The 72,089-nt window shown below is 39.4% G+C and overlaps 1 long non-coding RNA gene and 1 pseudogene across 1 annotated transcript; both read right to left on the reverse strand.

Annotated features, from left to right (window-relative positions):
* Positions 1 to 34,211: 34,211 nt before the first annotated feature.
* Positions 34,212 to 37,476, reverse strand: LOC132803458 (receptor-like protein kinase FERONIA; annotated as a pseudogene).
* A 1,183-nt stretch (positions 37,477 to 38,659) lies between these two features.
* On the reverse strand, positions 38,660 to 39,646 carry LOC132803460 (uncharacterized). Its single transcript, XR_009638726.1, has 2 exons — positions 39,466 to 39,646; positions 38,660 to 39,309 (listed from the first exon to the last, which is right to left on the reverse strand). It is a non-coding gene; the product is annotated as an uncharacterized LOC132803460 (long non-coding RNA).
* Positions 39,647 to 72,089: the final 32,443 nt, after the last annotated feature.

Consider the following 72,089-nt stretch of genomic DNA (forward strand, 5'->3'; position numbering starts at 1 on the left):
CATATACCAGTGATGCCCTCCGATACCCATTGTCCCGAGCACCGACTGGCGGGGAGGTTAAAGAGAGAAACTTGCATACGGCGCTTCGGCATCCCAACAGCGCAGCTGCTGAAACCGTCATCCCGACCACGGAGGGGGGCGGCTGATGCGCAATATATAAGACTTGCCTGCCCTCGGTCCAATGGCAACTCACGGGAGACATAATAACTTGTGTGCTAATCCACATATACAGCCAGAACACCAATACTATATGAGTGCATCTAAAACCAATTATTAAATTTTTTATTACCGTACCGATTTTCCAAAAATCACCGTGGGAATTATACCAGTTTTCAAATTCACCATCCCACATTTTCCTTTAACATTTCTGGTACGAAACCATCGATAACAATATACAAATAATTTTTCTCGTAGTACAAAGTCCATCAATTAATATTCCACGGGCATAATTATAAAATTTGAAACCACCAATTTAAACCAATATTTTCCTTGAAATATTTAAACCAATCATGCCCAAAAATAATATTAAAATCCAGACATAATTAATTAATGAAAATACCTTGCTCATGTGTAATAAATACAATTAGATCACAATAATGATAAAAAATCCATTAATAAACCAAATTTTCATTTAACAGCAATAAACATATATGTACTTATAAAATAATATTTTTCCAAAATTATAATTAAATTTCCACCACATGAGCATAATTCTAAATACCAAATTAACACCAAATAAACATAATTGAACACCCTAAAAAAATTTTAAAGGTGGGTCACTCACCTTAAGCATGTATATCAATCAAGATCCTCCGCAGGATCAACTCCACTACCCACACGTGCACCTAAAACATCCACAATACACCAAACCAAATATATTAATATTTTAATCGGATAACACCTAAATGGGTACCCGGGGAGCGAACACAAACGATAACCAAAATTGACCAGTAATATATCAAAAGCTTGAGTGACGAGGATTACAAATCCGGTCTCACTTCCCGGAGATCAGACCCGAGGTGGCCGGATCTCACCGGAAAGCTTTTGGGGTTCAACTCTTTGATTCTCTTAAACCATCACGAATTGGAGGAAAAGGACACCGGATTTGGATTCAGGGGGTCGGAATCAGTGGAGAGGGACCGGAGACGGGACTGGGTACTTGCCGGAATAGGGATTTCTCCGGCGAGCCGTCGCAGTCACCGGCAACTGTCATCGCCAGCGGCGCGTGCGATGGCTGGTGGCTGAGATTTTTGGGAGTTTTGTAGATTGAAGGGAGAGGGTCTCAACGATACCGGCGGTGACAAGAATGGAGGCCGGAATGTGGAGATCTCGGCGGTTGAAAGAATGGCGCCGCGGCCAGAAAGAGCCCTGATCCGGGCACGTCGCCGGTCAGTTGGCCGTGAAAATTGGAGTTTGGCCGGGAATCGAGAGGCGCTCCTGTCTGGCCGGCGCGTGTGGCAAGAATCGGTCGGAAAATTTCACAACTCCGGTGGCCGGCAATTTTCTCTCCCTATCTCTCTCCTTTCTCTCTTTGTCTCTCCTCCGGCGTCGTTTTGCCAAATAAAAGCCACCGTGGGTGACACTGTTCACCCACGTAGACCACTCAGATGTCAACACGTGGCGTCACTGTGCACTTAAGCCAGATATAATAAAATATTACGATATTCGGAAAACTTCACATGTCCATAACATTTTAACCAGGTGTCCAATTTAAGCATGCCGCTAGTTCATGAACTCGTATCGACGAGTACTTTACAAGCATATGAAAGTCAAAACAAAATTATACAATGATAAAAAGTCAAGTCCCGGCACCTTTTGGATAGTTTGCACCTCGACTTGTTTTGCCCGTAACTTTCAAACCGTAGCTCCGTTTTCGACATGCTACTAGTCTATGAACTCAAGGCATCATGTACTTTGCCACAGTACCATGGTCAACTAGAAATTTCAACTGGAAGAAAAAGTCAACTTTTGACTCACTCGGTCAACGGTCAACCTTCAGTCAACGTGCAAGAATTCCGACGTGGTTTGGGACGGGGTGTTACAAATATACCATTTTTCTTGTCTTTTTATTTCTTTCACGATCTTTATTCAACGGGTTGGCAAAGTCTTTCCCTTAATTTCTCATTCAATGTTTTCCCAATTTAGAAAATTTTACTTGTTTCTTGTTTTCTTGGGTTTTACCAACTTATGATTTCTTTGGCATACAAATACGTCTAATATGCATGTTGAGGAATATTCTATCTTTTCTGTGTGTACTTGACTACTTGGAATTGTGTGTTTGTAAAATTTGGCAAGTTTTGTTTTTGGGTTTGAAAAATTAGGGGTGGCAATTCATGTTATTGTGTTGTGTTTGTGTCATCCTTTTTATTAATCATGTCGAAATTGTTCAATCTGAACCTAACCCATTTATTAATCGTGTCAGATATCTTCAACCCGAATATGACCCGTTTAACAATCAAATAACTTGACACAACCTATGTAACCCGTTTATTAAATGGGTCAATTTGGGTCAACACGATCGTTTACACAAAATTGACCTGTTTATATGAAATTGATCCAGTTGTATGAAATTAACCCCTTTACACGAAATTTATCTAATTTATAAATTACCTTATGTAAATTAATTATTTCATATAAAAATAATTTAGTTATTATTTAATTCAAAATTAAAATTTATATGCAAAAACATATAATTATAGTTACAAATTTACAATAATATATATATATATATATATGATAATATAACAATCTCATATATACATAATAAACCTAATACTACTTCTATAAAAATAATATAAAAACTTTATCAATAATTATGTTTTTTAATTTTCTATGTCTCCAAAACTCTTAGGCATATTAATTTTTATTTCTTCGATGTCCATAATTCCATACATGTATTAAACATGTTATATTTAAGTAAATAAATATTATTTCAATAATTTATATTTTTTTAATTAATAAAAAATAATATTATAACCTTAAATAAGTTTGATATTTCCTAATAAAAAAGTATTAGTTAAAGTTTTATTAACAGTAAATTTAATATATTAAAGTTATGATTTAAACAGGGTTATAATCATGTCGAATTCGGATTAAATGGGTTAAATTGAAATTGACACGTTGAATTAAACAGATTAATTTGAATCAATTTCAGATTAAGAAGGTCAACTCAAAATTAACACTTTTATTAATCGTGTTAAATGAGTTGATCCGAATTTGACCCAATCTCATTTATAATAAATCCAAACTCGTTAGCTTTGTATCATTCGAGTCGTGTTACCGTGTCATGACCGAAATCGCCATCCCAGAAAAATGAGAGAAATGGTTTTTATCATCTTTTGGTCTCATTTTGTGTTGATTATATTTGGGTTTTGTCAAGAAAATGAGCCTTTATTTTAGAATATGCCCAAAAATAGCATGTCATTCTAGGATACGCCATTAGCTGGCCTTAATGCTACAATAAATTTAATTAATATATGATATAGAGTCTATTCTTTTTATAAATGTTTATTATGATATAGAGTCGATTCTTTTTACAAATGTTTATAAAGAGAGTATTTTTAGTTTATGTAGAATATTAATTTTAATCCACACGAAAAATTTTAGGACACGGCATGCGGATTTCAATCAACAAAGCTAAGAAGCGTGTATATGTCAATCAAATGAGCTGTTCTGTTTGTCTAGTACATGAGTCCTATTTATTTACTTAGAACCACTAATATTCGAAAGTGTAAATTATAAACTAGCTTTTCTTTCAAAATACCTAAGACAAGCCCCCATGAAATGAAGATCATAGTTTTGTTTTTGATCCTTGTCATACAACTTTTACCTTTTGATGTTTTCTCAATGAGCATGCAAACTAGCTCTGGAAAGGCTCTTGCTGGTTTAGAGGGAACGGGCAAGGGCCAGACAGCCCAAGGCCTCCATAAGGTCAAGCAATATCTATATGGGTATGGATACCTGAACGACAAGGATTTTACAAGTTCAAACGAAAGCAACAATAAGGATTACCACAAAATTCAAGATCCCTCACCGGAATCCTAGATAAATCCTGATCTCAGGGAAACACCACCGAATCCTTCAAAGGAAAATTTGACAGTATCTCTCCTAAGGGTTGGACTTACCATAAAATTCCATGCACAGAAAAAACACTTCTAACAATATCCCCTTATTCCTCCCATCTTACTACAATTTATTTCTACAAATTCACAGCACTTCAAAATAAACAGGGAACAGGTGCAATATTATATAAATAAATATCCAATATAGTATACATAGCATCATAGGGTTACAAATGAGTACGGAATTTAATACAACAAAAGATAAAATAAAATACCATAAGATAGGAAGGAAAAGGAAGAAAGAACTCCTCAAAAGATGGCAACGAGTCAAACATGTCAAACTCACCCTAGACGATTAATGTCGACCAACTCTAAGCCTAGGTGAATGGATCTAAATACGTGAGATGCTAATTGTAACACCCCGTCTCGAACCATGTTGGAATTTTATTTATTTTTTTTTTCACGTTGACCGAGGTTGACCATTGACCTTTGACTTTGACCGTTGACTAAGGGGTCAAAAGTTGACCTTTTGACCCGATTGGACTTCTAGGTTGACTGAGATACCATTACGAAGTACACATTGGCACGAGTTCGTAGACTAGTAGCACATTGAAAACGGAGTTACGGTTTGAAAGTTATGAGCAAAACAAGTTGAGGTCCAAACTGTCCAAGGGGTGCCGGAGTTGACTTTTTATTCATGCAAAGTTGAGCTTTGACTCATGCATGGTTGTTAAGTGCTCGTCGATACGAGTCCGTAGACTAGCGGCACGTCCGATTTGGACATGTGGTTTGGAAGTTATAGACCTGTAGAGTTTTTCAAACACCGTATTATTTTAATATTATTTTTTAAACGCGTAACGATGTGCCACGTGTGACTAAATAAGTGTGACCATGTGTCACCATAGTGGGGTGCCACATGTCAACCATGTATAATATCATATGATTTTATTATTATTTTGTGTAATAATATTATTTAATTATTTTTTCTTTTCTTTTCTTTTCTTTTTCTTTTTCTTTTTCTTTTCTTTTCCCCACGTGGGAAAACACCTTCTCTTTTCCTTTCCTTTTCTTCCCTTCTTCTTCCCCGAGCCTGAGACACAAAAATACTCAGAAATTTTTCTCTCTCTCTCTCCTTTGACTCTCTCCCTCTCTCTCTTTGACCGGCCGTTTGGCCGGATTTCAGTTGTCGGAAAGCCACACGCGCCGGCCACCGGTGTAGCCCATCTCCTCGCAACCTCAGCCTCCAAATTTCCCGGCCAGTTGCTGTCGGACGCGCCCAGATCGGGCCGGTGAAGTCGGCGGCGGCCGGTTATGTTTTTCCTGCGATTCTCACCGTTTCCGGCCAACCCAGCCCGACCCATACCTCTATTCCATCATTTTAGACCCCTCTGAGTCAATTTCTGGGGTTAGATTGCCCAAAATCCCCACCGTTTGAGAGATCCCTCAAGTTTAAATCCGGCCGAAGCTTTCCGACCAAATTCCGGCCACCTCCGGCGGAATTGGGGTCGATGGAGACCGGATTTGTAATCCTCGTCGCTCAAGCTTCGATTTGGTATATTATTCGACTATTTTGGATAACGTTTGTATTTGACCCCCCGGGTACCGGGTATTCTACCTGATTAAAATATTAATTTATTTGACTGTGTGTGAATTGTGTTCTAGGAGCACCGGTGAGTCGTGGAATTGATCCCATGGTGGATCATGGTTTAATTGCGTGCTCCAGGTGAGTGACCCACATTTAAAAATATTTTGGGCAATTTATTATATTTATTTGGTGTTTATTTGATATTTGTAATTTGTGCTCATGTGGCGTATTTTAAATATAATCGGGAAAAATATTATTTTATATATATTTACCCATTGGTGCTAAACGGAAATTTGGGGGTCATTAAGAAATTTCCGATTATTATTTTATTGTGATTAAATGGTATTTATTACACATGAGCAAGTATTTTCAGTAATTGATTGTGCCTGGATTTTATATCGTTTTTGGGCAATTAATTATGTTTAATTGGTATTTAAATTATGCTCATGTGGTACAATTTAATTATGGTTTTATTGTGATTTAATTTATCTATTATGCATGAGTAAAGTATATTTCGGTAATAGTCGTACGTGGTTTTAAGTATTATTTTGGGCATAATTGGTTTAAATATTTTATGAAAATATTTGTTAAATTGGTGGTTTAATTTTATAATTATGCCCACGGTATTTTATCTGTTGAATCTCGTATTACGAGAAAATTATGGTTTATTGTTATCGATGTTTTCGTACCGGTTTATTAAATAAAAATATGTGGGATGGTAAGTGTGAAATTTTGATATATTTCCCACGACAATTCTGGAAAACGATACGGTTGGTTAATAATAATTATTTTAGACGCACTCATACAGTATTGGTGTTCTGGTGTATGGACACGTGGTAGCGCGCAAGTATTATGTGGTTTAGCGCGCAAGTATTATGTCTCCCGTGGTTGCCATTGGACTGGGCAGGCAAGTTTGATATTGGCCACAGCCGCCCCTCCCTTGGCCGGGATGATGGTTTCAGTAGTGGTACTGTCGGGACGCCGAAGTGCCGTTTGCAAATTTCTCTCTTTAACCTCCCCACCAATCGGTGCTCGGGACGCTGGGTATCGGAGGGCATCCCTGGTATATGGTGTGATGCGTCAAGTACAAATTTTTCGGATAGAAATTTCAAACCCCAAAGAGTACAAAATTATTGATTATAATTTATTGCAGTTTATTTATATTTGGGGTATTTATTTATTTATTTGTTGCTTATTAAATTATTTGGTCCCTTGGTTTTCGGGAAGTACGAATATCAGGTTTTGTGAAAATGTTTTAAAAGGGGAACATTTCCAACGGAGTGAATAGTGAGGGTTTTGAGAGAAATTGTTACCTCAATTGTTTATTTATTTAATTGTTCGGAATGGATTAATTAAATTCCTTTATTTTTTTATATTATTAATATTAAAGTTGTTCGGTAGTTAGGGTCACTCACTGAGATGATTAGCATCTCACACTCTTAAATTCCGTTCCCCTAGGTCCAGGTTGGAGACGTTGATTGTTCGGGGCGAGCCCAACGTCTCAGTTCGTTGCCGAAGGTTCAAGAAGTATTTATTCCCTTTTTCCTCTTCAGCTTGTATTGTTTCCGTATCTGTCATTGTGTAAATTCCACATTTATTTGTATAATGCTCTGTATACTGTATTGGACATGTAGTTGTTCGTTATGCACTGATTTACTGTTTTTGAAGTGCTGTAAATTTGTGGAAACAAATTGTAGTAACGTGGGAGGAATAAGGGGATGATTTTAGAAGTGTGTTTTCAGTGCAGGTAATTTTTGGTTAGTCCTACCCTTAGGGGAGGTGCTGCCGGATTTTCCGTTGGAAGGTTCGGTGGTATTTCCTTGGGATCAGGGCTTGTCTAGGGTTCCATGGAGGAATTCTGGACGGGTCCTGACACTAATAATCTCTATAAGTGATCCAATCTATTATACAATAATAGTAATAATAATCATAACAATATAATATACTTGATTAATTAATAATAAATAAATAAATAAATAATTAGTTGAAAATAAAATTTTTCCTCAAAACCCTTACAATTCACTCGGTGGGAAATGTTCCTCTTTTTAAAATATTTTTACAAAACCCATCATTTATACCCCAAAATGAATGAAGTAATTAATAATTAAAATACAAATAATTTGAACATTACAATATATAATCTTGTGAATAATTTAATAACAAATAACTGAATTTATAATAAAATATCATAAGATAAAATAAAATCATAAATAAACTTGTACTAGAGAAATTTAGCATAAAACAAAATTAAACTCAATATATAATTTATAAAATTTATTTAAATAAAACAATTAAACAATAAGAGCACAATTAACTCCAATATACAATTTATAAAATTTATTAATCAAATAAATGAAATGATCAAAGAAATATTTTAATTAAATTAGAACCTCAATTTGAAATTGATAATGAAATACAATAAAATTCAAGTTAATATCTCAAATTGAAATAAATAATAAAAACATGATAAAATGCATTTAAACAATCAATCTAAAATAAGTAGAATGAACCAATTAATTAATAAAAGAAATATTGAACTCAATTTAAAATGTCCACTTGAAATAAATGGTAAAAATATAATAAAATCCATTTTAAATCATCAAATCCATTTAAATAATAAAATCATGGTATAATGTATTTTAAAACATTAATCGAAATAAATGATAAAAATATAATTAAATACGTTTTAATTTTAAATACTCTTTTAAAAACATTATTATTTTGGAAATTGTATCGAGTAAAACACTTGATGCGCCAAACTGTATACCAGTGATGCCTGATGGTACCCAGCATCCTAAGCACCACATGAGGGGGAGGTTAAACGGACAAACCAACATACGGTCGCTTAGCATCCCACAGCGTCGCTGCTATCAATCATTCTGGCCATGGAAGGGGGTGACTGATGCTCACTCTGCATTAAATCCTGCTAGCCCTCGGATCCAATGGCATCCACAGGATATCTCTATAAACCTGTATGCTAATCATATCCATACATACAGTACAGAATATCAGTACTATATGGGCATCTAAAAATTAATAAAATTATATTTGTTTTCAAGTACTGAAATCTCATCATTACCATTGGATTAAGTACTTCTTTTCAAATCCATATAATCCACATTACTTTAAACCATCATGGTAAATCCATCATGTTAAAATCCATTCTCATAATCTCATTGATGCAAATATACCAAAGTTCCAGTGGCATAAAATCAATCCATAATATTTAAATGCATAAATATATTTTTGAAACATAATAATTTAAAACAATATTTTTCTCAAATCCTTCAAAATCAATTTAAATCAAAGATATCCTTAAAACCACGCATAGTCAAATTCCACAATTCATCGATGCATAATAATTTAAAATAAATAATTTCTTTCAAATCCATAAAATCAATTCGTACCAAAAATAATAATAATAATATTAAAACCACATAAAATTCATATATTCTTAAAATCATGTAAACACATTTATTATGTATCATAAATTCAACACTAAACTTAACAATAATTAATACGAATTTAAAACCATAATCCCTTTAAATTCCCAAATATATTTTTGGCAACAACACATATATTAAAAATTATCATAATTGGGCATTAAATCTCCAATACGTAAAACATATTTTTCCAAATACTTAATTAACACAAAATATACATAATTTAATCCCCAAAATAATTTTAAAGGTGCATCACTCACCTCGAGCACGCGTATCAATCAAGCCCTCAATGGGATCAGTCCCACAACTCACATGTACTCCTAAAATATCAACAATACACAAGATAAAATAAATTAATATTTTATTCGGGTATTTTACACATGGGTGCCTGGGTGAGCTAACACAATAGATATCCAAAATTCACAAGTAATATACCAAAACGAAGCTTATGAAGCGAGGATCAAAATTGAGTCTTACCTCCCGAAGATCGGACCTATGGTGGTTGGAATCTCGTCGGAAATCTCTTAGACTTAATGTTCTCTAATCTCATAAACCGTCACGAATTGAAAGAAATCGACTTCGAGTTTGGATTCCAAGAAGTCAAATTAGTGGGACAGAGTAGGTGCGATCACGGGAAACTCACCAAAATGAGATTTCATGGCGAGCTACCGTGCCCACTGGAGAAACTTAAATATTTATTCATTTATTTATTATTAATTAATCAAGTGTATTATATTATTATTATTATTATTGCTATTATTATATAGTAGATTGGGTCACTCACTTAGATGATAAGCATATCACGTTTTTAAATCCGTTCCCCTAGGCTCAAAATTGGTCGACGTTGACCGTCTGGGGCGAGCTTGACATGTTTGATTCATTACCATCTTTCGAGGAGTTCTTTCTTCCTTTTCCTTCCTATCTTGTAGCATTTCTTTTTATCTTTTGTTGTATTAAATTGCATACTCATTTGTAATCCTATGATATTCTGTATACCATGTTGGATATTTATTTATATAATATTGCACTAGTTCCCTATTTATTTTGAAGTGCTGTGAATTTGTAGAAAATTATAATAAGATGGGAGGAATAAGGGGATATTGTTAGAAATGTATTTTCTGTATAGGAAATTTTGTGGTAAGTCCAATCCTTAGGGGAAATACTGTCAAATTTTTCTTTGGAGAGTTTAATGGTGTTTCTATGGAATCAGGGCTTATTTAGGATTCTGATAAAAGATCTTGGATGGGTTCTGACATGTAATATCAATAAAATTTAAAATACAAAGGCATCATAGTCTTTTTTTAAAAAAATCTCACTCTATTTTATCTCGAATTAACAGCCATCCTAGTCAAGGAAAAGGTTGGATTTTAGAATTTTACAAATCTTTTTGAATTTGTTCCCACCATGGTTGGTAGAATATTCCATAAATGACAAAATCGTTATAAATTTACTCCTCACAGGGATGGTAGATTTTTAATTTTGTCTTTACTTATGGTATAAAAAAAAAATTAATAAGTTTTTAAGAAATTGAAAGAATATCATGTTCAAATATCTATGATGGAAGATCCTTTCGAGGGATAAAATCCAACATCCTTGGTTAATTAACTGTTTTAGAAATCCAATAATAATATCTGTGAACAATTACAAATCAAATTGCATATATGCATGGAGGCTTTCCAAAATTGTCACTTACAGTAGATAGATAGATTCAAAATGAATAAAGGCTGATAAGCTTTCCATATCCATACATTAAAAATTATTATATATGAACAGTTTTTCCAAACTGATTATTCCGTGAAAATTTGAAAACATATATGATTAGTGTGTGTGAAGTAGTAGACTAGAAAAGCAATGGCGACAAGTTTGTTCTATGTTTTGATTTGTCTCCTTGTCCTTGTAGTAACAAAATTGCCTTTTGAAGTTGAAACAAGACGTCTAGCACACCCCAAGACTCAATACTCCAATTTCCTTACCGATCTTGAAGGTCTGAGCAAGGGCCAGATAGCCAAAGGGATCCCCGAGCTGAGACACTACCTCAAGAGATATGGATACTTGAACAACGAATACAGTCGGGATGATAACAACGAAGAATTATATGACGAGGTTTTGGAGTCTGCAGTAAAACTTTATCAGACATTTTTCAAATTGAATGTTACTGGGAAGCTGGATTCAGAGACCATTAAAGTAATGTCAAAGCCAAGGTGTGGAGTAGCTGATAATCCTGTTCAAGTACTGTCGAAGAGGAAGCTGAAGGAGGAGGCCGTGGATGGCACACAACAACACAACTTCATCAATATAGTTGAGGACTACGCATTTTTTGAGGGAAAACCAAAGTGGCCATATACTCTAATCAGATACAGAGTCGACTCTGGCATTCAATATCCAGAAGGTATAAATGAAACGCAGTTCAAAACTGCTTTAGAAATAACAGGAATAGTATATACAGAAAATTGCGTTTTGCAAATTGAGGAAGCTTTAGAGGGTCATCCACCTGACGTCAGGACGGGTTTCTATAGAGGTGATCACGGTGATGGTAATCCGTTCGCCGCTTCAACTTTAGGCCATGCTTTTTCGCCAACTGATGGAAGGATGCATTTTAATGCCGACCAAGATTTTAGCATCAACGATCCAATCGGCCCAAATCAATATGACCTCGTGTGGACAGTTATGCATGAATTTGGACATGTTCTTGGACTTGCCCATACTCAAGTCGGAAATGCTATCATGTATCCAACGGCTGATCCTGGGGTCATGAAAAGGTATTTGAGCGAAGATGATATTCAAGGTATAACTACTTTATATCCTTGGCCGCCTTTTTAAACTTTTAAAACAAGTAAAGTAAACAACACAGGCTTTCTATTGGCAATGCATTATTATAATTATTGTTATTATCTTTTTAATTACTTGCTAACAATAGCAATGCCATGTACTTGTAATATATATTTGTAGCTAATTACTAGACTATTAATATTCTCTTATTGTGGTTATTAAGTGTAATGTTTGTTTGGGCAATGATTCTGCCAATAGTAATAATAATAATAATAATAATAATAATAATAATAATAATAATAATAATAATAATAATAATAATATTTAAAGTTGTGCTTGATATCCTTTTATTTTGCAGCACTTTTGTTAGATATTTCGTCTTCTTTTTTTTCTTTTTTTTTTATAATAAAAAAAGTAAGATATTTGGTTAAAGAATCAAAAAGCTTTTAAAAGTTAAAACAAGAAAACTTTAAACATGAAGCACATTTTGTTTCAGATGATTGTTATATGGCTACATATGCCAACGGAAACTCTGCTATTCAACCTTGATATATAGGCTTAGAAAAAGGTTACAATTAAAAGATTATAAGATTATATCACTACAATAATTTAGATTTTGTCATTTAAGGTATGTATTTGTGAGAAAAAAATTGTCTTTGTTGCTAAACTATGTGGCCAATAAGACAACTTTATCAATTAAAACCATGAAATTTGTTACTATTATTTTGTGACGAAGCTAGAGTGACAGGCTAATTAAGTTATAAAATCTTTCTAGTGACAAAATCTTTTCAAATGTTTGTAGCTAGTTTATCACTATAGCAGCATCGCTAAAAGTATTCATTACAAATTTTTTGGTTTTAGGTGACAAAGTTGTTTTATCGGCCCTAATCTTAGTGACAAAACTCATTTTTTTGTTCAAATAAATACTCTTAGTGTTGAAATTTATATACGTAGCTAAGAATTTGTCACTATTGTTTAAATTCCTTGCGGCCAGACTTGGTACATTTTTAAAATTAGGTAGTCCTTAAGCTATACAAAATAATTTGTGGTTTTCCTATTGTATATGTACATAATAAGATGCAAATTGAAGCGAGGCCGTAGGTTAATTCTTTGGTTAGACTAAGATCCAATTACATTAATGTACAACAAATCAAAAATAGAGTGTTCAATGAGTCGAAATTAACCTTTAAAAAAAAAAAAAAAAAGAGTCGAAATTAAAGTATTCCTGGACTTAGGGCAGTGGTAAACGGATAAACAATGGAATGCTCTTTCTCTTGGCTGGTGGATAATGATTTTAGCTAACAGTGAAAAATTGGGAGGTAGTTTTGTGAACAAGGTATTGATGATTCGATTGAGAGTTGTTCTATGAGGGATTTAGGATCTATTGGTCTTAAATTCACATGGAACAGTTGTAGGATGGTAAAAATTTGATTAATGAGAGACTTGATAAGCCTATGAGAATGTAGATTGGAGGGAACTCTTTTTTGAAGATGTGGTTAAGAACCTTCATAAAGCAGAATCCGATCATCATCCTATTCTTATCAATTTGAAAAAGCATCAAGTTATTCATGATGAGAAGAATCTAAAACTTTTCAAATTCGAAAATAAGTGGTTTCAACCCATGTCAGTTTGATCAATTTATTAAAGATGAATGGAATGCTAGTAATTATGATTTCCCGAGAGAAAGTTCTAGCCCTGTTGAGAAGCTTAAAATATGGAATAGAGAGGTCTTTGGTAATATTTTTCTAAAGAAGAAAAACAATTATTACAAAGTTAAACGGGATTCAGAAGAAGTTATATGTAAAGTATAATCCTTTTCTTATGGCTCTTGAAAAAAAGTTGATAAGAGACTTCAATAAAATTCTTAAACGTAAGAAATTCTTCGGTTTCAAAAATCTAAGTGTATGTTTTTTGGGGTCAAAATCTAACTGTAATTAGCTGCAAGAGGATGGGATAGAATTAACACTAGCTTTGTACATCTTTCTACTGTTGATAAGAGACTTCAATAAAATTCTTAAACGTAAGAAATTCTTCGGTTTCAAAAATCTAAGTGTATTTTTTTTGGGGTCAAAATCTAACTGTAATTAGCTGCAAGAGGATGGGATAGAATTAACACTAGCTTTGTACATCTTTCTACTGTTGTTAAATGGAGGAGGGATAAAGTTAGTATGCCTTGAAATGAGGATCGGCAGTGGATTGAAAACAGTGTTCAAAAAGTTTGGTTGTATCCTATTTTGAAAAGATATATTATGTTGAAGATGTGGAGCAATGGAATGATGTTGTTCAAAATTTGTTTCCCGTTTTGTTTGAGTAGGATAGAGGCAGATTTGCCAGACCTGTTACTGATGCTTATACTAAAGAAGTTAAGTTTGTTTAGCATTGGCCCTTGGAAAGCCCCTGGACCTGATGGTTTTCCTATGGGTTTCTATAAAAAATTATGGAGTTTACTGGGTTATAAAATTTGTGTGAGGTGGTGAAGTTGATTTTTCTACTGGAAAATCCTCGAAGGTTTGAACTCTTCCCTAATTGTTGTTATTCCGAAGGTGGATAAGCCTCGTAGTATGATAATTTTAGACCTATTAATCTTTGCAACACCCTTTACTAAGTTGTTAGCAAAGTGATTGTCAAAAAACAGAGGGCTAAAATGGAGAAAGTGATAAGTCCAAATCAAGTGAGTTTTATTCCACGGAGACAAATCCTAAACAATATTGTGGCCGTGGTTAAAAGTGTTCTTCGCCTTTTTTCATAACTGTAAGAGTGAGAAAGATCTTATTATATGGAAAATTGATGTTGAAAAATCTTATTATAGAATCAATTGAATTTCTTGAGGAAGGCGTTGGAGAAGGGTTGGTATTCTGAATAAGTGAAAGAATCTTATTTGTCAGTGTATTAATGTTGAAAGTGTGAGATTTTTGTGGAACGGGGAGTTGTATAGAACATTTATTCCTGAACGTGAGATAAGGCAATCTGGTAGCGAGAGATTTGTTGTGCCGAGAAAATGAAAGAAAGAGCAAGAACTTGCTAAAAGCAAAGAAGACCAATTTTTATAAACTGTCAGAATTGCTGAGCAACCTTTCAACAAGCTGTTCATACAAAGACTAAAAATCACGCACCAACCAAAGTTTGTTAAATCAACTTATAACAAACAGACTAAGATATAACTAATTCTGAGCTGACTTGGACTGATGAGCTGGCAAACCTTCTTAACATAAGCTGGAGATTACACAAGCAGCTGGGCAAGGCAAAACTGACTTTGCCTAACAGGTAGGAAGAAGTAATCGATAAATATTTGCTCACATGATCTCAATCTAATTATAATTAGGGAACAAAACCAAAATGATGATGGACATTCAGATGACCATTCTAAAAGCTTCTACTTAGTCCGTTAATGACAAATCTTTCTGAATTTAGTCCTCACCAGGGTTGCTAAGATTTTTAATTGTTTTTACTTTTCGTATAAACCAAAAAGTGCATGATATATATTTGAGGAATTGAAAAGATCGTTCAATTCATACGTCCACCCTTAATTAACCATTTTTAGAAATCTAATAATAACATATGTGTACAAGTGCAAATCAAATTCCATATATGCATGGAGGCATTCCAAAATTGTTTGTTACAGTAAATAGGAATATTCAAAATGGATAAGTGCTATAAGATTACCATATCCATACATATAATATATATATATATATATGGAAATTTTATGGTGAGAACGGTCCGCATTAGGACCGCAGTATTAGTGACTGTTTTTCATAGTATTAACGACGGTTCTTTAGAAAATCATCACCAATACTATGAAAAACCGTACCAATACTGTGGTCTGCATGAGGACCGTCCGCACCATAGACGGACTATATATATATATTCCCAACTTGAAGACACTTATGATTAGTGTGTGAACTAGTAGACTAGAAAAGGCGATGGCCACAAGTTTGCTCTATGTTTTTGTTTGTCTCCTTGTCCTTGTAGTAACATAATTGTCTTTTGAAGTTGAATCTAGACGTCCACCCCAGGCCTCAGTGAGGACTACGAATTTTTTTCTGGAAAACCAAAGTGGCCATATAATCTAATTAGATACAGAGTCGACTCTGGCATTCAATATCCAGAAGCTATAAATGAAGAGCAGTTCAAATCTGCTTTAGAAATATCAGGAATAGTATATACAGAAAATTGAGTTTTGACAAGTGAGGAGGCTTTAGTGGATCATCCACCTGACGTCAGGACGGGGTTCTATATGTTAAAAAGTAAATAATAAATAATTTGTAATTTTGTATCAAAGTCGGCAGCATGAGGAAAAGTTTGATTTGGATACTTCATGGTTAAGAGAGTAGAAAAGTGACATGCGTCTTGCATTTAATGTAAGGAAATCAAATTGTTTACCAAAACCATAGTAAGTTGCCACACACAAGCTAGCTTTAAATATATTGAGTAGTCAGTTAATAGGTTGACATGTGTACTCAAATGAGCTGTACTTTTACATGTATTGAAAAGAAAACAGCGAAGCATATGGCGGTTGTTTACCTTAAACCTCCTCTTTTAAGCTTATATATAGGCTTTGTACCAACTTATTTTGAATTAATGAAAAAGAGCAATAATTACATATATTCCTTCTTTATTTTTTTAGCTCTTCTCTTCCTTCAAATTAGAATTAGCCTCGGCCACTCTCCTTTCTTTTACCTCTTCTATTTTATCCAAGTCTCCCATTTTTCACATATTATCCAACACTATAGAGGTGATCACGGTGATGGTTATCCGTTGCTTCAATTTTAGATCATGCTTTTTCACCAACTGATGGAAGGATGCATTTTTAATGCCGCCCAAATTTGGAGCATCAACGATTCAATCGGCCAAAATCAATATGACCTCGTGTGAACAGTTATTCATGAATTAGGACATGTTCTTGGACTTGACCATAGTCAAGACGTAAATGCTATCATGTATTTAACAGCTGATCCTGGGGTCATGAGTAGGTATTTGAATGAAGATGACATTCTAGCTATAACTAATTTATATCCTTGGCGGCCTTTTTAAACTTTTAAAACAAGTAGACAATGCAGGTTTTCTATTCGCACGTATTATATCATTATTATTAGTATTATTTTCATTTTTAATTACTTGACGACCTGGGATTATTACCAAGTGGTCATCAGTTACCAACCAGACCGTCCCATGTAATGCTTTTTCGGGCAATGATCCTTCCAATAATACTATGTAATGTTGTGCTTAATATGCTTTTATTTTGTAGCACTTTTAAAATCTTTTGAAAGTTGAACAAGAACATTTTAAACAATTAAATTGCTTTAGGAAAGGCCCAACCAAAATGATGATGGATTCAGATGATTGTTCTTTTCAAATGCTTTTTTTATTTTTATTTTTTTTAAATAAATTAGGGAGAGAGATTTTAGCTTCACATTGAACTCAAGATATGGTTACCAGAGTGATTATCGTTATATGGGCTATGCCAACGGAACCTCTGCCATTCAACCTTGATATAAGAAATGTTACAATTAATTCAAGGATTATAAGATTATACAGTCCATAAATTGTCTTCGAGTTCAGGCCTTATCAAACTTGGTAGATTTTTAAAATTAATTAGTCGTTAGGCTATAATATATGGTTTTATTATTTTATATGCCCGTAATAGGGGTGAAAATTGAAGCAAGGCAGAAGTTTAATTCTTTTCTGTTAGACTAAGATCCATTTACATTAATATGTACAACAAATGGTTCAATGAGTTGAGATTAAAGTATCCGTAAGCTTAGTTCAGCGATAAAGGGATAAACTATGGAAGACCGTTTTCCTTGCACAAATAAACACAAATGAACTATCTCAAATTAATCACAGACGACACAAATTATTATTATTATTATTATTATTATTATTAATACTTGAAAACGACTGATACTAAAATCGGTAGTGAGAGATTTGTTGTGCCTAGAAAATGAAAAAAAGAAAAAGAAAATGCGAGACAAGCAAAGAAAATTTAGAGAGAAAACAAATTAAAGCTTCTAAGAAATTCTGTTGGACTAGTTTTTCATAAAGTTTCAGAATTACAGAGCAAGCTTTCAACAAGCTTTTAATACAAAGAAGATTATGCTCTAACCAAAGTTTGTTAAACGAACTTATGACAAACAAACTGAGAATTAACTAATTCTTAGCTGTCTTTAACTGATGAGCCGGCACACCTTTACATAAGCTGGAGAATACATAGGCTGCTGAGCTGGAAGAACTTAATTTTCTTCAAACTAAACTTGCTTTGCCTAACAGGTAGGAAGAATTAATTGATAAACATTTGCAGATATTATCACAATCTAGCCAATTAGGGAACAAAACCAAAATAATGATGGATTCAGATGATCATTCTTAATTATCAAAAGCTTCTATTATCCACCATTCAACTTGGATATATACAGTCCATAAATGACAATTAAATCTTTCTGAATTTAGTCCTCACCAGTGTCAGTAGATTTTTAATTTGTTTTTACTTAACCATGATATATTTTTTTTTTATGGATTGAAAGATCTTTCAATTCATACAGTACGAGGGATAATATCCAGTATTCCACCGTGAATGAACCGTTTTTAGAAATCTAATAATAACATATTTGTACAATTACAAATCAAATTCCATATATGCATGGTGGCTTTCCAAAATTGTCATTTACAATAGATACATAGATTAAGAATGAATAAATGCTGATAAGATTGCCATATCCATTCAATTAAAAAAAATTATACGTAGATATTTCCAACTTATTCCATGCAAACACATATGATTAGTTTGCGTAGTAGACTTGAAAAGGCAATGGCCACAAGTTTGTTCTATGTTTTGGTTTGTCTCCTTGTCCTTATAGTAACACAATTGCCTTTCGAAGTTGAATCAAGACGTCTAGTGCACCCCAAGCCTCACTACTCCAATTTCCTTGTCAATCTTGATGGTGTAAGCATGGGCCAGACAGCGAAAGGAATCCCTGAGCTCAGACGCTACCTCAAGAGATTTGGATACCTAAACAAGGAATACAGTCCGGATGATAACAACCAAGAATTATATGATGAGGTTTTGGAGTCTGCAGTAAAACTCTATCAGACATTTTTCAAATTGAATGTTACTGGCAAGCTTGATTCTGAGACCATTGAAGTAATGGCAAAGGTAAGGTGTGGAGTACCAGATAATCCTGTCCAAGTACTTTCCAAGAAGAAGCAGGAGGCCATCCATGGCAAACAAAAACACAAGTACTTGATCAACATAGGTGCTGACTACGCATTTTTTCTGGGAAGTCCAAAATGGGGATATTTTGAGCTTACTTACAGAATCGAATCTAGTGCGGAACCAGTAGGCGGTTTCACGGTAGAAGAGTTCGAAGTTGCTCTAGGACGAGCAGCAATAGAATGGTCGGACAATTCCATGTTCACAATTGAAGAGGCTGCAGGTGGCGTTGAACCTTCCATAAGGACAGGGTTCCATAGAGGTGATCATGGTGATGGTTTTGTGTTCACAAATCCAACTTTAGCTCATGCTTTTGCGCCAAGTGATGGAAGGATGCATTTTAATGCCGACAAGCATTGGAGCATCAACGACACACTCACCAGAGATCAATTTGACATAGTGTGGACAGCTATTCATGAATTAGGACATGTCCTTGGACTTGATCATAGTGTAGACCCAAATGCTGTCATGTTTCCAACCGTAGATCCTGGAACGACTAAAAGGAATTTGGGAGGCGATGATATTCAAGGTATAACCACTTTATATCCTTGGCCTTAAACTTTTGAGACAAGTAAACTAAACAAACCTAGTCTTTTCGATTCCAATGTATTGCTAATTACTAGATTAATATTCTGTTATTGCAACTATGATGTGCAACGTTTCTTTGGGTTTTGGGCAATGATCCATCCAATAGTAATAATAATAATAATAATAATAATAATAAAGTTGTGTTTGACATCTAGTGTTTTTATTTAGTACCGCTTTTATATACTATGCAGCACTTTTGTTAGATATTATTTCAAAAAAAAGCAATTAATTGCATGTTTGGTGCTGCTTTTTGAGCTAAAATAAGTATTATCAAGAGAGAAAAAAAAACATTTGGTTGAGTGTTTGGTGAAGAATAACAAAAAGTGCTTTTTTGCATAACAAAGCAAAAAAAAAAAAAAATTAAGCATCTTTAGGTTCTTCTAAGAAAAGTATCAAAGTCGGTGCTTCTCCAAATAAGTTTTGTAAAATGAAAAGATATAAGCACTCAATGTATTAATTGAAATATAAAAATACCAAAAATAAATTTAAAAGTACTTTCCATTGTAAACTTATTTTATAAAGTACCTAGAGTGCATGTCAACTCAAGTTGTTAGCATTAGTTTGTTCAAGTCAGTGTAAAGAGCTAATTGAAGCTTGTATTAATAGTGCTCATATTAGCTTTTTCTTTACAAGCTATTACATTTTTCCAAGAATTACAACTCTTAAATGAGTATTTTTCTCTGTAGGGTTATTGAATTTTCTCACAATTTCTATTTACTTTCTTGCTCAAATTCAAGCTTCTAAAGCTTTCAGACTTAATAGCAAAAATAGGGATTTCAATAGGTTTTTAGAGCTTGAGTCAAATTTCAGCTAAAAGGTAAATTGGTCATTAACAATAAAAAATGAGAGTAACAAAACAGAAAGAAAAGGAGATTGCTCTTGATTGCCGTAGCCATATTTTTTTTTTTTTTTTCATTTTCCACCCCTGTTATGACTTGAACTTAGCATGTCCATATGGCCACCATATCCCACCATTCCAGCTTTCTTCAAGTCCTTGTAAATCCTATCAAACTCATCCTTGGACAGCCAATTACAAGTCCTCAAGGATAAGGACAAGGATAAGAACAAAACTCAAGGTGAACACGCTGTGAACAGCAAAGCAATGAGGTTTGGTAGGGATGGCTTTACGAGAACGACGAGTTTCGAGCTTGATGATGGAATTGGAGCAGATTTCTTGAGATGTAGTGCTTTTTCTTAAGAGCCTTCGATGAAACCTTCACCTCTAATGCAGTGATTGCTAGGATATTTGCCATTGGCGCTGGCAGTTTTGTCATCGGCGGACTTATGGTTTGGTGGAAACCAATTCGATGTTGGATTTCTTATTGGTTGCATCTTCTTCGTCTTCATCTTCAATCCTAGAAATTGACTGAAAATGAGGGAAGATGGAAGATAAATGTGATAGGAACTGAGACATATGAAAGAGAAAGAGAGAGAGAGATTGAATGTGGAAGAGCCACTGTTGTTTATTCCATTTAAAAGTAAAAATAGACGCTGTCGTTTCTTCCATTTAATAGAGGGCACGTGAAAATAATAATTTGTAATTCAGTGAGCATGTAAGACAAAAATTTAAGGAATGCCACACATGTGAAATGTAATAAGCTTGCTTTTGTCATACCAGGCTATGGTAAAAATCATCATTTTATCTTTATGCTCATTCTAGAATAGTCCTTCGTATTTATAAATACCCATGCAATGGGTGCTGCCGTAAGTGCAATTGGAGAAACAAAACCCCCTCATTTAATATCCGTTCCCTTTATTGTAGCTATTCCAACTCAACCTCTTGCAACTTAATCTACTCTCAATTTTTTAAAATATTAATCAGCACCCAACAGAGCATATATCACATGAGTTTTACCTGCTCTCCTAGTTAACGGTCCATTAGTTTAAATAGTAAATTGGACCAATTTGCATAAAATTTGAAATATGAAAATTAATTCGTATAATTTTAAAGTACAAATTGTACAATTTTAAAAATTCAGGATATTAATGTATAATTAACTCTAACTCTAAAATTAAGAATTAGATGATAAATATTTAAAAATATGATTCAAAATCTAACTAAGAAATGAACCGAAATGATGATGAATTTAGATGATCGTTCTTATCAAAAGCTTTTACGATCCACTATTCAACCTTAGATACATAATATATATATATATAGTCCGTAATAAATGACAAATCTGTCTGAATTTAGTCCTCACCAGGATTGCTGGATTTTTAATTTGTTTTTACTTTCGGTATAGATCAGAAAGAGCATAACAGATTTTTAAGGAGTTGAAAGACCTTTCATTTCATACGATACAAGGGATAATATCTAGTATTCCTCTGTTAATTATACGATACAAGGGATAATATCTAGTATTCCTCTGTTAATTAACCTGTTTTAGAAACCTACTAATTATATATGTGAACAATTAAAAATCAAATTTCAAATGATCATTTCTTATCAGAAGCGTCTACCATCCACTATTCAACGTTAGGTATATACTTCAAGAGGATTATTACGATTAAAGGAAAAATGGTGGATTTTAGAATTTAATTTATATATTGTCCATAAATGACAAATCTTTCTGAATTTTGTGCTCACCATGGTTGGTAGATTTTTAATTTGCTTTTACTTTTGGTATAAACCAACAAGAGCTTAGATGGCAATGCTTTTCATGAGGAATTTATTTAGGATAAGTTTAAAATAGATAGGTTTTATTACAATAGGTAGCAAAAGTGAAATTAGAATATTATAAAGGTTTTATATAGAATATTATTTAAGTAGAAAAAATAAATTTTGCGGTTTGTTACAATGATCACAGCTTTGTATTCTAAATTTTAATTAGAAAAATTTTATTTTATTGTTTTTTATATTTAAATCTTTAAAATGAATAATTTAATAATAATTATTAAAATATTATCTGATATATAAATTTCACTGATAATTATTGATAAATAGCAATTCTTTAATAGAAATATAATGTTAAATAGAACTGCTCTTTAATAATATAATGGATTATCATTAATTAAAGGATTCACTTTTTCATATTAATATCTAGTTTTAAAAATAAATACAATAATTGATATTATCATCCATAATTTGTTGATTCTACTCGTATATCATTTACTATTTTAGGAGGCTATGTAATCCACTACATAACGGATGGCACTTTCCTAAATATATAAAAACAAAAATTAGCAATACTTCGAGATATTTATTATTGAGAACAAGTGTAAAATATTAAATATCTTAAAATATAAAATATTGTTTAATTAGACTTCTAATCATACAATGGACTATATATATTAATAAATCGATAGAGATTAGGAAATTGGGGTTGGTGCCCAAGTTTCACCGCCTTGCTATATGTTACTTTTATTCCTTATTCTTTACTAATCATCCTCTAGGCAAAATATTTCTGGTTTTTCAAATAGTTTTGTATCTCATGTGATACAACTTCTACCTTTTGCAGTTTTACTCAATATGAGTTCGAACGCGCAATCTTTCGAAGAGGTTCTGACTAGTTTGGAGGGAATGAGCAAGGGCCAAACAGCCCAAGGCCTCCATGAGGTCAGACAGTATTTGTATAGGTTTGGATACCTAAACGAAAAGGATATTACAAGTCTAAACGACAGCAACAAGGATTATTTTGATGATGTTTTGGAGTCTGCACTCAAACGTTACCAAAAATATTTCGAACTGAATATCTCTGGGAATCTGGATTCTGCTACCATCAAATTAATGGCGAAACCTCGATGTGGAGTTCCTGATGTTATGAAGTCGGATGCTGGAAAATGTTACCTCAGTGGAAAGTTTGTTAATTAGTTTACCAAAGCCATGTTTGTTTATTTGTTTGTATACTTTTTCTTTTTTTTTTTTTTTCTTTTTTTTTTTTTCCTTTGAGAGAATAAGAATGTTTGTTTATCGTTTTTTAATATTAAACGACATAAATAAATTTATGAATTTTATTTTTTAAATGTTAGAAACGTATATGTGGCTTAATTATTAGCACTTTTTGTAACACCCCGTCCCGAATCGCACCGGAATCCGTGCACGTTGACCGAGGTTGACCGTTGACCGTTGACCGAAGGGGGTCAAAAGTTGACTTTTTGACTCGGTGAGAATTTTGAGTTGACTAGGGTACCATGGCGAAGTGCACGATGCCACGAGTTCGTAGACTGGTAGCACGTCGAAAACGGAGCTACGGTTTGAAAGTTATGGGTAAAACAAGTTGAAGTGTAAACTGTCTAAAAGGTGCCGGGAGTTGACTTTTTCTTGTGATGTAATTGTGAGTTGACTCTTGTATGGTTGTAAAGTACTCATCGATACGAGTTCATAGACTAGCGGCACGCTTAAATCGGACATGTGGTTAAAAAGTTATGGACGTTTGAAGTTTACCGGATACCGTATTATTTTAATGTTTTTGGGTCGTGAACAGTGAAATGCCACGTGTCAGCTTCTGAGTGGTCCACGTGGCATGAACAGTGTCATGCAGGGTTTTAATTTTGAAAAACTCTCGGGGAAGAGAGAGAAAGAGAGAGAAGAGAGAGAAAGAGAGAGAGGAGAGAGAAAGAGAGAGAGAGGACCCGCCGGCCGCCGGTCATTTTCATGTTTTTCCGGCCTAGTTACTGTACACGCGCCGGCCAGCCAGATTGCCCACCTCATTTCCGGCAAAACCTCCAAATTTCACGGCGAACGGCCGCCGGACGCGCCCGGATCGGACGTCCGAAGTTTGGCGGCGATTTTTCCCCTCCACCGCCGACCACCGCGAATCGGCACTGTTCCGGCCATTTTCCGGCCACACGCGCCTGACAGCCTTGATCCTCTCCTCAAGTCCGGCCTACCCACCAAAAATCACGGCCATCGGACCACCGACGCGCCGGGATCGGAGCGTTTTCCGGCGAGGGGTCGAAAATCTTCAAATGGTGATTTCTCCGCCGTCCGACCTCCGTTTTGCTCACCGTCGGTCCCGTTGGATTGCTCTCCTCACGATCTACAAATCTGCAAAATTTCACAATAAACGGCCACCGCCGAAAAATACTGTTCCGGCGACGGTTGCCGGTGACGTGGCGGCCCGCCGGAAAGTACTGTTCCGGCGAGTACCCCGAAAATTCCGGCCAGCTCCAGTCCGCAGTGTTCGACCTCCTGAACCCAAATCCGACTTCCGTTTCCACCAATTCGCGACGGTTTGGGAGAATTGCGGAGCCGAAACCCGAAAAGCTTCCCGATAAAATTCCGACCTCGTCGGGTACGATCATCGGAAATTAAGACCGGATCTGTGATTAGCATAACTCGAGCTTCGATTCGGTATATAATTCGTAAATTTTAGTTATCGTTTGTATTTTGACCCTCCGGGTACCGGGTATTATTTACCCGAATAAAATATTAATTTATTTGACTGTCTGTGAATTTTGTTCTAGGAGCACCGGTGAGTCGTAGAATTGATCCCGTAGTGGATCATGGGTTAATTGCGTGCTCCAGGTGAGTGACCCACCTTCAAATTAATTTTGAGGAATTTAATTGATGAATATATTATGTGTGAATTAAATATTTGGAATTTAATTTCTATGTGCCAAATATTTATTGGATTTATTGTAGAATTATTTATGAATTTATTGGATTTAAGAAAATGCGAATTCTACAAATTTATGCCGTGTGGAATTATTTTATGATTTTGAGGATTTTGAAATTGGTGTGGTTTTAATGGTAAATTGGGCACGATTCGATTTTCAAATATTCCAAGGAAAATATTTGGTTATGTTGGTGATTTCAATTTTTATGAAATATGCCCATAAAATATTATGGGATTTGATTATGATATTTCGAGAAATTATTTATGCTTGGAAAAAATGTGGATATTTGAATTGATGGATTTGGGAGTTGGTGGATTTGAAAATCATGGGATTTATGGTATTAATTATAAGGAAATTGTGGAGAATTTCCCGGTTCAAGCGGATGGATTATGCCCGCTATGCTTATGAAAAATGTGAAATTTGTTTTATGATTTAAATTTATGGATTTTATAATTTTTAGATGCACCGTGCACGTACTGGTGTTCTGATTATGTGATATGGTATATGTGATATGGTTAGTGTGCACACGGTTGTGATTAGCGCGCAGGTGGGTGTGAGTAGCGCGCGGTTGATATTATGAGGGTGTCCTGTGGATGCCATCGGAGAGGGCGGCCACCCCCCTTTGGCCGGGACACCAGGTTAGCAGCGGCGCTGTGGGACGCCACGCGACCGTATGCCGGTTTCTTTCTATAACCTCCTGTCTGGCGGTACCTTGGGACGCTGGGTACTGTTGGCGCCACTGGTATATAGTAGGTGCATCAAATGATTTTCAGAACTGTGTTTTAAAAATAAAATGTTTGGAAACTGAATTGGAATTAAAAATATAATTGTTACCGCTTCTGGTATTTAATTGATGTCTTGGTTTTCGGGGAATATGGATAAAGGGTTTTGTGAAATTGTTTTAAAAGGGGAACCTTTCCAACGGAGAGAAATGTAAGGGTTTTGAGAGAAAATATTATTTCCAAATAATTATTATTTATACTTATTACTGTGATATTATATGGTATAGTAGTAGGGTCGCTCACTGAGATGATTAGCATCTCACACTCTTAAATTCCGTTCCTCTAGGTACCAGGTTGTCGGTGTTCACTCGGAGCGGACTTGATCTTCCTTGCTGTTTTAGTTCGGCAGTACCCTGTTATTCTTTTATTGCAGTTGTAATATTTCTTTCACTCTTGTTGTATTTATTTTGCACTGGATTACTGTATTTATTTTTTTAAGTGCTGCAATTTGTGGAATCGATTTGTAGTACTGTGGGAGGAATAAGGGGATAATTTTAGAAGTGTGTTTTCAGTGCAGGGAATTTTGTGGTAAGTAAATCCCTTAGGGGAGGCTCTGCCGGATTTTCCGTTGGAAGGTTCGGTAGGGTTTCCCTGGGATCAGGGCTGTCTAGGGTTCCGGGGAAGGAATTCTGGACGGGTCCTGACAGTTGGTATCAGAGCTCTAGGTTCTAGTATTCCTAAGGGACTGTGCATTGTTGTGCATCCTATCCGTGTCTAATCTCTCGTTTTACCCGTGTGATAGCGTTCTTTCTGTTTGTCTCGAAGTAAATTCGTTGCCCGAGTTTGAATAACTCTAATCTTCGAGGGTGTCAATTAGGATCATCTAGCCTAACGGGAAATTCCTATGGCCTAGTTGATGGTCGAGGATGCCTTTTCTTTTTGAAGGTCAAGCTTATCATCGTGAATGGTATCCGTTTCGTTCATGGAGAAGAATGATGATTGCCTAAGGATGTGTGTTGATCGATTTCAAGGCGTCAAGATATTTTCCCGATCGATTATCAAAATTTAAATGCTTTTCAAAGTGGTATTTGAAATTAAAGGTGTTTTATTCAAGTATTTTTGGTTTGTGTTCATACATGTATTTTTATGTATGTTGTTTGATATTATACTGCACCATATGGAGGCGGCGAACCAATGTGGTCCATGTAGAGCTAGCCCCATGATCATGTTGCCTACGAGCCCGGGGAATTGGACGGCCAATATAGGCAACCACCCTGGTTTGTATTGGTAGCAGAGTGTCGGCGACAGTTGGAATCGTGGATTACGTAACATGTAGAAGGTGTCGTACGTACCTCCATTACAAGCGTGCATATTTTATTTTATGCTATGGATTTTAAGATATGAATTTCAATGTGGAGTTTTAACAATTGCCTATGCAAGTTAGGTATATTTGAAAAATATATTTTATTATTTGTTTTATGTTATGGTTTTTCCAAAAGCGACTTAAGGTTAAGTATCGCCAATTAAGAATCCAAAGCAGGGTATCGTTGAGTTCAAAAAGGAGATCCTAAAGGAAGCACGTGATTCAATGTATGCGATACACCCCAAGGGTACCAAGACGTATGGAATGCTCACTGGATGACATGGTGGTTTGGCACGATAAAGGAAGTTGCAAGATCCGAATAAAGGTACTTAGGTCATCGATAAGTAAAAGTAGGGAGATCTAAATATGGATTTCGTGCTTAAACTATCATTCACAAAGAGAAGGTACGACAGCGTTTAGAGAATCAAGCAAGATCCGGATAGCGACTAAAGTTCTACTTGGTGGTTGATGAGGTTAATGAGATGAGGATGATTCCTTAGGCATGGTTGGATGTTTAAGCATGGTTATTTTTCATTCTAGAAGCTAAGATCTTGATATCTTATTTCCTTGGAGATTTAAGGTTCGTATTGATGGTGCTTCATCGATTCAAGGTGGTTGATATTGTTGGTGATAATTTGCAATGATAAGGAGTATGATTTTTGGGACGGAGTTAGAATTTAAGAAGTGTGGAATACTTTTATGGGTTAAGGATCTAGTGATTTGTTCATAGTATTGGTGGTGATGCTAGAATTAAGATTTAAATTTCTTATTGCTTAAGGTGTGGATTCATGGAATTTATTTGAAATGGGGGAAACTTAGGGTTTTCAAGAATGGTATTTGGATGTTGAGAAATTTTATTCATGACCTTGATTTAGTTAAAAGAAAGATTGATGTTTGTCGAGGTTAAGACTATTGGTTAATCAATGAGGAGCAAGGGTTTTATAATTGTAAGTACTAGGAGGGTAATCAAGGACAAGTGAATTAATCTCAACCTTAACTTGGTGATACCAGTATTTGAGGAAATTAGACTTAAGTTCTAATCTTACCTTTTGAATTGCTGATCGAGTTACGAGAGTTGGTTGTTGGTTTAAGGATGCATGCTTCAGAAGCACTTTATGGTTAGCGTTCGATTATGACCAAGATGACATTATTGGTGGATTGGTATGAAGAGAGAAGTGGCAGACTTCGTATCAAAGTGTTTGCTTTGTCAACAAGTGAAAGCAGAAAGACAGAAGCCTTCGGGATTACTCCAACCTTTACCGATTCCCGTGTGGAAGTGGGAAGAACTCAACATGGACTTCGTATTCAAGCTTCCTTCCACACCTAGAAGGTACGACGGCATTTGGGTAATCATTGATCGTCTCACCAAGTCGGCACACTTCCTACCGGTGCGAGAACGTTTTTCACCCGAGAAGTTAGCCCAGTTGTTCGTGCAAGGCATACGTGGGATCAGTTCAAGATGGCCTTCTCTACTGAGTTTTGTCCTCCTGCCTACCGTGAAGCAAGAAGGAGAGAGTTCGAAGAACTACGACAGGGGAACATGACAGTGACAGAGTACGAGAGGAGATTCCGAGAACTATCAGAATTCTACATGCACCTAATTCCCGACGATCACACGAAGAAGGTGAGGTTCATAGACGGATTGAAAGAGAGCATCAGCTACACCCTTTCTGGATCAGTACATCCCACCTATCAGTCCGCCAGGGATGCAGCGCTCGAGCTAGAGAGACAGGAGGAGATACACAGACCCTCAAGGCGCAGATCTTTCGAAGGTTCGTATAGCGGAGTACCTCGACAGGGGGCAGCTCAGAAAGGCCATAGCTCAGGCTCAGACAGTGATGGGTTAAGCCCACGAGGCAGATTCCAGAGGAGAGATAGTTATCGCATGCCCCAGCCAGCTCGCCATTCGATCAGTGTGGATGCAAGCTTGTATCAGCAGTCACGCATTAGTTCTCCGCGGATTTGTCCACTTTGTAGGGGGAATCATTCTGGGCAAAGTCAGATGGATGGGTTCTGCTTTCGGTGTGGGCAGCCAGGTCACATAAGGAGGGATTGCCCTTATGGTAGCAGCAGTGTGCTAGAAGTAGGTCGACGGACACAGCGTACGGGGATATTTCCAGGACAGAGTTCCCAGGGGAGTCAGCCAGTAGGAGTTTCTTCGGGATCAGTCCAGCCGTCTGCAGGATCGAGTCGAGGTAGAGGAAGGAGACCCCAACAGACAAGTCAAGGCCGGGTGTTTGCTATGACGCAGCAGGGAGCCAGGACTACGCCCGACGATTTCACAGATCAAGTGATGGAAGCAGACCTGATCCTGTTGGATCTATCCGGACTTGAAGTAGTGTTGGGCATGGATTGGTTGGTAAGGAACTACTTAGTCGAGGAAGCGACATGGGAGCCCGAAGCGCAGGTGCATGATCAGAACCCTTGTTTGTTCCAGTGACGTGCGGAAATTTCGAGGACGAAATTTTTGTAAGGGGGAAAGGCTGTAACACCCCGTCCCGAATCGCACCGGAATCCGTGCACGTTGACCGAGGTTGACCGTTGACCGTTGACCGAAGGGGGTCAAAAGTTGACTTTTTGACTCGGTGAGAATTTTGAGTTGACTAGGGTACCATGGCGAAGTGCACGATGCCACGAGTTCGTAGACTGGTAGCACGTCGAAAACGGAGCTACGGTTTGAAAGTTATGGGTAAAACAAGTTGAAGTGTAAACTGTCTAAAAGGTGCCGGGAGTTGACTTTTTCTTGTGATGTAATTGTGAGTTGACTCTTGTATGGTTGTAAAGTACTCGTCGATACGAGTTCATAGACTAGCGGCACGCTTAAATCGGACATGTGGTTAAAAAGTTATGGACGTTTGAAGTTTACCGGATACCGTATTATTTTAATGTTTTTGGGTCGTGAACAGTGAAATGCCACGTGTCAGCTTCTGAGTGGTCCACGTGGCATGAACAGTGTCATGCAGGGTTTTAATTTTGAAAAACTCTCGGGGAAGAGAGAGAAAGAGAGAGAAGAGAGAGAAAGAGAGAGAGGAGAGAGAAAGAGAGAGAGAGGACCCGCCGGCCGCCGGTCATTTTCATGTTTTTCCGGCCTAGTTACTGTACACGCGCCGGCCAGCCAGATTGCCCACCTCATTTCCGGCAAAACCTCCAAATTTCACGGCGAACGGCCGCCGGACGCGCCCGGATCGGACGTCCGAAGTTTGGCGGCGATTTTTCCCCTCCACCGCCGGCCACCGCGAATCGGCACTGTTCCGGCCATTTTCCGGCCACACGCGCCTGACAGCCTTGATCCTCTCCTCAAGTCCGGCCTACCCACCAAAAATCACGGCCATCGGACCACCGACGCGCCGGGATCGGAGCGTTTTCCGGCGAGGGGTCGAAAATCTTCAAACGGTGATTTCTCCACCGTCCGACCTCCGTTTTGCTCACCGTCGGTCCCGTTGGATTGCTCTCCTCACGATCTACAAATCTGCAAAATTTCACAATAAACGGCCACCGCCGAAAAATACTGTTCCGGCGACGGTTGCCGGTGACGTGGCGGCCCGCCGGAAAGTACTGTTCCGGCGAGTACCCCGAAAATTCCGGCCAGCTCCAGTCCGCAGTGTTCGACCTCCTGAACCCAAATCCGACTTCCGTTTCCACCAATTCGCGACGGTTTGGGAGAATTGCGGAGCCGAAACCCGAAAAGCTTCCCGATAAAATTCCGACCCCGTCGGGTACGATCATCGGAAATTAAGACCGGATCTGTGATTAGCATAACTCGAGCTTCGATTCGGTATATAATTCGTAAATTTTAGTTATCGTTTGTATTTTGACCCTCCGGGTACCGGGTATTATTTACCCGAATAAAATATTAATTTATTTGACTGTCTGTGAATTTTGTTCTAGGAGCACCGGTGAGTCGTAGAATTGATCCCGTAGTGGATCATGGGTTAATTGCGTGCTCCAGGTGAGTGACCCACCTTCAAATTAATTTTGAGGAATTTAATTGATGAATATATTATGTGTGAATTAAATATTTGGAATTTAATTTCTATGTGCCAAATATTTATTGGATTTATTGTAGAATTATTTATGAATTTATTGGATTTAAGAAAATGCGAATTCTACAAATTTATGCCGTGTGGAATTATTTTATGATTTTGAGGATTTTGAAATTGGTGTGGTTTTAATGGTAAATTGGGCACGATTCGATTTTCAAATATTCCAAGGAAAATATTTGGTTATGTTGGTGATTTCAATTTTTATGAAATATGCCCATAAAATATTATGGGATTTGATTATGATATTTCGAGAAATTATTTATGCTTGGAAAAAATGTGGATATTTGAATTGATGGATTTGGGAGTTGGTGGATTTGAAAATCATGGGATTTATGGTATTAATTATAAGGAAATTGTGGAGAATTTCCCGGTTCAAGCGGATGGATTATGCCCGCTATGCTTATGAAAAATGTGAAATTTGTTTTATGATTTAAATTTATGGATTTTATAATTTTTAGATGCACCGTGCACGTACTGGTGTTCTGATTATGTGATATGGTATATGTGATATGGTTAGTGTGCACACGGTTGTGATTAGCGCGCAGGTGGGTGTGAGTAGCGCGCGGTTGATATTATGAGGGTGTCCTGTGGATGCCATCGGAGAGGGCGGCCACCCCCCTTTGGCCGGGACACCAGGTTAGCAGCGGCGCTGTGGGACGCCACGCGACCGTATGCCGGTTTCTTTCTATAACCTCCTGTCTGGCGGTACCTTGGGACGCTGGGTACTGTTGGCGCCACTGGTATATAGTAGGTGCATCAAATGATTTTCAGAACTGTGTTTTAAAAATAAAATGTTTGGAAACTGAATTGGAATTAAAAATATAATTGTTACCGCTTCTGGTATTTAATTGATGTCTTGGTTTTCGGGGAATATGGATAAAGGGTTTTGTGAAATTGTTTTAAAAGGGGAACCTTTCCAACGGAGAGAAATGTAAGGGTTTTGAGAGAAAATATTATTTCCAAATAATTATTATTTATACTTATTACTGTGATATTATATGGTATAGTAGTAGGGTCGCTCACTGAGATGATTAGCATCTCACACTCTTAAATTCCGTTCCTCTAGGTACCAGGTTGTCGGTGTTCACTCGGAGCGGACTTGATCTTCCTTGCTGTTTTAGTTCGGCAGTACCCTGTTATTCTTTTATTGCAGTTGTAATATTTCTTTCACTCTTGTTGTATTTATTTTGCACTGGATTACTGTATTTATTTTTTTAAGTGCTGCAATTTGTGGAATCGATTTGTAGTACTGTGGGAGGAATAAGGGGATAATTTTAGAAGTGTGTTTTCAGTGCAGGGAATTTTGTGGTAAGTAAATCCCTTAGGGGAGGCTCTGCCGGATTTTCCGTTGGAAGGTTCGGTAGGGTTTCCCTGGGATCAGGGCTGTCTAGGGTTCCGGGGAAGGAATTCTGGACGGGTCCTGACACTTTTTTCCCTTAAATAATGTTAACAACAATAATCTCACTTCTTTTTAATTTTATGTTTTCTTTTAATTATTTAACCTAATAACTATTATTTAATAAGAAAAATTCATTTTCTCTTTTCAGTTTTGCTCTAGTTTTTTAAAAAGCATCACTAACCCCGTAAGCTCTGGTTATAAGGAAAGGAGCACTCCCCTACAAGAAATGTCATTAAAAATCTCTTTTAAGCGGTTACAATTTATGGCTAAATATTTTTAATCACAAGAACTACCATCCCGATAGTTAAAGCCGAAACTGGTTTTAGCTCTAAAAATTCATCGTAGATATATATATATATATATATATTTATATGTGTGTATATAGTTTTTTTTTTTTTTTTTCTGGTAGTGGTTATGATACTTCAGTCCTCTCATCAGGCTTGATAGATTTTTAATTTGTTTTTACTTTTGATATAAACTAAGAGCTTTGTAGAATTTTAATAAGTTGAAGGCATATAATGTTTAAATATATATGATCAAATTTCCATTCATATATAGAACATTTGCAATATTCCTCAATTAATTAACCCTTTTTAGATATCTAATGACAGTATATGTGAACAATTACAAATCAAAATTCATATATAGCGACTTTTCAAATTCATATATAGATTCAAAATGAATAACCAAAGATAAGATCGAGTGACGTAGCACGCTAGGATTGGCAAGTTATTTTAATGATGACCAAACATAACTTTGTAATGTCATTCATAAAAATTTACGAGCATGTCGAATGTGAATTGAACTACAAAAGGGAATTGTGTAAGCAGGGGAGGAGATTAATATTGATCTCCGCCATATACGGGTTCAAATGGACACTTCCATACACTAACAATTGACTTCCAAGTCCCAACCATAAATATTCTTAAAAATAAAAAAATAAAAAATAAAAAATAATTCTTACTCTATTAAAATAGATCTACACATTAACTAAAAGTATATACATAATCTAGGTTTCCAACAGAAAATATACATATATATAATTATTTTTTTGTGTTATTAAATATATATATATATATATATGATTTTATTTTAGAGAAGATCAAATTCACTTTATAAAGTAAAAACATAACAAAAAATATTATTTTAGAAAAATCAATTTTATGTTGAAAATATATAAATCCATTATGTTGACATGTATTATAAAAAAGTATACATTTAATTTGGAACAAAATTAATCTTTTTAAAATAATGTTTGACATTTAATTTTCATTTTACAGAGTAAACTTAATACTTTCCATGATAAAACTATATGTGCATATATATATATATATATGCATACAATCTATACCACATACAGGTGATGCAATTCTAAAATTAGATCTTTTTACCCATTTTCTAGAATATGGGCCTTTAGTAACAATTAGGCACGTTACAAATGTTCAATGGACCCAAGTATTTATTTGTTTCAGAAACACAACATACTAAATTAAATTAATATGCATATAGATATCTTGGAATTTGAAATAAAGAACATTTTCACAATTTTCCAATTAATTTCATAGATCAAAACATTAACCTGACATAAGGAAAAGGAATAGAAACAGGAACAGGAACAGCACAACTCAACTTTTGAAATAGCTATGTATATATATATATATATATAGTTACTCACCGTCCTTCCTGGGTCTCGACGACAGAGAACACGGACTCAGACCCAGACATCAAATTACCTGCACTCATCGAACTCCCGCCATCAACATTACTAGTATCTGTTGAAGTCCCAATACTCCACCCTTGATCCGACTTGCTTTTGCTTGAATCACCGAACAACTCGCTCACACGTTCCTCATATGGGCTCGCCTGCACCTGCTCATCTTCAGCATTGATGCACTTCTCAGCAGTCTCTTGTAGCTGCAGCGCAAACTCGAGACCCCCAACCACATCCTCCATTGAAGGCCGTTTGATTCCTTCATTATCCACGCAACTCACCGCAATCCCTACAAATTTTTTCAAACAAACCGGTGCAATCTGCTCCATCAGTTTTGGGTCCACGATCTGATCAACGGCCCCATTTTGATAGCATGTTAGGGCCCAATTTGCTAAGCCCACTTGCTCCTTGGGTAGGCTTCGGCCCAATGCAGGCCTGCTACAGAGCACTTCCAATAGCACCACTCCAAACGAGTACACGTCGGATTTCTCAGTCAACTGCTGCCTCCGACAATACTCCGGATCCAAGTAACCAAAACTACCCTTCACGCCGGTGGAGACGTGGCTGTTTAACGAATCTGTGGGACCCGTCCTGCACAACCCGAAATCCGAAACCTTGGCCGTCCATTTCTCGTCTAGGAGTAAATTGGTTGATTTCACGTCACGGTGAATGATCATGTGCTTCGCACCCGTGTGAAGGTAATGCAACCCTCGGGCTGAACCAATACAAATCTGGAGGCGTTGCTTCCATGGAAGGGAAGGGTTCTCAGTTTGGTACAGGTGATCACGGAGGGTCCCGCGGGCCATGTACTCGTAAACAAGTATCATCTCACTTTCATCGTCGCAGTAACCAATCAAAGACACGAGATTAACATGTCGTAGCTTTGAGAGCATCTCAATCTCGGTCCTGAACTCCTGGGCCCCTTGTTTCGACATCGATTTTAGCCGTTTTATTGCTACTTTGGTAGTCTGATCATCAATGTATCCTTTATACACGTTACCAAATCCTCCAAGTCCAATGATACGTTGATGATCAAAGTTGTTAGTAGCCGCTCTGATCTCGGCTAGAGAAAAGCGACGACAAATATCGGATGGAAGTGAGGTTACCGTCGAAATTGTTAGTGGGACCGTCTGTTTTCTTCTTAGTTTGACGAGGAACCATATCACTGAAAGAGCGAGTAGGAAAGTAGTAACCACCGCTCCAGCCGTGATAACAGCTTTAATCGGCCATGACCCTTTATTTTTTTTTCTTCTCTGGTAACCATGGTTTTGGATTTGTGTTAACTACTGGTGCTTCAGGATTTGGCCCAGCTAGACTACCATCGGATTTGTTCAACTTGAATATTTCCACGCCGTTCAAAATTGCGTTGGCGTACTTTGGTTTGTTTTTCATGTTAGGGTGCAATTGGAGTGTTAGATTGGCCAGCCTACCATGTGTTTGATCTTGGACCGAGACGAGGTAGTCTCTGTAAAGAGGAATTTTGGAACCACCGCTGAGAAAAATAACATCCATTTCTTCCTCGGCAATCATTTCGTTGAGGAAGATGAAAAATACCCTTTGGTTCGATTCCGTCACCTCCAGTTGAGTTTCACAAAAATGAAGTCTTACAAGGTAAAGAAAGCCAACTTCAACTGGGAAACGCCATGTCAGATTCTGCTTCAAGCTAACATGAGGATCTGGATTCATTGTACGAGATGTGGTGTAAACTTCCTCTGGTGCTGTGTAGGCCGGCGTTTTGTTGGTGTACTGAATTTTGACATTAGGCAGGTAGGGTATTGTGGAAGAACTAAATATATACAATAAGTCCTGAAGCTATGTACGAAACATTCCAGCTGTATCATTTACACCAGAGATCATCTGGCCGCCTCCGACGCTCACCCTGTAAACAGTCTCAAGTGCAGTTCCCATATCGAGTTGGATCGAAGTTTCCATGTTATTTACGAAAACTATAGGCTTATCAATAGGGCCCAAGTAGAGATTTTCCGGCATGGAAACCACTTCGATGCCGTTAATGAAGGCATAAGAGCTTGGAGATGGGTTAAAGGTTATGTTGAGTAGCCTTTCGTTTTTGGGCATGTTGACGATGAACTCTTTTTCTAAAGTGGGATTAGGTGAATTCATAGCTGAAGCAGTTAGATAAGCGCTGAAATTTTTTGTGAGGGTGAAACCATTGGCTGTGATAGAGAAGAAAAACTGAGATTTGGCATGGCCGGAGTATGTAGCTGGGTAGAAGTAAAGGCGGATAAACTTTTGGCCGGACGTCACAGGGAAAGAATAGGTGAATTTGGAGAGAAAGATACGAGCGGTCATGAAAGGGACTTGGGGAACAAAAGGATCTTTTTCTGAGGCATTAGATGCTGATGATGATCCTGCTTCCAATATTTTTGGCTGATCAGAAAAGCTTGAATGATTATCACCTTCCCAGTACCGGTTGTCTGATGATTTTAAGTTGGAGGATGAGCCACAATTCAGTAGATAACATTCGGTAGATTTACAAGGTTGCTGGGTTTCAATGGCAATGGTGGAAAAGAGAAGATGAAAAAAGAGGAGGCAGATGGCTAAGGAATGCATGGTTGAAACATGAAGGTGTGCTTATCAGCTTTAGGTCGTATAATATAGGAATAAACTTGTTTTTTCTTGTGGTTTCTGTATGTATACTTGTCTCATGTTTAACTTAAAATTTAATTGTCTTTTGAAATGTCTTTTGAAATTTTTTTATTGGATAAAATAAATTGTATCATCCAATTGATTTACTATTCACTGACTATTCACTATGGCTTGTATTGGGAATGAGAATATTGGTGAACGTCAAAAGGTGGCAACGATTCTAAGTCTTTGGATTGGTGTGTTCCGGTCAAGACCCCACATAGACAAGTTGCTCTGAAATCGTAATTTCCACGTTACACTGTCTTCTCACATGCATGAAATTTCTATTTGGGCGGTCAACGTGTCATTTATACATGGTCTCTAGCGCATACAGATCCAAGTTGATAGATGAGCACTCTGTTATGAGAAAGAAAATTGTAGACACCATGTGTGATTGAACTCGCTGAGAATCTTTAGTCTTTTTTGCTAATAATAATCACACCTTAATTATATATGTAACTATCACCTTAACTATATATGTAAAAAATTGTTATTTTTATCTGATAAGTTTTTTTTTCTTTTCTCTATTTGTTATTCTATTTTTTTGTTAAATAAAAGATAATCAATAATAAATACTGAAAAATTATTTATGAAACAGAAGATTAGGATCTTAGCAGTTTATTTCAATTTAGATTTTCAAATATAAAATTTTAGATTTGGTCAATTTGTTTACTCAATTCTATGATTAATAAGGATAACTTTAAATGAAATCAAATCAAACGGGAGCAAACATGAATTACATATTATCATATATCAATTTTATACTAACCAATTAAACAATATTTTTTAGGTGTTCATTTTATTGACCAAGCTTCTAGTGGCGTTGGTTCTTTGTTGCTTTCAGTATTACTATTGGATGACGTTCCTCTTGGGAAGTTCTTGTTTAATTTTGTTTGTTGCCTGGGGTTTTAGCTCCCCTATTTCATCCAAAAAAAAAAATAATAATAGTAAATTACTAAACGTTATACTCAATTTGGAATTATATGTAAAACGAGATTCTTTCATTTTTTTTTTTTTCCCCCTCTTTTTCTGTGAGCTTGATCTATGTATGTTAAAGGTAAATATTATACCCAGCATACCCGGTGAGATAGCAATATCTCAAGGTAACTAACTGATATTCGGAAAGTGCCTCATAAATCACATGTGATCAGGCGAAAACTATCAGGCTCCACCTGGTTGTGTTTTCTTTAGCGAGAACAAGGAATGAATTGGAAGGAAACCAGGGTGCATGTGCCATAGGTTGATTAATCAAAAGTGCGAGAGACCCATTTTGATCTCAGACATTCCAATATTGTTTGAAAATTAAATTAACCATCCAAATTGCAGAAATTCTTTGGAGAGTTTTTGAATCTCTGATGGAAGATATAAAATTGTATATCCAATAATTAATAATTGGAATTGGTACCATGAATGTATGCATTCTTCCTTCTTTCTTTTTGCTTTTTTGATTTTTTGGTTCTTCGGATTCACTCACTGATGAAGACCCATGAAGAAGATGAAATATATATATATATATATACACATATATTTTATGTATAATATATATCGGAATACTATATATATATATATATATACACATATATATTTTATGTATAATATATATCGGAATACTCTCTTCTACAAATTTTCCTCACATCTTAATCACACAGCAAGATTCTATTTGTGATCAGATGCAAATTTATTGCCACATAACGTAGAAAACATAGAAAAAATATATATATATATATATATATTCTCACAGACATAACATAATTATCCATGATACAAAAATAACGCAAATTAAGTACCTGGCTCCCTGCCATACAGTACTAGGCTCTACAACGTTCGTACTTTCTGCATGCACGGGGGCTTTGAATATTACTTGCCCTTAAACAATCAGCATATATGGTTGCATCACAAATTACTTGATCTTTACCCGAAGTTGGAAAAGTAATAAATTTTTTGTCTCCAGCGAGAAGCCTATGAATGCTCACTTGGGAATCCATGAAAAGTACCTCTCCTCCTGCACCTGGATTGCATTCAGCATTGGTGGCATTGCATGAAGGGTTTGAGTAGTTAACCCTGAAAACAGGTGAAGCATACATGTTTGTGCTAAGTAAAATCGTCATCGCCGCATAAGCGACCACCACAAATCCTCTCCTCATGATAGAACTGGTGTTTTCTGTGTGTAAATCTCTCTGTCTCCAACACAACTTCAATTTAATTTTTTCCTGCTTCGGGGTCATAATATATAAATTTAATTAGAATGAATCTAAGAAAAACAAGAAAATCTGGAGGATAATATATGAACGGTCATCCTTAACTTCGGGTGCATATATATGTTGGTACGAAAGGTTATCCTCCTCCTAGTCAATGAGATGTCTTACCTTATGAATATGAGGGGTCCAAAATAATGAAAAGTTAATGGATAAATTGAGGTAAACCCTGGTATCAAATTATCTGACTTATTAGCGACAAGTTTGTTAATAATGGCACAGACTTTGGTTATAGGCTTGTTTGAAAAGGTGAATTCGATAGGTATTTTTCTAACCCTCTTTTTTTTTTTTTTTTTTTTTTTTTGGGGGTTCCGGCAATAGCTCAACTACTAGTTTTTATCTAAAAAAAAAAAAAAAAAAACTCAACTATAAGTCAAATTTGAAAACTTGACTAGTAGTCGAATTTGTTCTTTTCTCTTTTTTCTTTTTAAATAAAAACTAGTAGTAGAGCTAAGGGATCATGTTTTAGAAAATAATGAAAAATTCATTTATACACAACGTTATCAGAATTATATGCTAAATAATAATAATAATAAATTTAGCTGTGTGTGTGCATACAAATCGGTACAAAAATGTTCTCCAAAAAAAATAATAATAATAATCTAACATTGGGTATGACTTTTCCACTAGCAAATTTAACTAGGAAAATAAAAGGGGGTTAATTGAGGACAATAGCTAATAACCGTTGGGAATAAAACAGGTAATTAATATGAGAAATTCAATTAGAAAAAGGCTATATATATAAGTTCACTTTTATATATAGATTTTTATTTTTAAAAAATTAATATGAACGAGTCTGGTAGTGATTACTAATGTCCGATGATGATTAAAACGTTAGGAATTGGTAGTTCGGATGGAAGAAGGTCCTTCGTGGCTTTCTTCCATTTTATTTTCTTGTCTTTTTGCTCCCTTGTTTAACGAAATTTTATCTTCTTTCAACACACACACACAAAACAAAAAAAAAACAAAAAAAGAAAAGAAAAAGAAAATGTAACAAATAACCCATATTCAAGGGAACATTTCCATCCTCGTGTTTGAGGAGTAAGTAGAAGCCAATATTCATTAATCACGCGGGCACCGAATCGAAAAGGTTTAAGATGGAGTTGTAAGCAATACGACACCGCTTGATTGTAATTATTGGATGGGAAAAAAGGACCCGACAGTAATACCACCAGAAAAAAAAAAAACAAGAAAAGAAGCGCAGGGAATCTAAGTATCAAATATCAAAAAGATAAACAGCCAAATTAAGTTGAACAATTCCGTACGACACTACTAACTTCTTTTTTTTTTTTTTTTTTTATGAACGTAAATTCCCAATCGAATCAAGATATCATGTTTAATATTATTCAACGAGAAGCATTATTTTCCAAGTTAATTTTTAAATTTGTTGTTTTAGTATACAGAGTGCTTGACCAGGTTGACTCAGATCCAGTTTGAGGTAGCTTTATTTATTCTTCTACTTTCTAAAGGAGTTTCCTAAAAGCCTATTTTTTATAGGCTTTATTTACAAGTTTTTTATCTTACATATTTTTCAAAAAATTGTTCAAACACTGTGAACAAGTAATTTTAAAAAACTATATCAAATAAGGCTTTCTCAGAAACTACATCAAACATAGCCAACGTTTTATAAAATATATATATATATATATCAATCATAGCCTAAGTTGATTTTAAAGAAAATTCGGGATATAATGCTGATGGACTTATTTTATTATTTTTTATATACGTATCGAAATCATGTGAGACCCTTGTAAAAATTTGTGTTTTCTCTCTCTTTTTTATATATATTAGAAAAGTGTCTCAAGCTTGAAATAAATGTAAAATTGAGTTGCCAGGTGATTACGTTCACAAGAATCAAAACAATATATGAAAATATTGTCGCTTTTTCTCTCGACTTGAAAATTCTTCTCATGATAACTGATAAGACTTGTTTTACTACATAATACATATACGATATAAGAGTATTTGTAATACTCTGATTGCTAGTACAATCAGGTAATTGATGAGTACGAAGACATCCGTTAAAACATTAAATGTCACTCAGATAGTAGATAACGAAATGGACCCACTATTTCCATCTATAGAGGGCCTGATTATTTTGAATTTTCTTTTTGGCAACCAAACAAACAAGCCGATCATGGACATCAGAGCTACGCCGGAATCTACACCACAGACGACGGCGGTAGTTATTGGCCGACCATTTCTTGGTTGTTGGGAGGGTGGTGTGCCAGGAAATGAATGATCAGGATTGGGACCCCCGAGATTGCCAGTGGTGTCATTCAATTTGAAGATCTCGACACCGTTCAGAATTGCATCCAAGCAGCTAGTTCTCCAATCCTCTAGATTTGCTTGCAGTGCAACAGAGAGGTTGACTTTCTTCTGGCCTCCTCCTTCACCATGTTAATGGAGCTTGAAGAATTTCTATTTACTGGTGTATTTTTGTAATGAAGATGATGATAGCTTGGGAGAAAAGTTAGAGGAGAGAAAGAACGTGAGCTCAGCTTGTATATTTCATTTTCTCAATGTAACAGTAAAAACAAAAATACTTTTGGCTTACATCATAAATGTAATGATTGCTAATTTGTTATAAAGCATAAATCTGTATTTTCTCTCTCTCACACTTTCACGCACTCACACTTTCTTTCTTCTAGTTAGTTCTATTACACGTGGCATATGAGCCACTGTGAAATACACCTATGAAGCCTCATTTATCCACATTTGCATTAGTCTCCATGTCAGCAAAGCAGATTATATTCCAACACTCCCTTGTAACCTCTGTGCTGAAATGTCAGGACCCGTCTAGAATTCCTTCCCGGAACCCTAGACAAGTCCTGATCCCAGAGAAATACCACCGAATCTTCTAACGGAAAATCCGGCAGCACCTCCCCTAAGGGTAGGACTAACCAAAAATTTCCTGCACTGAAAACACACTTCTATAAACATCCCCTTCTTCCTCCCACGTTATTACAAATTGATTCCACAAATTTACAACACTTCAAAGAATAACAGTAACTCAGTGCATAAATAATAACTACACGTCCAATACAGTATACAGAGTATTATACAGATAAATGTGGAATTTATACAAAGACAGATAAGAAGTAATACAAAATAGAGAGGAAAAAGGGAAGGAATACTTCTTGGACTTTCGGCAACGAACTGAGACGTCGGGCTAGCCTCGGACGATCAACGTCTCCCAACCTGGACCTAGGAGAACGGAATTTAAAAATGTGAGATGCTAATCATCTCAGTGAGTGACCCTATCTACTGTACACTTTTAATATTAATAGTATACCAAATAAAGGGATTTAATTAATCAATACCGAACAATTAAATAAATAACTAAATAAACAATTGAGGTAACAATTTCTCTCAAAACCCTCACTATTCACTCCGTTGGAAATGTTCCACTTTTAAAACATTTTCACAAAACCCGATATTCGTACCTCCCGAAAACTCAGGGATCAAATAATTTAATAAACAACAAATAAATAAATACCCCAAATATAAATAAAATGTAATAAATTATAATAAATAACTTTTGAACATTTTTGGGGTTTGAAACTTTATCTGAAAATTTACACTTGATGCACCACACCATATATCGATGATGCCCTCCGATACCCAGCGTCCTGAGCACCTACTGTCAGGACCCGTCCAGAATTCCTCCTCCGGAACCCTAGACAGCCCTGATCCCAGGGAAATACCACCGAACCTTCCAACGGAAAATCCGGCAGCACCTCCCCTAAGGGATTTACTTACCACAAATTTACCTGCACTGAAAACACACTTCAAAAATATCCCCTTATTCCTCCCACAAACTACAAATTGGTTCCACAAATTCCAGCACTTCAAAATACAGTAATCCAGTGCAAAATAAATACAACAAGAATGAAAGAAATAGTACAACCGCAATAAAGAAGAACAGGGTACTTCACGAAGTAAAACAGCGAGGAAGATCAAGTCCGCTCCGAATGAACACCGACAACCTGGAACCTAGAGGAACGGAATTTAAGAGTGTGAGATGCTAATCATCTCAGTGAGCGACCCTACTACTATACCATATAATATCACAGTAATAAGTATAAATAATAATTATTTGGAAATAATATTTTCTCTCACAACCCTTACAATTCTCTCAGTTGGAAAGGTTCCCCTTTTAAAACAATTTCACAAAACCCTTTATCCATATTCCCCGAAAACCAAGACATCAATTAAATACCATAAGCGGTAACAATTATATTTTTAATTCCAATTCAGTTTCCAAACATTTTATTTTTTTAAAACACAGTTCTGAAAATCATTTGATGCACCCACTATATACCAGTGGCGCCAACAGTACCCAGCGTCCCAAGGTACCGCCAGACAGGAGGTTATAGAGAGAAACCGGCATACGGTCGCGTGGCGTCCCACAGCGCCGCTGCTAACCTGGTGTCCCGGCCAAAGGGGGGTGGCCGCCCTCTCCGATGGCATCCACAGGACACCCTCATAATATCAACCGCGCGCTACTCACACCCACCTGCGCGCTAATCACACCCACCTGCGCGCTAATCACAACCGTGTGCACACTAACCATATCACATATACCATATCACATAATCAGAACACCAGTACGTGCACGGTGCATCTAAAAATCATAAAATCCATAAATTTAAATCATAAAACAAATTTCACATTTTTCATAAGCATAGCGGGCATAATCCATCCGCTTGAACCGGGAAATTCTTCACAATTTCCTTACAATCCATACCATAAATTCCATGATTTTCAAATCCACCAACTTCCAAATCCATCAATTCAAATATCCACATTTTCCCAATAGCATAAATAATTTCTCGAAATATCATAATCAAATCTCATAATATTCCATGGGCATATTTTATAAAAATTGAAATCACCAATATAACCAAATATTTTCTTTGAAATATTTGAAAATCAAATCATGCCCAATTTACCATTAAAACCACACCAATTTCAAAATCCTCAAAACCATAAAATAATTCCACATGGCATAAATTGTAGAATTCGCATTTTCTTAAATCCAATAAATTCATAAATAATTCTACAATAAATTCAATAAATATTTGGCACATAGAAATTAAATTCCAAATATTTAATTCACACATAATATATTCATCAATTAAATTCCCCAAAATTAATTTGAAGGTGGGTCACTCACCTGGAGCACGCAATTAACCCATGATCCACTACGGGATCAATTCTACGACTCACCGGTGCTCCTAGAACAAAATTCACAGACAGTCAAATAAATTAATATTTTATTCGGGTAAATAATACCCGGTACCCGGGGGGTCAAAACACAAACGATAACTAAAATTTACGAATCATATACCGAATCGAAGCTCGAGTGATGCTAATCACAGATCCGGTCTTAATTTCCGATGATCGTACCCGACGGGGTCGGAATTTTATCGGGAAGCTTTTCGGGTTTCGGCTCCGCAATTCTCCCAAACCGTCGCGAATTGGTGGAAACGGAAGTCGGATTTGGGTTCAGGAGGTCGAACACTGTGGACTGGAGCTGGCCGGAATTTTCGGGTACTCGCCGGAACAGTAATTTCCGGCGGGCCGCCACGTCACCGGCAACCGTTGCCGGAACAGTAATTTCCGACGGTGGCCGTTTGCTGTGAAATTTTGCAGATTTGTAGATCGTGAGGAGAGCAATCCAACGGGACCGACGGTGAGCAAAACGGAGGTCGGACGGCGGAGAAATCACCGTTTGAAGATTTTCGACCCCTCGCCGGAAAACGCTCCGATCCCGGCGCGTCGGTGGTCCGATGGCCGTGATTTTTGGTGGGTAGGCCGGACTTGAGGAGAGGATCAAGGCTGTCAGGCGCGTGTGGCCGGAAAATGGCCGGAATAGTGCCGATTCGCGGTGGCCGGCGGTGGAGGGGGAAAAATCGCCGCCAAACTTCGGACGTCCGATCCGGGCGCGTCCGGCGGCCGTTCGCCGTGAAATTTGGAGGTTTTGCCGGAAATGAGGTGGGCAATCTGGCTGGCCGGCGCGTGTACAGTAACTAGGCCGGAAAAACGTGAAAATGACCGGCGGCCGGCGGGTCCTCTCTCTCTCTTTCTCTCTCCTCTCTCTCTTTCTCTCTCTTCTCTCTCTTTCTCTCTCTTCCCCGAGAGTTTTTCAAAATTAAAACCCTGCATGACACTGTTCATGCCACGTGGACCACTCAGAAGATGACACGTGGCATTTCACTGTTCACGACCCAAAAACATTAAAATAATACGGTATCCGGTAAACTTCAAACGTCCGTAACTTTTTAACCACATGTCCGATTTAAGCGTGCCGCTAGTCTATGAACTCGTATCGACGAGTACTTTACAACCATACAAGAGTCAACTCACAATTACATCACAAGAAAAAGTCAACTCCTGGCACCTTTTAGACAGTTTACACTTCAACTTGTTTTGCCCATAACTTTCAAACCGTAGCTCCGTTTTCGACGTGCTACTAGTCTACGAACTCAGGGCATCATGCACTTCGCCACGGTACCCTAGTCAACTCAAAATTCTCACCGAGTCAAAAAGTCAACTTTTGACCCCTTCAGTCAACGGTCAACGGTCAACCTCGGTCAACGTGCACGGATTCCGGTGCGATTCGGGACGGGGTGTTACAGCCTTCCCCCCTTACAAAAATTTCGTCCTCGAAATTTCACGTCACTGGAACAGATACGGGTACTGCTCACGCATCTGTGCTTCGGGTTCCCACGTTGCTTCCTCGACCAAGTGGTTCCGCCATAAGACCTTAACTAGAGGAATAGTCTTGTTGCGTAGCGTGCGTTCCTCGCGATCCAAAATCTGTACTGGCTGCTCCACATACGAAAGATCTTCCCTTATCTCTATATCCGGACTCTCGAGTACGTGCGAAGGGTCTGCAATATACTTCCGTAGCATCGACACATGAAACACGTTGTGTACTTGAGCTAGCTCTTCCGGTAACGCCAACCTATACGCCACCGGGCCAATCCTCTCCGTAACCTCGTAAGGCCCAATATAACGAGGACCCAACTTACCTCGTCGTCCAAAACGTACTACTCCTTTCCATGGAGATAGTTTTAGGAATACCCAATCTCCTACCTCGAATTCCAAATCCTTTCTACGCACATCGGCGTAACTCTTCTGTCTATCTTGGGCAACCTTCAATCGATCCCTAATGATCTTCACCTTGTCCAAGGTCATCCTTAAATACTCAGATCCGACCGCATTAGTTGTTGCAAGGAGCCTCTCTTCTCCTACCTCACTCCAACACAAAGGTGTCCGACACTGCCTCCCATATAAAGCTTCATACGGGGACATTCCAGTACTCGCTTGATAACTGTTGTTGTAGACAAACTCTATCAGTGGCAGTTGTTCATCCCAGCTACCGCTAAATTGCATAATGCAAGACCTTAGCATGTCTTCTAATGTCTGGATTGTGCGCTCTGCTTGTCCATCAGATTTTGGGTGAAAAGCGGTGCTGTAGTTAAGTCTTGCTCCTAGTGCATCAGCCAACTTCCGCCATAGTCGTGAAGTAAAGCGCGGATCTCAATCGGAGACGATGGCTAACGGTACTCCATGAAGACTTACAACGCGTTGCATGAACAACTAAGCTAACTTCTCGGGTGAAAAATGTTCTCGTACCGGTAGGAAGTGTGCCGACTTGGTGAGACGATCAATGATTACCCAATTGCCGTCGTACCTTCTAGGTGTGGAAGGAAGCTTGAATACGAAGTCCATGTTGAGTTCTTCCCACTTCCACACGGGAATCGGTAAAGGTTGGAGTAGTCCCGAAGGCTTCTGTCTTTCTGCTTTCACTTGTTGACAAATCAAACACTTTGATACAAAGTCTGCCACTTCTCTCTTCATACCAATCCACCAATAATACTTAACAAGCGTCCGATACATCTTGGTACTCCCAGGATGCATCGCATACATCGAGCTATGCGCCTCCTCCAAAATCTCCTTCTTGAGTCCTGGGATATCCGGAACGCAAAGTCGTCCTTTATACACGAGGGCTCCATCCCTCCTTATGGAAATTCCGGATCGAGACCTTCTTGTACCTTGCCCTTAATTGTCCTCAACTTAGGATCTTCCATTTGGGTCTCTACTATACGATCCACCAACACTGGTCGTACCTGGAAGCTAGCCATGAGAACTCCTGAAGGATGCATATGCATTAACACCCCCATCTTCTTCAACCCCACCATGAGAGGTAGTTGGATGACTTGGATGTGAGCAAGGGATCCAGTAGCCTTCCTACTCAAAGCATCTGCCACTACATTCGCCTAATAGTGACTTTAACTTCCCTCTTGTGCAACTTTCCTTCTCATGCCCACTAATTAAGGATAGTCAAATTGGTCCACGAGAACACGATCTGCAAGTCTTGGTCATAGTCGAACGCTAACCATAAGGTGCTTCTAAAGCATGCATCCTTAAACCAACAACCAACTCTCGTGACTCGATCAGCACTTTAAAAGGTTAGATTAGAACTTAAGTCTAATTTCCTCAAATACTGGTATCACCAAGTTAAGGTTGAGATTAATTCACTTGTCTTCGATTACCCTCCTAGTACTTACAATTATAAAACCCTTGCTCCTCATTGATTAACCAATAGTCTTAACCTCGACAAACATCAATCTTTCTTTTAACTAAATTCATCAAGGTCATGAATAAAATTCTCAACATCCAAATATCATTCTTGAAAACCCTAAGTTTCCCTTATTTCAAATAAATTCCATGAATCCACACCTCAAGCAATAAGGAATTTAAATCTTAATTCTAGCATCACCACCAATACTATGAACAAATCACTAGATCCTTAACCCATAAAAGTATTCCACACTTCTTAAATTCTAACTACGTCCCAAAAATCATACTCCTTATCATTGTAAATTATCACCAACAATATCAACCACCTTAAATAGATAAAACACCACCAATATGAACCTTAAATCTCCAAGGAAATAAGATATCAAGATCTTAGCTTCTAGAATGAAAATAACCATGCTTAATCATCTAACCATGCCTAAGGAATCATCCTCATCTCATTAACCTCATCAACCACCAAGTAGAACTTTAGTCGCTATCCGGATCTTACTTGATTCTCTAAACGCTGTCGTACCTTCTCTTTGTGAACGATAGTTTAAGCACGAAATCCATGTTTACATCTCCCTACTCTTACTTATCGGTGACCTAAGTACCTTTATTCGGATCTTGCAACTTCCTTTATCGTGCCAAACCACCATGTCATCCAGTGAGCATTCCATACGTCTTGGTACCCTTGGGGTGTATCGCATACTTTGAATCGCGTGCTTCCTTTAAGATCCCCTTTTTGAACTCAACGATACCCTGCTTTGGATTTTCGACTGGCGATACTTAACCCTTAAGTCGCTTTTGGAAAAACCATAACAATAAACAAATAATAAAATATATTTTTCAAATATACCTAACTTGCATAGGCAATTGTTAAAACTCCACATTGAAATTCATATCTTAAAATCCATAGCATAAAATAAAATATGCACGCTTGTAATGGAGGTACGTACAACACCTTCTACATGTTACGTAATCCATGATTCCAACTGTCGCCGACACTCTGCTACCAATACAAACCAGGGTGGTTGCCTATATTGGCCGTCCAATTCCCCGGGCTCGTAGGCAACATGATCATGGGGCTAGCTCTACATGGACCACATTGGTTCGCCGCCTCCATATGGTGCAGTATAATATCAAACAATATAACATACAGATACATGTATGAACACAAACCAAAAATACTTGAATAAAACACCTTGAAAAGCATTTAAATTTTGATAATCGATCGGGAAAATATTTTGACGCCTTGAAATCAATCGACACACATCCTTAGGCAATCATCCTTCTTCTCCATGAACGAAACGGATACCATTCACGATGATAAGCTTGACCTTCAAAAAGAAAAGGCATCCTCGACCATCGACTAGGCCATAGGAATTTCCCGTTAGGCTAGATGATCCTAATTGTCACCCTCGAAGATTAGAGTTATTCAAACTCGAGCAACGAATTTACTTCGAGACAAACAGAAAGAACGCTTTCACACGGGTAAAACGAGAGATTAAACACGGATAGGATGCACAACAATGCACAGTCCCTTAGGAATACTAGAACCTAGAGCTCTGATACCAACTGTCAGGACCCGTCCAGAATTCCTCCTCCGGAACCCTAGACAGCCCTGATCCCAGGGAAATACCACCGAACCTTCCAACGGAAAATCCGGCAGCACCTCCCCTAAGGGATTTACTTACCACAAATTTACCTGCACTGAAAACACACTTCAAAAATATCCCCTTATTCCTCCCACAAACTACAAATTGGTTCCACAAATTCCAGCACTTCAAAATACAGTAATCCAGTGCAAAATAAATACAACAAGAATGAAAGAAATAGTACAACCGCAATAAAGAAGAACAGGGTACTTCACGAAGTAAAACAGCGAGGAAGATCAAGTCCGCTCCGAATGAACACCGACAACCTGGAACCTAGAGGAACGGAATTTAAGAGTGTGAGATGCTAATCATCTCAGTGAGCGACCCTACTACTATACCATATAATATCACAGTAATAAGTATAAATAATAATTATTTGGAAATAATATTTTCTCTCACAACCCTTACAATTCTCTCAGTTGGAAAGGTTCCCCTTTTAAAACAATTTCACAAAACCCTTTATCCATATTCCCCGAAAACCAAGACATCAATTAAATATCATAAGCGGTAACAATTATATTTTTAATTCCAATTCAGTTTCCAAACATTTTATTTTTTTAAAACACAGTTCTGAAAATCATTTGATGCACCCACTATATACCAGTGGCGCCAACAGTACCCAGCGTCCCAAGGTACCGCCAGACAGGAGGTTATAGAGAGAAACCGGCATACGGTCGCGTGGCGTCCCACAGCGCCGCTGCTAACCTGGTGTCCCGGCCAAAGGGGGGTGGCCGCCCTCTCCGATGGCATCCACAGGACACCCTCATAATATCAACCGCGCGCTACTCACACCCACCTGCGCGCTAATCACATCACCTGCGCGCTAATCACACCCACCTGCGCGCTAATCACAACCGTGTGCACACTAACCATATCACATATACCATATCACATAATCAGAACACCAGTACGTGCACGGTGCATCTAAAAATCATAAAATCCATAAATTTAAATCATAAAACAAATTTCACATTTTTCATAAGCATAGCGGGCATAATCCATCCGCTTGAACCGGGAAATTCTCCACAATTTCCTTACAATCCATACCATAAATTCCATGATTTTCAAATCCACCAACTTCCAAATCCATCAATTCAAATATCCACATTTTCCCAATAGCATAAATAATTTCTCGAAATATCATAATCAAATCTCATAATATTCCATGGGCATATTTTATAAAAATTGAAATCACCAATATAACCAAATATTTTCTTTGAAATATTTGAAAATCAAATCATGCCCAATTTACCATTAAAACCACACCAATTTCAAAATCCTCAAAACCATAAAATAATTCCACATGGCATAAATTGTAGAATTCGCATTTTCTTAAATCCAATAAATTCATAAATAATTCTACAATAAATTCAATAAATATTTGGCACATAGAAATTAAATTCCAAATATTTAATTCACACATAATATATTCATCAATTAAATTCCCCAAAATTAATTTGAAGGTGGGTCACTCACCTGGAGCACGCAATTAACCCATGATCCACTACGGGATCAATTCTACGACTCACCGGTGCTCCTAGAACAAAATTCACAGACAGTCAAATAAATTAATATTTTATTCGGGTAAATAATACCCGGTACCCGGGGGGTCAAAACACAAACGATAACTAAAATTTACGAATCATATACCGAATCGAAGCTCGAGTGATGCTAATCACAGATCCGGTCTTAATTTCCGATGATCGTACCCGACGGGGTCGGAATTTTATCGGGAAGCTTTTCGGGTTTCGGCTCCGCAATTCTCCCAAACCGTCGCGAATTGGTGGAAACGGAAGTCGGATTTGGGTTCAGGAGGTCGAACACTGTGGACTGGAGCTGGCCGGAATTTTCGGGTACTCGCCGGAACAGTAATTTCCGGCGGGCCGCCACGTCACCGGCAACCGTTGCCGGAACAGTAATTTCCGACGGTGGCCGTTTGCTGTGAAATTTTGCAGATTTGTAGATCGTGAGGAGAGCAATCCAACGGGACCGACGGTGAGCAAAACGGAGGTCGGACGGCGGAGAAATCACCGTTTGAAGATTTTCGACCCCTCGCCGGAAAACGCTCCGATCCCGGCGCGTCGGTGGTCCGATGGCCGTGATTTTTGGTGGGTAGGCCAGACTTGAGGAGAGGATCAAGGCTGTCAGGCGCGTGTGGCCGGAAAATGGCCGGAACAGTGCCGATTCGCGGTGGCCGGCGGTGGAGGGGGAAAAATCGCCGCCAAACTTCGGACGTCCGATCCGGGCGCGTCCGGCGGCCGTTCGCCGTGAAATTTGGAGGTTTTGCCGGAAATGAGGTGGGCAATCTGGCTGGCCGGCGCGTGTACAGTAACTAGGCCGGAAAAACGTGAAAATGACCGGCGGCCGGCGGGTCCTCTCTCTCTCTTTCTCTCTCCTCTCTCTCTTTCTCTCTCTTCCCCGAGAGTTTTTCAAAATTAAAACCCTGCATGACACTGTTCATGCCACGTGGACCACTCAGAAGCTGACACGTGGCATTTCACTGTTCACGACCCAAAAACATTAAAATAATACGGTATCCGGTAAACTTCAAACGTCCATAACTTTTTAACCACATGTCCGATTTAAGCGTGCCGCTAGTCTATGAACTCGTATCGACGAGTACTTTACAACCATACAAGAGTCAACTCACAATTACATCACAAGAAAAAGTCAACTCCTGGCACCTTTTAGACAGTTTACACTTCAACTTGTTTTGCCCATAACTTTCAAACCGTAGCTCCGTTTTCGACGTGCTACTAGTCTACGAACTCAGGGTATCATGCACTTCGCCACGGTACCCTAGTCAACTCAAAATTCTCACAGAGTCAAAAAGTCAACTTTTGACCCCTTCAGTCAACGGTCAACGGTCAACCTCGGTCAACGTGCACGGATTCCGGTGCGATTCGGGACGGGGTGTTACAGCCTTCCCCCCTTACAAAAATTTCGTCCTCGAAATTTCACGTCACTGGAACAGATACGGGTACTGCTCACGCATCTGTGCTTCGGGTTCCCACGTTGCTTCCTCGACCAAGTGGTTCCGCCATAAGACCTTAACTAGAGGAATAGTCTTGTTGCGTAGCGTGCGTTCCTCGCGATCCAAAATCTGTACTGGCTGCTCCACATACGAAAGATCTTCCCTTATCTCTATATCCGGACTCTCGAGTACGTGCGAAGGGTCTGCAATATACTTCCGTAGCATCGACACATGAAACACGTTGTGTTCTTGAGCTAGCTCTTCCGGTAACGCCAACCTATACGCCACCGGGCCAATCCTCTCCGTAACCTCGTAAGGCCCAATATAACAAGGACCCAACTTACCTCGTCGTCCAAAACGTACTACTCCTTTCCATGGAGATAGTTTTAGGAATACCCAATCTCCTACCTCGAATTCCAAATCCTTTCTACGCACATCGGCGTAACTCTTCTGTCTATCTTGGGCAACCTTCAATCGATCCCTAATGATCTTCACCTTGTCCAAGGTCATCCTTAAATACTCAGATCCGACCGCATTAGTTGTTGCAAGGAGCCTCTCTTCTCCTACCTCACTCCAACACAAAGGTGTCCGACACTGCCTCCCATATAAAGCTTCATACGGGGACATTCCAGTACTCGCTTGATAACTGTTGTTGTAGACAAACTCTATCAGTGGCAGTTGTTCATCCCAGCTACCGCTAAATTGCATAATGCAAGACCTTAGCATGTCTTCTAATGTCTGGATTGTGCGCTCTGCTTGTCCATCAGATTTTGGGTGAAAAGCGGTGCTGTAGTTAAGTCTTGCTCCTAGTGCATCAGCCAACTTCCGCCATAGTCGTGAAGTAAAGCGCGGATCTCAATCGGAGACGATGGCTAACGGTACTCCATGAAGACTTACAACGCGTTGCATGAACAACTAAGCTAACTTCTCGGGTGAAAAATGTTCTCGTACCGGTAGGAAGTGTGCCGACTTGGTGAGACGATCAATGATTACCCAATTGCCGTCGTACCTTCTAGGTGTGGAAGGAAGCTTGAATACGAAGTCCATGTTGAGTTCTTCCCACTTCCACACGGGAATCGGTAAAGGTTGGAGTAGTCCCGAAGGCTTCTGTCTTTCTGCTTTCACTTGTTGACAAATCAAACACTTTGATACAAAGTCTGCCACTTCTCTCTTCATACCAATCCACCAATAATACTTAACAAGCGTCCGATACATCTTGGTACTCCCAGGATGCATCGCATACATCGAGCTATGCGCCTCCTCCAAAATCTCCTTCTTGAGTCCTGGGATATCCGGAACGCAAAGTCGTCCTTTATACACGAGGGCTCCATCCCTCCTTATGGAAATTCCGGATCGAGACCTTCTTGTACCTTGCCCTTAATTGTCCTCAACTTAGGATCTTCCATTTGGGTCTCTACTATACGATCCACCAACACTGGTCGTACCTGGAAGCTAGCCATGAGAACTCCTGAAGGATGCATATGCATTAACACCCCCATCTTCTTCAACCCCACCATGAGAGGTAGTTGGATGACTTGGATGTGAGCAAGGGATCCAGTAGCCTTCCTACTCAAAGCATCTGCCACTACATTCGCCTAATAGTGACTTTAACTTCCCTCTTGTGCAACTTTCCTTCTCATGCCCACTAATTAAGGATAGTCAAATTGGTCCACGAGAACACGATCTGCAAGTCTTGGTCATAGTCGAACGCTAACCATAAGGTGCTTCTAAAGCATGCATCCTTAAACCAACAACCAACTCTCGTGACTCGATCAGCACTTTAAAAGGTTAGATTAGAACTTAAGTCTAATTTCCTCAAATACTGGTATCACCAAGTTAAGGTTGAGATTAATTCACTTGTCTTCGATTACCCTCCTAGTACTTACAATTATAAAACCCTTGCTCCTCATTGATTAACCAATAGTCTTAACCTCGACAAACATCAATCTTTCTTTTAACTAAATTCATCAAGGTCATGAATAAAATTCTCAACATCCAAATATCATTCTTGAAAACCCTAAGTTTCCCTTATTTCAAATAAATTCCATGAATCCACACCTCAAGCAATAAGGAATTTAAATCTTAATTCTAGCATCACCACCAATACTATGAACAAATCACTAGATCCTTAACCCATAAAAGTATTCCACACTTCTTAAATTCTAACTACGTCCCAAAAATCATACTCCTTATCATTGTAAATTATCACCAACAATATCAACCACCTTAAATAGATAAAACACCACCAATATGAACCTTAAATCTCCAAGGAAATAAGATATCAAGATCTTAGCTTCTAGAATGAAAATAACCATGCTTAATCATCTAACCATGCCTAAGGAATCATCCTCATCTCATTAACCTCATCAACCACCAAGTAGAACTTTAGTCGCTATCCGGATCTTACTTGATTCTCTAAACGCTGTCGTACCTTCTCTTTGTGAACGATAGTTTAAGCACGAAATCCATGTTTACATCTCCCTACTCTTACTTATCGGTGACCTAAGTACCTTTATTCGGATCTTGCAACTTCCTTTATCGTGCCAAACCACCATGTCATCCAGTGAGCATTCCATACGTCTTGGTACCCTTGGGGTGTATCGCATACTTTGAATCGCGTGCTTCCTTTAAGATCCCCTTTTTGAACTCAACGATACCCTGCTTTGGATTTTCGACTGGCGATACTTAACCCTTAAGTCGCTTTTGGAAAAACCATAACAATAAACAAATAATAAAATATATTTTTCAAATATACCTAACTTGCATAGGCAATTGTTAAAACTCCACATTGAAATTCATATCTTAAAATCCATAGCATAAAATAAAATATGCACGCTTGTAATGGAGGTACGTACAACACCTTCTACATGTTACGTAATCCATGATTCCAACTGTCGCCGACACTCTGCTACCAATACAAACCAGGGTGGTTGCCTATATTGGCCGTCCAATTCCCCGGGCTCGTAGGCAACATGATCATGGGGCTAGCTCTACATGGACCACATTGGTTCGCCGCCTCCATATGGTGCAGTATAATATCAAACAATATAACATACAGATACATGTATGAACACAAACCAAAAATACTTGAATAAAACACCTTGAAAAGCATTTAAATTTTGATAATCGATCGGGAAAATATTTTGACGCCTTGAAATCAATCGACACACATCCTTAGGCAATCATCCTTCTTCTCCATGAACGAAACGGATACCATTCACGATGATAAGCTTGACCTTCAAAAAGAAAAGGCATCCTCGACCATCGACTAGGCCATAGGAATTTCCCGTTAGGCTAGATGATCCTAATTGTCACCCTCGAAGATTAGAGTTATTCAAACTCGAGCAACGAATTTACTTCGAGACAAACAGAAAGAACGCTTTCACACGGGTAAAACGAGAGATTAAACACGGATAGGATGCACAACAATGCACAGTCCCTTAGGAATACTAGAACCTAGAGCTCTGATACCAACTGTCAGGACCCGTCCAGAATTCCTCCTCCGGAACCCTAGACAGCCCTGATCCCAGGGAAATACCACCGAACCTTCCAACGGAAAATCCGGCAGCACCTCCCCTAAGGGATTTACTTACCACAAATTTACCTGCACTGAAAACACACTTCAAAAATATCCCCTTATTCCTCCCACAAACTACAAATTGGTTCCACAAATTCCAGCACTTCAAAATACAGTAATCCAGTGCAAAATAAATACAACAAGAATGAAAGAAATAGTACAACCGCAATAAAGAAGAACAGGGTACTTCACGAAGTAAAACAGCGAGGAAGATCAAGTCCGCTCCGAATGAACACCGACAACCTGGAACCTAGAGGAACGGAATTTAAGAGTGTGAGATGCTAATCATCTCAGTGAGCGACCCTACTACTATACCATATAATATCACAGTAATAAGTATAAATAATAATTATTTGGAAATAATATTTTCTCTCACAACCCTTACAATTCTCTCAGTTGGAAAGGTTCCCCTTTTAAAACAATTTCACAAAACCCTTTATCCATATTCCCCGAAAACCAAGACATCAATTAAATACCATAAGCGGTAACAATTATATTTTTAATTTCAATTCAGTTTCCAAACATTTTATTTTTTTAAAACACAGTTCTGAAAATCATTTGATGCACCCACTATATACCAGTGGCGCCAACAGTACCCAGCGTCCCAAGGTACCGCCAGACAGGAGGTTATAGAGAGAAACCGGCATACGGTCGCGTGGCGTCCCACAGCGCCGCTGCTAACCTGGTGTCCCGGCCAAAGGGGGGTGGCCGCCTTCTCCGATGGCATCCACAGGACACCCTCATAATATCAACCGCGCGCTACTCACACCCACCTGCGCGCTAATCACATCACCTGCGCGCTAATCACACCCACCTGCGCGCTAATCACAACCGTGTGCACACTAACCATATCACATATACCATATCACATAATCAGAACACCAGTACGTGCACGGTGCATCTAAAAATCATAAAATCCATAAATTTAAATCATAAAACAAATTTCACATTTTTCATAAGCATAGCGGGCATAATCCATCCGCTTGAACCGGGAAATTCTCCACAATTTCCTTACAATCCATACCATAAATTCCATGATTTTCAAATCCACCAACTTCCAAATCCATCAATTCAAATATCCACATTTTCCCAATAGCATAAATAATTTCTCGAAATATCATAATCAAATCTCATAATATTCCATGGGCATATTTTATAAAAATTGAAATCACCAATATAACCAAATATTTTCTTTGAAATATTTGAAAATCAAATCATGCCCAATTTACCATTAAAACCACACCAATTTCAAAATCCTCAAAACCATAAAATAATTCCACATGGCATAAATTGTAGAATTCGCATTTTCTTAAATCCAATAAATTCATAAATAATTCTACAATAAATTCAATAAATATTTGGCACATAGAAATTAAATTCCAAATATTTAATTCACACATAATATATTCATCAATTAAATTCCCCAAAATTAATTTGAAGGTGGGTCACTCACCTGGAGCACGCAATTAACCCATGATCCACTACGGGATCAATTCTACGACTCACCGGTGCTCCTAGAACAAAATTCACAGACAGTCAAATAAATTAATATTTTATTCGGGTAAATAATACCCGGTACCCGGGGGGTCAAAACACAAACGATAACTAAAATTTACGAATCATATACCGAATCGAAGCTCGAGTGATGCTAATCACAGATCCGGTCTTAATTTCCGATGATCGTACCCGACGGGGTCGGAATTTTATCGGGAAGCTTTTCGGGTTTCGGCTCCGCAATTCTCCCAAACCGTTGCGAATTGGTGGAAACGGAAGTCGGATTTGGGTTCAGGAGGTCGAACACTGTGGACTGGAGCTGGCCGGAATTTTCGGGTACTCGCCGGAACAGTAATTTCCGGCGGGCCGCCACGTCACCGGCAACCGTTGCCGGAACAGTAATTTCCGACGGTGGCCGTTTGCTGTGAAATTTTGCAGATTTGTAGATCGTGAGGAGAGCAATCCAACGGGACCGACGGTGAGCAAAACGGAGGTCGGACGGCGGAGAAATCACCGTTTGAAGATTTTCGACCCCTCGCCGGAAAACGCTCCGATCCCGGCGCGTCGGTGGTCCGATGGCCGTGATTTTTGGTGGGTAGGCCGGACTTGAGGAGAGGATCAAGGCTGTCAGGCGCGTGTGGCCGGAAAATGGCCGGAACAGTGCCGATTCGCGGTGGCCGGCGGTGGAGGGGGAAAAATCGCCGCCAAACTTCGGACGTCCGATCCGGGCGCGTCCGGCGGCCGTTCGCCGTGAAATTTGGAGGTTTTGCCGGAAATGAGGTGGGCAATCTGGCTGGCCGGCGCATGTACAGTAACTAGGCCGGAAAAACGTGAAAATGACCGGCGGCCGGCGGGTCCTCTCTCTCTCTTTCTCTCTCCTCTCTCTCTTTCTCTCTCTTCTCTCTCTTTCTCTCTCTTCCCCGAGAGTTTTTCAAAATTAAAACCCTGCATGACACTGTTCATGCCACGTGGACCACTCAGAAGCTGACACGTGGCATTTCACTGTTCACGACCCAAAAACATTAAAATAATACGGTATCCGGTAAACTTCAAACGTCCGTAACTTTTTAACCACATGTCCGATTTAAGCGTGCCGCTAGTCTATGAACTCGTATCGACGAGTACTTTACAACCATACAAGAGTCAACTCACAATTACATCACAAGAAAAAGTCAACTCCTGGCACCTTTTAGACAGTTTACACTTCAACTTGTTTTGCCCATAACTTTCAAACCGTAGCTCCGTTTTCGACGTGCTACTAGTCTACGAACTCAGGGCATCATGCACTTCGCCACGGTACCCTAGTCAACTCAAAATTCTCACAGAGTCAAAAAGTCAACTTTTGACCCCTTCAGTCAACGGTCAACGGTCAACCTCGGTCAACGTGCACGGATTCCGGTGCGATTCGGGACGGGGTGTTACAGCCTTCCCCCCTTACAAAAATTTCGTCCTCGAAATTTCACGTCACTGGAACAGATACGGGTACTGCTCACGCATCTGTGCTTCGGGTTCCCACGTTGCTTCCTCGACCAAGTGGTTCCGCCATAAGACCTTAACTAGAGGAATAGTCTTGTTGCGTAGCGTGCGTTCCTCGCGATCCAAAATCTGTACTGGCTGCTCCACATACGAAAGATCTTCCCTTATCTCTATATCCGGACTCTCGAGTACGTGCGAAGGGTCTGCAATATACTTCCGTAGCATCGACACATGAAACACGTTGTGTACTTGAGCTAGCTCTTCCGGTAACGCCAACCTATACGCCACCGGGCCAATCCTCTCCGTAACCTCGTAAGGCCCAATATAACGAGGACCCAACTTACCTCGTCGTCCAAAACGTACTACTCCTTTCCATGGAGATAGTTTTAGGAATACCCAATCTCCTACCTCGAATTCCAAATCCTTTCTACGCACATCGGCGTAACTCTTCTGTCTATCTTGGGCAACCTTCAATCGATCCCTAATGATCTTCACCTTGTCCAAGGTCATCCTTAAATACTCAGATCCGACCGCATTAGTTGTTGCAAGGAGCCTCTCTTCTCCTACCTCACTCCAACACAAAGGTGTCCGACACTGCCTCCCATATAAAGCTTCATACGGGGACATTCCAGTACTCGCTTGATAACTGTTGTTGTAGACAAACTCTATCAGTGGCAGTTGTTCATCCCAGCTACCGCTAAATTGCATAATGCAAGACCTTAGCATGTCTTCTAATGTCTGGATTGTGCGCTCTGCTTGTCCATCAGATTTTGGGTGAAAAGCGGTGCTGTAGTTAAGTCTTGCTCCTAGTGCATCAGCCAACTTCCGCCATAGTCGTGAAGTAAAGCGCGGATCTCAATCGGAGACGATGGCTAACGGTACTCCATGAAGACTTACAACGCGTTGCATGAACAACTAAGCTAACTTCTCGGGTGAAAAATGTTCTCGTACCGGTAGGAAGTGTGCCGACTTGGTGAGACGATCAATGATTACCCAATTGCCGTCGTACCTTCTAGGTGTGGAAGGAAGCTTGAATACGAAGTCCATGTTGAGTTCTTCCCACTTCCACACGGGAATCGGTAAAGGTTGGAGTAGTCCCGAAGGCTTCTGTCTTTCTGCTTTCACTTGTTGACAAATCAAACACTTTGATACAAAGTCTGCCACTTCTCTCTTCATACCAATCCACCAATAATACTTAACAAGCGTCCGATACATCTTGGTACTCCCAGGATGCATCGCATACATCGAGCTATGCGCCTCCTCCAAAATCTCCTTCTTGAGTCCTGGGATATCCGGAACGCAAAGTCGTCCTTTATACACGAGGGCTCCATCCCTCCTTATGGAAATTCCGGATCGAGACCTTCTTGTACCTTGCCCTTAATTGTCCTCAACTTAGGATCTTCCATTTGGGTCTCTACTATACGATCCACCAACACTGGTCGTACCTGGAAGCTAGCCATGAGAACTCCTGAAGGATGCATATGCATTAACACCCCCATCTTCTTCAACCCCACCATGAGAGGTAGTTGGATGACTTGGATGTGAGCAAGGGATCCAGTAGCCTTCCTACTCAAAGCATCTGCCACTACATTCGCCTAATAGTGACTTTAACTTCCCTCTTGTGCAACTTTCCTTCTCATGCCCACTAATTAAGGATAGTCAAATTGGTCCACGAGAACACGATCTGCAAGTCTTGGTCATAGTCGAACGCTAACCATAAGGTGCTTCTAAAGCATGTACAGTAACTAGGCCGTGAAATTTGGAGGTTTTGCCGGAAATGAGGTGGGCAATCTGGCTGGCCGGCGCGTGTACAGTAACTAGGCCGGAAAAACGTGAAAATGACCGGCGGCCGGCGGGTCCTCTCTCTCTCTTTCTCTCTCCTCTCTCTCTTTCTCTCTCTTCTCTCTCTTTCTCTCTCTTCCCCGAGAGTTTTTCAAAATTAAAACCCTGCATGACACTGTTCATGCCACGTGGACCACTCAGAAGCTGACACGTGGCATTTCACTGTTCACGACCCAAAAACATTAAAATAATACGGTATCCGGTAAACTTCAAACGTCCATAACTTTTTAACCACATGTCCGATTTAAGCGTGCCGCTAGTCTATGAACTCGTATCGACGAGTACTTTACAACCATACAAGAGTCAACTCACAATTACATCACAAGAAAAAGTCAACTCCTGGCACCTTTTAGACAGTTTACACTTCAACTTGTTTTGCCCATAACTTTCAAACCGTAGCTCCGTTTTCGACGTGCTACTAGTCTACGAACTCAGGGCATCATGCACTTCGCCACGGTACCCTAGTCAACTCAAAATTCTCACAGAGTCAAAAAGTCAACTTTTGACCCCTTCAGTCAACGGTCAACGGTCAACCTCGGTCAACGTGCACGGATTCCGGTGCGATTCGGGACGGGGTGTTACAGCCTTCCCCCCTTACAAAAATTTCGTCCTCGAAATTTCACGTCACTGGAACAGATACGGGTACTGCTCACGCATCTGTGCTTCGGGTTCCCACGTTGCTTCCTCGACCAAGTGGTTCCGCCATAAGACCTTAACTAGAGGAATAGTCTTGTTGCGTAGCGTGCGTTCCTCGCGATCCAAAATCTGTACTGGCTGCTCCACATACGAAAGATCTTCCCTTATCTCTATATCCGGACTCTCGAGTACGTGCGAAGGGTCTGCAATATACTTCCGTAGCATCGACACATGAAACACGTTGTGTACTTGAGCTAGCTCTTCCGGTAACGCCAACCTATACGCCACCGGGCCAATCCTCTCCGTAACCTCGTAAGGCCCAATATAACGAGGACCCAACTTACCTCGTCGTCCAAAACGTACTACTCCTTTCCATGGAGATAGTTTTAGGAATACCCAATCTCCTACCTCGAATTCCAAATCCTTTCTACGCACATCGGCGTAACTCTTCTGTCTATCTTGGGCAACCTTCAATCGATCCCTAATGATCTTCACCTTGTCCAAGGTCATCCTTAAATACTCAGATCCGACCGCATTAGTTGTTGCAAGGAGCCTCTCTTCTCCTACCTCACTCCAACACAAAGGTGTCCGACACTGCCTCCCATATAAAGCTTCATACGGGGACATTCCAGTACTCGCTTGATAACTGTTGTTGTAGACAAACTCTATCAGTGGCAGTTGTTCATCCCAGCTACCGCTAAATTGCATAATGCAAGACCTTAGCATGTCTTCTAATGTCTGGATTGTGCGCTCTGCTTGTCCATCAGATTTTGGGTGAAAAGCGGTGCTGTAGTTAAGTCTTGCTCCTAGTGCATCAGCCAACTTCCGCCATAGTCGTGAAGTAAAGCGCGGATCTCAATCGGAGACGATGGCTAACGGTACTCCATGAAGACTTACAACGCGTTGCATGAACAACTAAGCTAACTTCTCGGGTGAAAAATGTTCTCGTACCGGTAGGAAGTGTGCCGACTTGGTGAGACGATCAATGATTACCCAATTGCCGTCGTACCTTCTAGGTGTGGAAGGAAGCTTGAATACGAAGTCCATGTTGAGTTCTTCCCACTTCCACACGGGAATCGGTAAAGGTTGGAGTAGTCCCGAAGGCTTCTGTCTTTCTGCTTTCACTTGTTGACAAATCAAACACTTTGATACAAAGTCTGCCACTTCTCTCTTCATACCAATCCACCAATAATACTTAACAAGCGTCCGATACATCTTGGTACTCCCAGGATGCATCGCATACATCGAGCTATGCGCCTCCTCCAAAATCTCCTTCTTGAGTCCTGGGATATCCGGAACGCAAAGTCGTCCTTTATACACGAGGGCTCCATCCCTCCTTATGGAAATTCCGGATCGAGACCTTCTTGTACCTTGCCCTTAATTGTCCTCAACTTAGGATCTTCCATTTGGGTCTCTACTATACGATCCACCAACACTGGTCGTACCTGGAAGCTAGCCATGAGAACTCCTGAAGGATGCATATGCATTAACACCCCCATCTTCTTCAACCCCACCATGAGAGGTAGTTGGATGACTTGGATGTGAGCAAGGGATCCAGTAGCCTTCCTACTCAAAGCATCTGCCACTACATTCGCCTAATAGTGACTTTAACTTCCCTCTTGTGCAACTTTCCTTCTCATGCCCACTAATTAAGGATAGTCAAATTGGTCCACGAGAACACGATCTGCAAGTCTTGGTCATAGTCGAACGCTAACCATAAGGTGCTTCTAAAGCATGTACAGTAACTAGGCCGTGAAATTTGGAGGTTTTGCCGGAAATGAGGTGGGCAATCTGGCTGGCCGGCGCGTGTACAGTAACTAGGCCGGAAAAACGTGAAAATGACCGGCGGCCGGCGGGTCCTCTCTCTCTCTTTCTCTCTCCTCTCTCTCTTTCTCTCTCTTCTCTCTCTTTCTCTCTCTTCCCCGAGAGTTTTTCAAAATTAAAACCCTGCATGACACTGTTCATGCCACGTGGACCACTCAGAAGCTGACACGTGGCATTTCACTGTTCACGACCCAAAAACATTAAAATAATACGGTATCCGGTAAACTTCAAACGTCCATAACTTTTTAACCACATGTCCGATTTAAGCGTGCCGCTAGTCTATGAACTCGTATCGACGAGTACTTTACAACCATACAAGAGTCAACTCACAATTACATCACAAGAAAAAGTCAACTCCTGGCACCTTTTAGACAGTTTACACTTCAACTTGTTTTGCCCATAACTTTCAAACCGTAGCTCCGTTTTCGACGTGCTACTAGTCTACGAACTCAGGGCATCATGCACTTCGCCACGGTACCCTAGTCAACTCAAAATTCTCACAGAGTCAAAAAGTCAACTTTTGACCCCTTCAGTCAACGGTCAACGGTCAACCTCGGTCAACGTGCACGGATTCCGGTGCGATTCGGGACGGGGTGTTACAGCCTTCCCCCCTTACAAAAATTTCGTCCTCGAAATTTCACGTCACTGGAACAGATACGGGTACTGCTCACGCATCTGTGCTTCGGGTTCCCACGTTGCTTCCTCGACCAAGTGGTTCCGCCATAAGACCTTAACTAGAGGAATAGTCTTGTTGCGTAGCGTGCGTTCCTCGCGATCCAAAATCTGTACTGGCTGCTCCACATACGAAAGATCTTCCCTTATCTCTATATCCGGACTCTCGAGTACGTGCGAAGGGTCTGCAATATACTTCCGTAGCATCGACACATGAAACACGTTGTGTACTTGAGCTAGCTCTTCCGGTAACGCCAACCTATACGCCACCGGGCCAATCCTCTCCGTAACCTCGTAAGGCCCAATATAACGAGGACCCAACTTACCTCGTCGTCCAAAACGTACTACTCCTTTCCATGGAGATAGTTTTAGGAATACCCAATCTCCTACCTCGAATTCCAAATCCTTTCTACGCACATCGGCGTAACTCTTCTGTCTATCTTGGGCAACCTTCAATCGATCCCTAATGATCTTCACCTTGTCCAAGGTCATCCTTAAATACTCAGATCCGACCGCATTAGTTGTTGCAAGGAGCCTCTCTTCTCCTACCTCACTCCAACACAAAGGTGTCCGACACTGCCTCCCATATAAAGCTTCATACGGGGACATTCCAGTACTCGCTTGATAACTGTTGTTGTAGACAAACTCTATCAGTGGCAGTTGTTCATCCCAGCTACCGCTAAATTGCATAATGCAAGACCTTAGCATGTCTTCTAATGTCTGGATTGTGCGCTCTGCTTGTCCATCAGATTTTGGGTGAAAAGCGGTGCTGTAGTTAAGTCTTGCTCCTAGTGCATCAGCCAACTTCCGCCATAGTCGTGAAGTAAAGCGCGGATCTCAATCGGAGACGATGGCTAACGGTACTCCATGAAGACTTACAACGCGTTGCATGAACAACTAAGCTAACTTCTCGGGTGAAAAATGTTCTCGTACCGGTAGGAAGTGTGCCGACTTGGTGAGACGATCAATGATTACCCAATTGCCGTCGTACCTTCTAGGTGTGGAAGGAAGCTTGAATACGAAGTCCATGTTGAGTTCTTCCCACTTCCACACGGGAATCGGTAAAGGTTGGAGTAGTCCCGAAGGCTTCTGTCTTTCTGCTTTCACTTGTTGACAAATCAAACACTTTGATACAAAGTCTGCCACTTCTCTCTTCATACCAATCCACCAATAATACTTAACAAGCGTCCGATACATCTTGGTACTCCCAGGATGCATCGCATACATCGAGCTATGCGCCTCCTCCAAAATCTCCTTCTTGAGTCCTGGGATATCCGGAACGCAAAGTCGTCCTTTATACACGAGGGCTCCATCCCTCCTTATGGAAATTCCGGATCGAGACCTTCTTGTACCTTGCCCTTAATTGTCCTCAACTTAGGATCTTCCATTTGGGTCTCTACTATACGATCCACCAACACTGGTCGTACCTGGAAGCTAGCCATGAGAACTCCTGAAGGATGCATATGCATTAACACCCCCATCTTCTTCAACCCCACCATGAGAGGTAGTTGGATGACTTGGATGTGAGCAAGGGATCCAGTAGCCTTCCTACTCAAAGCATCTGCCACTACATTCGCCTAATAGTGACTTTAACTTCCCTCTTGTGCAACTTTCCTTCTCATGCCCACTAATTAAGGATAGTCAAATTGGTCCACGAGAACACGATCTGCAAGTCTTGGTCATAGTCGAACGCTAACCATAAGGTGCTTCTAAAGCATGTACAGTAACTAGGCCGTGAAATTTGGAGGTTTTGCCGGAAATGAGGTGGGCAATCTGGCTGGCCGGCGCGTGTACAGTAACTAGGCCGGAAAAACGTGAAAATGACCGGCGGCCGGCGGGTCCTCTCTCTCTCTTTCTCTCTCCTCTCTCTCTTTCTCTCTCTTCTCTCTCTTTCTCTCTCTTCCCCGAGAGTTTTTCAAAATTAAAACCCTGCATGACACTGTTCATGCCACGTGGACCACTCAGAAGCTGACACGTGGCATTTCACTGTTCACGACCCAAAAACATTAAAATAATACGGTATCCGGTAAACTTCAAACGTCCATAACTTTTTAACCACATGTCCGATTTAAGCGTGCCGCTAGTCTATGAACTCGTATCGACGAGTACTTTACAACCATACAAGAGTCAACTCACAATTACATCACAAGAAAAAGTCAACTCCTGGCACCTTTTAGACAGTTTACACTTCAACTTGTTTTGCCCATAACTTTCAAACCGTAGCTCCGTTTTCGACGTGCTACTAGTCTACGAACTCAGGGCATCATGCACTTCGCCACGGTACCCTAGTCAACTCAAAATTCTCACAGAGTCAAAAAGTCAACTTTTGACCCCTTCAGTCAACGGTCAACGGTCAACCTCGGTCAACGTGCACGGATTCCGGTGCGATTCGGGACGGGGTGTTACAGCCTTCCCCCCTTACAAAAATTTCGTCCTCGAAATTTCACGTCACTGGAACAGATACGGGTACTGCTCACGCATCTGTGCTTCGGGTTCCCACGTTGCTTCCTCGACCAAGTGGTTCCGCCATAAGACCTTAACTAGAGGAATAGTCTTGTTGCGTAGCGTGCGTTCCTCGCGATCCAAAATCTGTACTGGCTGCTCCACATACGAAAGATCTTCCCTTATCTCTATATCCGGACTCTCGAGTACGTGCGAAGGGTCTGCAATATACTTCCGTAGCATCGACACATGAAACACGTTGTGTACTTGAGCTAGCTCTTCCGGTAACGCCAACCTATACGCCACCGGGCCAATCCTCTCCGTAACCTCGTAAGGCCCAATATAACGAGGACCCAACTTACCTCGTCGTCCAAAACGTACTACTCCTTTCCATGGAGATAGTTTTAGGAATACCCAATCTCCTACCTCGAATTCCAAATCCTTTCTACGCACATCGGCGTAACTCTTCTGTCTATCTTGGGCAACCTTCAATCGATCCCTAATGATCTTCACCTTGTCCAAGGTCATCCTTAAATACTCAGATCCGACCGCATTAGTTGTTGCAAGGAGCCTCTCTTCTCCTACCTCACTCCAACACAAAGGTGTCCGACACTGCCTCCCATATAAAGCTTCATACGGGGACATTCCAGTACTCGCTTGATAACTGTTGTTGTAGACAAACTCTATCAGTGGCAGTTGTTCATCCCAGCTACCGCTAAATTGCATAATGCAAGACCTTAGCATGTCTTCTAATGTCTGGATTGTGCGCTCTGCTTGTCCATCAGATTTTGGGTGAAAAGCGGTGCTGTAGTTAAGTCTTGCTCCTAGTGCATCAGCCAACTTCCGCCATAGTCGTGAAGTAAAGCGCGGATCTCAATCGGAGACGATGGCTAACGGTACTCCATGAAGACTTACAACGCGTTGCATGAACAACTAAGCTAACTTCTCGGGTGAAAAATGTTCTCGTACCGGTAGGAAGTGTGCCGACTTGGTGAGACGATCAATGATTACCCAATTGCCGTCGTACCTTCTAGGTGTGGAAGGAAGCTTGAATACGAAGTCCATGTTGAGTTCTTCCCACTTCCACACGGGAATCGGTAAAGGTTGGAGTAGTCCCGAAGGCTTCTGTCTTTCTGCTTTCACTTGTTGACAAATCAAACACTTTGATACAAAGTCTGCCACTTCTCTCTTCATACCAATCCACCAATAATACTTAACAAGCGTCCGATACATCTTGGTACTCCCAGGATGCATCGCATACATCGAGCTATGCGCCTCCTCCAAAATCTCCTTCTTGAGTCCTGGGATATCCGGAACGCAAAGTCGTCCTTTATACACGAGGGCTCCATCCCTCCTTATGGAAATTCCGGATCGAGACCTTCTTGTACCTTGCCCTTAATTGTCCTCAACTTAGGATCTTCCATTTGGGTCTCTACTATACGATCCACCAACACTGGTCGTACCTGGAAGCTAGCCATGAGAACTCCTGAAGGATGCATATGCATTAACACCCCCATCTTCTTCAACCCCACCATGAGAGGTAGTTGGATGACTTGGATGTGAGCAAGGGATCCAGTAGCCTTCCTACTCAAAGCATCTGCCACTACATTCGCCTAATAGTGACTTTAACTTCCCTCTTGTGCAACTTTCCTTCTCATGCCCACTAATTAAGGATAGTCAAATTGGTCCACGAGAACACGATCTGCAAGTCTTGGTCATAGTCGAACGCTAACCATAAGGTGCTTCTAAAGCATGTACAGTAACTAGGCCGTGAAATTTGGAGGTTTTGCCGGAAATGAGGTGGGCAATCTGGCTGGCCGGCGCGTGTACAGTAACTAGGCCGGAAAAACGTGAAAATGACCGGCGGCCGGCGGGTCCTCTCTCTCTCTTTCTCTCTCCTCTCTCTCTTTCTCTCTCTTCTCTCTCTTTCTCTCTCTTCCCCGAGAGTTTTTCAAAATTAAAACCCTGCATGACACTGTTCATGCCACGTGGACCACTCAGAAGCTGACACGTGGCATTTCACTGTTCACGACCCAAAAACATTAAAATAATACGGTATCCGGTAAACTTCAAACGTCCATAACTTTTTAACCACATGTCCGATTTAAGCGTGCCGCTAGTCTATGAACTCGTATCGACGAGTACTTTACAACCATACAAGAGTCAACTCACAATTACATCACAAGAAAAAGTCAACTCCTGGCACCTTTTAGACAGTTTACACTTCAACTTGTTTTGCCCATAACTTTCAAACCGTAGCTCCGTTTTCGACGTGCTACTAGTCTACGAACTCAGGGCATCATGCACTTCGCCACGGTACCCTAGTCAACTCAAAATTCTCACAGAGTCAAAAAGTCAACTTTTGACCCCTTCAGTCAACGGTCAACGGTCAACCTCGGTCAACGTGCACGGATTCCGGTGCGATTCGGGACGGGGTGTTACAGCCTTCCCCCCTTACAAAAATTTCGTCCTCGAAATTTCACGTCACTGGAACAGATACGGGTACTGCTCACGCATCTGTGCTTCGGGTTCCCACGTTGCTTCCTCGACCAAGTGGTTCCGCCATAAGACCTTAACTAGAGGAATAGTCTTGTTGCGTAGCGTGCGTTCCTCGCGATCCAAAATCTGTACTGGCTGCTCCACATACGAAAGATCTTCCCTTATCTCTATATCCGGACTCTCGAGTACGTGCGAAGGGTCTGCAATATACTTCCGTAGCATCGACACATGAAACACGTTGTGTACTTGAGCTAGCTCTTCCGGTAACGCCAACCTATACGCCACCGGGCCAATCCTCTCCGTAACCTCGTAAGGCCCAATATAACGAGGACCCAACTTACCTCGTCGTCCAAAACGTACTACTCCTTTCCATGGAGATAGTTTTAGGAATACCCAATCTCCTACCTCGAATTCCAAATCCTTTCTACGCACATCGGCGTAACTCTTCTGTCTATCTTGGGCAACCTTCAATCGATCCCTAATGATCTTCACCTTGTCCAAGGTCATCCTTAAATACTCAGATCCGACCGCATTAGTTGTTGCAAGGAGCCTCTCTTCTCCTACCTCACTCCAACACAAAGGTGTCCGACACTGCCTCCCATATAAAGCTTCATACGGGGACATTCCAGTACTCGCTTGATAACTGTTGTTGTAGACAAACTCTATCAGTGGCAGTTGTTCATCCCAGCTACCGCTAAATTGCATAATGCAAGACCTTAGCATGTCTTCTAATGTCTGGATTGTGCGCTCTGCTTGTCCATCAGATTTTGGGTGAAAAGCGGTGCTGTAGTTAAGTCTTGCTCCTAGTGCATCAGCCAACTTCCGCCATAGTCGTGAAGTAAAGCGCGGATCTCAATCGGAGACGATGGCTAACGGTACTCCATGAAGACTTACAACGCGTTGCACGAACAACTAAGCTAACTTCTCGGGTGAAAAATGTTCTCGTACCGGTAGGAAGTGTGCCGACTTGGTGAGACGATCAATGATTACCCAATTGCCGTCGTACCTTCTAGGTGTGGAAGGAAGCTTGAATACGAAGTCCATGTTGAGTTCTTCCCACTTCCACACGGGAATCGGTAAAGGTTGGAGTAGTCCCGAAGGCTTCTGTCTTTCTGCTTTCACTTGTTGACAAATCAAACACTTTGATACAAAGTCTGCCACTTCTCTCTTCATACCAATCCACCAATAATACTTAACAAGCGTCCGATACATCTTGGTACTCCCAGGATGCATCGCATACATCGAGCTATGCGCCTCCTCCAAAATCTCCTTCTTGAGTCCTGGGATATCCGGAACGCAAAGTCGTCCTTTATACACGAGGGCTCCATCCCTCCTTATGGAAATTCCGGATCGAGACCTTCTTGTACCTTGCCCTTAATTGTCCTCAACTTAGGATCTTCCATTTGGGTCTCTACTATACGATCCACCAACACTGGTCGTACCTGGAAGCTAGCCATGAGAACTCCTGAAGGATGCATATGCATTAACACCCCCATCTTCTTCAACCCCACCATGAGAGGTAGTTGGATGACTTGGATGTGAGCAAGGGATCCAGTAGCCTTCCTACTCAAAGCATCTGCCACTACATTCGCCTAATAGTGACTTTAACTTCCCTCTTGTGCAACTTTCCTTCTCATGCCCACTAATTAAGGATAGTCAAATTGGTCCACGAGAACACGATCTGCAAGTCTTGGTCATAGTCGAACGCTAACCATAAGGTGCTTCTAAAGCATGCATCCTTAAACCAACAACCAACTCTCGTGACTCGATCAGCACTTTAAAAGGTTAGATTAGAACTTAAGTCTAATTTCCTCAAATACTGGTATCACCAAGTTAAGGTTGAGATTAATTCACTTGTCTTCGATTACCCTCCTAGTACTTACAATTATAAAACCCTTGCTCCTCATTGATTAACCAATAGTCTTAACCTCGACAAACATCAATCTTTCTTTTAACTAAATTCATCAAGGTCATGAATAAAATTCTCAACATCCAAATATCATTCTTGAAAACCCTAAGTTTCCCTTATTTCAAATAAATTCCATGAATCCACACCTCAAGCAATAAGGAATTTAAATCTTAATTCTAGCATCACCACCAATACTATGAACAAATCACTAGATCCTTAACCCATAAAAGTATTCCACACTTCTTAAATTCTAACTACGTCCCAAAAATCATACTCCTTATCATTGTAAATTATCACCAACAATATCAACCACCTTAAATAGATAAAACACCACCAATATGAACCTTAAATCTCCAAGGAAATAAGATATCAAGATCTTAGCTTCTAGAATGAAAATAACCATGCTTAATCATCTAACCATGCCTAAGGAATCATCCTCATCTCATTAACCTCATCAACCACCAAGTAGAACTTTAGTCGCTATCCGGATCTTACTTGATTCTCTAAACGCTGTCGTACCTTCTCTTTGTGAACGATAGTTTAAGCACGAAATCCATGTTTACATCTCCCTACTCTTACTTATCGGTGACCTAAGTACCTTTATTCGGATCTTGCAACTTCCTTTATCGTGCCAAACCACCATGTCATCCAGTGAGCATTCCATACGTCTTGGTACCCTTGGGGTGTATCGCATACTTTGAATCGCGTGCTTCCTTTAAGATCCCCTTTTTGAACTCAACGATACCCTGCTTTGGATTTTCGACTGGCGATACTTAACCCTTAAGTCGCTTTTGGAAAAACCATAACAATAAACAAATAATAAAATATATTTTTCAAATATACCTAACTTGCATAGGCAATTGTTAAAACTCCACATTGAAATTCATATCTTAAAATCCATAGCATAAAATAAAATATGCACGCTTGTAATGGAGGTACGTACAACACCTTCTACATGTTACGTAATCCATGATTCCAACTGTCGCCGACACTCTGCTACCAATACAAACCAGGGTGGTTGCCTATATTGGCCGTCCAATTCCCCGGGCTCGTAGGCAACATGATCATGGGGCTAGCTCTACATGGACCACATTGGTTCGCCGCCTCCATATGGTGCAGTATAATATCAAACAATATAAC

The sequence above is a fragment of the Ziziphus jujuba genome, chromosome 4 (assembly GCF_031755915.1).
Source record: "Ziziphus jujuba cultivar Dongzao chromosome 4, ASM3175591v1".
In the NCBI taxonomy this organism is placed as follows: Eukaryota; Viridiplantae; Streptophyta; class Magnoliopsida; order Rosales; family Rhamnaceae; genus Ziziphus; species Ziziphus jujuba.